This window comes from Coregonus clupeaformis, chromosome 5 (genome assembly GCF_020615455.1).
Source record: "Coregonus clupeaformis isolate EN_2021a chromosome 5, ASM2061545v1, whole genome shotgun sequence".
Taxonomy (NCBI): domain Eukaryota; kingdom Metazoa; phylum Chordata; class Actinopteri; order Salmoniformes; family Salmonidae; genus Coregonus; species Coregonus clupeaformis.
In genome coordinates this window covers 34,093,056-34,165,144 of record NC_059196.1, presented here as the reverse complement: position 1 = coordinate 34,165,144, position 72,089 = coordinate 34,093,056, and the positions used below count along the sequence as shown (strand labels likewise).

The window sequence follows — 72,089 nt, the reverse complement described above, 5'->3', positions numbered from 1 at the left end:
AAAGTATTTTAGCATGCCCTAGGGCTGGGCCAGACTGGTTAAAGACATTATGCTGATATCTGGCTAAGATGATACAGTAATCGCTATACATTCCACAGCAAACTAAGCATTGGTGAACGATCACATTCCATATTAGTTACAGTTTTTGCCTATTGCTTACACACTTTTTGCAGAATTTGACTCATTATGTCAAAACTCAACACACAAGCCAATCAGACATAGCACTTGGAGATTAACAACTCACATATATGCCAAAATGAAACACTGCAATCAAAACTTAACACTCCTTTCTAAAAATGAAATTCTTGCAACAAAACCATACACACAAGCAACATTTGAATTACTCTTTCATATCACCAGCAACACACTGATGGGCTTTATATAAAACACTGCAGTCTTTGTGTTTCTATTTTTATTGTCATTTTATTGTCATTGTCTTCTGTAAAACTCAAAAGTAGAATTTCTGCAGTAATCAAACAGTATTTACAAAAAAGTTTTTACAAAAAAAAAAAACATTCTTACAGAAATTCTTAACATCAAATTTAGCAACAAAACAAAAGTAAAAAAAACAAAACAATTACTGGATAAATTGCTATTGGGGGAAAAAACATATACTTGTTTTGTGTGTGTGTGCGTGTGTGTGTGCGTGTGCGTGTGTGTGGTGGGGGGCCGTGGGGCTTATGGATCACGCCTTCTGTTCGGATCTGGCCACAAGACCTCGTCAACATCACAGGCGATGTCCTCGCGGGCTAGGCATCGGGGAAAATATCGCCTTGTGTGCCGAATCCACCCTTGGATTGTCTCCACATGCCTCTTCCATTGCTTGCAGAAGAGTCATGCGGGCATGTGGTTGCCGATCATATACTTTCCACCGCCACGCTGAAAATAATTCCCTCGATTGCATTTAGAAAGGGGCTGTAAGGGGGCAGGTATAAAACTGTGAAATGATTATGGTTGTTGAACCAATCTCGGACCAGAGCAGCCCGGTGGAAACTAACATTATCCCAGATGACAACAAACCTGGGCTGCTATGGTCTGTCCTGCACAACTGCATGTAGTGCATCTAGAAATGCAATGATCTGTCCTGTATTGTAGGGACCTAGAGTGGCATGATGATGCAGGACTCCTGGACACTAATTGCAGCACACAAGGTGATATTTCCCCCCACGCTGCCCAGGGACATTTACAACAGCCCTTTGTCCAACTACGTTACGGCCCCGACACCTGGTTTTGGCCAGATTGAAGCCTGCCTCATCCACGTAGATGAACTCATGCGGCAGTTCGAGCGGCATCAAACTCCAGAACTGTCTGTAACAGAAAATATTGAATAGTGTTACTGAAAAAACATACAGTAACTACAATGTCTATATTTTCACACAAGTAGGGAGCTGGGTTGGGTGAGTATAGACAAAAACTACAAGCTACAGGCAGGGCAGGTGGCAGCATAAACCCTCATTCCCACATCACAATATATAGTATGTAACGTAAAGTGACACATACCTGCACATAATCATGGCGCAGATCCTTGACCCTGACACTGTTCCTCTCAAATGGCACCCTGTACAGCTGCTTCATTCTGAAGTTATGTTTCTGTAGGATGCGACTTAGTGTGTAGAAATGCTGACCCTGTTGATATTGTTGAATTCATTTCCATTTGCAATTATGCGTTGTTGCAACTCACGAAGTCGGATTGCATTATTTTCTCGCACCATTTCAATGATGGCAAGCTCTTGTTCTTGAGTGAAGAGCCATTCCCTTCCACCTTGAGGAGGTCGTCCAACCATTCTGTAGAAAATGCCACCACAAGATGTCATTGGTTAGGTTATTTTTCACATACTGTATTTTCAAAATGTACACAGTACTGCAACATCACAATGGTATTCCTTTACATATACAGTACTTCACAGCACTCCCCATTTTTGTATAGTTAGTACAGTAATACTGTAATATGATACCGAATCATGTGACACATACAGTAGGTACAGTCTGGAGTAGAAACTTGAAGATCTACCTGTTCTCCAGTCGGAATGTCCTTATTATCGATGCTACTGTGTAGCGACTGAGGTTAGGGTGAACTCTTTGCCCAGCCTCCCTCATGGACAGGCCATGATTTATCACATGGTCCACCAGAGTAGCCCTGATGTCATCTGATATACGTCTCCGCACTGGTCCTCGTCCTCTTCCACGTCCTCTTCCACATCCGACTCCTCTCTCTCTTTGTCCTCCTCTTACTCTGACTCTCATTGCCTCCATGCTTGCAAAGTTCTAAAAATGGCTTACCTGAGGCCTATTTGTAGTGCTAAGGCTCAGACTGATTGGTGTTCTGTTTTCTGTGCAAGTGTTTTCAGGTGTGTATGTAAGTGCATACAATTGCCAGATGAGTTTTGCATTTTGAACAGAGTGTTTTCCCAATGATAACAGGTGATTTCGTTTTTGAACAAAGTGTCTAATGTAAGAAAACGTGTGTGGTGTTTCGCAATAAGTGTGTTACAGAATTGCAAACAAAGTGCAAAGTTGACATTGTGTTTAAGCTATGGTTACGCTGTGTTTAAGGTATGCTACAAGACGTTTAGGTATTGAGGCTTTGGTCTAAGCATTCGGTTTTAGTGTGTAAGCAATGGGCAAAAACTGTAATATACAGTGCCTTCAGAAAGTATTCACACCCCTTTTAATTTTTTCCACATTTTGTTGTGTTACAGGCTAAATTTAAAATTGATTACAGTTTTTTCCGACTGCTTACACACAAAATCTTTTCATGTCACACGATTTTTGAAACCTCTCACTCAAAGTGCAAAACTACACACCAAATCTCCAAAACCATAAGCTATTTCTCAGCCTTTGACTCAGTTGTCAATTGCATAAAACACTTTTTCAAAACACTACACACAATTCTCTACCTAAAACACAAAAATCTAACAGGAAGTGACTTGCTTTCCTTTTTCCAAACACAACCATTCAAAATGCTACACTTATTCACCAGGTCACACACACACTCTTCACATGTGCAAACACTAATTGCTTAACTGATCACTAACCAATCACTGCTTTACTGTAGTATAGGCCTATAAATAGGTCAAAGGTCAGATTACCTGTTTTGAACAATGGATGCCAACAATGGACAGAGAGCAAGAGGAGTAGGAGGGAGAGGCAGGGACAACAACGAGGACAAATTCAAAGACGAAGTGTTGGAAGAGGAGGAGGAGGAGGAAGAGGAAAATGAAGAGGAAGAGGAAGAGGAAGAAGAGGACGAGGGCAAAGAAGAGAAGGAAGGAGATTTATTTATGTGGATGAGGTTGGCTTCAACCTCACCAAAACCAGGCGCCGCTGAAGAAATGTAAAAGGACAGAGGGCAATTACCAATGTCCCTGGACAGCGTGGGGTAATATAACTATGTGTGCTGCCATCACTCAAAAGCGGGGTCCTCCATCACAATGCCACACTGGGTCCGTTACAAGACCGCCATAGGCTCACTTTTCTGGATGCAATTTACACAATGCTTGTCCCCTGATCCAGATCGGATTTGTGGTTATATGGGACAATGTTAGTTTTCACCGGGCTGTTCTGGTCCAAAACTGGTTTGCCACCCATCCACAATTTGTAGTTTTGTACCTACCCTCATATTCACCTTTTCTAAATCCCATAGAGGAATTCTTCTCAGCCTGGCGCTGGAAAGTGTATGATTGCCAACCCCTATGCCCGCATGCCGCTTCTCCAGGCAATGGAAGACGCATGTGGGGACATAGAGGTTGCCTCTGTCCAAGGTTGGATACGCCATGCTAGGAGATACTTCCCTCGATGTTTGGCAAGAGAAAACGTATCTTGTGATGTGGACAAAGTATTGTGGCCAGACCCAGCCCGGAGAAGAGATGAAGCGTAGCTTAGCACTGGTGACTGCCCCCCCCCTACCAATTCCTGGACTGCCCCCCCGGGACCCCACACACACAATTGTGTTCTTTACTGTATTCTAAAGAATATACTTTTGGTTTACATATGTTTATGGTTTTGTTGTATGCTACTGTATACAACAGTAATGTTTGGCCTAATAAATATTTTCTGTTTCTACATTGCATTGGTGTTTACAGTGTACTTGTTACCCCCTCTCAGCAGATTACTTTCACTGTAGAACATTGTATTGAAATGTAGATATAAGCCTATGAAAGACCAAAGAGCTTTAGATTTAGAACAACAGTGTTTACATGGTATATCCAAAAATGTACTATTATGAAAGAAGTGTTTGCCATTTGATGCAAATGCTTCATTCTGACATGTGTTTACGGCATTTTGAATGCAGTGTTACATTTTGAAGGAGATGTGAGGCATTTTGCATTTTGTGTGTGCAGTTTTGGGAATTGTGTGTAGAGTTTTGAAAAAAGGAGACATAGTTTTGAAAACGTGTGTAAGCAGTTGGAAAAAACTGTAAATTGAGATTTTGTGTCACTGGCCTACACACAATACACCATATTATGTCAATGTGGAATTATGTTTTAATTTTTACAAATTAATAAAAAATGAAAAGCTGAAATGTCTTGAGTCAATAAGTATTCAACCCTTTTGTTATGGCAAGCCTAAATAAGTTCAGGAGTAAAACATTGTTTAACAAGTCACATAATAAGTTGCATGGACTCACTGTGTGCAATAATAGTGTTTAACATGATTTTTGAATGACTACCTCATCTCTGTATCCCACGCATACAATTATCTGTAAGGTCCCTCAGTCAAGCAGTGAATTTCAAACACATATTCAACCACAAAGACCAGGGAGGTTTTCCAGTGCCTCGCAAAGAAGGGCACCTATTGGTAGATATTATTTTTTTGAGCAGCAGACATTGAATATCCCTTTGAGCATGGTGAAGTTATTAATTACACTTTGGTTGGTGGATCAATACACCCACTCACTATAAATATACAGGCGTCTTTCGTAACTCAGTTACCAGAGAGAAGGAAACCGCCAGGCCAATGGTGACTTTAAAACAGTTACAGAGTTTAATGGCTGTGATTGGAGAAAACTGAGAATGGATCAACAACTGTGTAGTTACTCCACAATACTAACCTAAATGACAGAGTGAAAAGAAGGAAGCCTGTACAGAATACAAATATTTCAAAACATGCATCCTGTTTGCAAATAGGCGCTACAGTAAAACTGGAAAAAATGTGGCAAAGAAATATACTTTATGTCCTGAATACAAAGCGTTATGTTTGGGGCAAATCCAACACAACACATCACTGAGTACCACTCTTCATATTTTCTAGCATGGTGGTGAATGCATCATGTTATGGGTATGCTTGTCATCGGCAGGATTAGGGAGATTTTTAGGACAATGAGAAACGGAATAGACCTAAGCTCAGGCAAAATCCTAGAGGAAAACTTGTTTCAGTCTGCTTTCCAACAGACAATGGGAGACAAATTCACCTTTAGCAGGACAATAACCTAAAACACAAGGCCAAATATACACTGGAGTTGCTTACCAAGATGACATTGAATGTGCCAGAGTGGCCAAGTTTCAGTTTTTACTTAAATCAGCTTGAAAATCTATGGCAAGACTTGAAAATGCTTGTCTAGCAATGATCAACAACCAACTTGACAGAGTTTGATCTTTTTTTAAAAGAATAATGTGCAAATATTGTACTATCCAGGTGTGCAAAGCTCTTAGAGACTCACCCAGAAAGACTTACAGCTGTAATCACTGCCAAAGGTTATTCTAACATGTATTGACTCAGGTGTGAATTAGATATTTCTGTATTTAATAAATTAGCAAACATTCTAAAAACATTATGGGGTATTGTGTGTAGATGGGTGAGGGGAAAAAATCTATTTAATCCATCTTTAATTTAGGCTGTAAGACTACAAAATGTGGAATAAGTAATGGGGTATGAGTACTTTCTGAAGGCACTGTATATTACATTAGCAATGAATTGCTACTTCATACATTGATCTTTACATATATTGGTGTGTTCATCATCCATACATGCATCCATCAATAAAATAAAACATACATTATATATGCACAGAAACACGCTCAAATATACACACTGCCCTTGTGTGGTGGAATTGAGATACAACACCCTGACTGTCTCTTCTGTGGCATTGCAGTGAGGTTGTGTTAGAAAGAAAGAGAAAAGCACTCAAATGTGAGTCTGTGTGTGTGTGTGTGTGTGTGTGTGTGTGTGTGTGTGTGTCGTGTGCGTGTGCGTGCGTGCATGTGTGCGTGCCTGTGTGCTTGTGTGTTTGAGAGAGACACTAAAATGTGTGTGTGCGCCTGTGTGTATTTTTGGTTTTACTTTCCTTGTGGGGACCAGAAGTCCTCACAAAGATAGTAAAACAAGGAACATTCAGACAAGTGGGGACATTTCGACAGGTCCCCACAAAGAAAAAGACTACTTTAGGCTCAGGTGTAGGTTTAGGGTTAGGGTTACAAATAGTGTTAGATTTAGGTTTAGGAGTTAGGGTTAGGGGTTAAGGTTAGAGTTAGGAGTTAGGGAAAATAGGATTTTGAATCAATCAATTAATTGTTTGGTCCCCACAAGGATAGTAAAACAAACGTGTGTGTATATGCGTGCCTGTGTGCGTGTGTGCTTCCGCGTTTGAGAGAGAAACTAAAATGTGAGTGTGTGTATGTGTGTGCACTGTAGCTCATCCCCTGTGTGTGAGAGTCAGTCAGTCAGTGTGTGTGTGTGTGTGTATGTGTGTGTGTGTGTGTGCGTGTGTGTGTGTTTGTGTACTGTAGCTCATCCCCTGGCCTACCTCAGACAGCTATATGTTCTCATCACTCATTGCTGAGTCAGATTCATCTTCCCCCTACACATAAAGCTGTCTTCAGGGGTGGCCGGGCCTCAGCACTGTCAATATACACCCGTCTCTATACCCTACACCAGACAGCTGACTGTCTGCAGGGGTAGTCCTCAGCACTGTCAATATACACCCTTCTTAAAGGGATACTGTTGCATGTTGCATTTGTATTTCCCCAGAGTCAGATTAACTAATGGATACCATTTCTATGTCTCTATGTCCAGTATGAAGGAAGTTAGAGGTAGTTTTGCGAGCCAATGCTAACTAGCATGCTAGTGCATACCCATAGACTTCCAGTTCTGGACACAGAGACATACAAATGGTATCCACGAGTTCATCTGACTCTGGGGAAATACAAACGCAACATGCAACAATGTCAAAGATTTTAGTGAGTTACAGTTCATATAAGGAAATCAGTCCATTTAAATACATTCATTAGGCCCTAGTCTATGGATTTCACATGACTGGGAATACAGATTTGCATGTGTTAGTCACAGATACCATTAAAAAAAGGTAGGGGCGTGGATCAGAAAACCAGCCAGTATCTGGTGTGACCACCATTTGCCTCATGCAGCGTGACACATTTCCTTCGCATAGAGTTGATCAGGCTGTTGATTGTGGCTTGTGGAATGTTGTCCCACTCCTCTTCAATGGAGTACACGTCGATCCAGAGCATCCCAAACATGCTCAATGGGTGACATGTCTGGTGAGTGTGCAGGCCATTTTCAGGTTTCAGGACTTGTGTACAGATCCTTGCGACATGGGGCTGTGCATTATCATGTTGAAACATGAGGCGATGACAGCGGCTGAATGGCACAACAATGGGCCTCAGGATCTCATCAAGGTATCTCTGTGCATTGAAATTGCCATAGATAAAATGCAATTGTGTTTGTTGTCCATAGCTTATGTCTGCCCATACTATAACCCCACCGCCAACACGACGCTATACATGTGTCTGCGGTTCTGAGGCCGGTTGGACGTACCACCAAATTCTCTAAAACGACGGTGGAGGCGGCTTATGGTAGAGACATTAACATTCAATTCTCTGGCAACAGCTCTGGTGGATATTCCTGCAGTCAGCATGCCAATTGCACGCTCCCTCAAAACTTGAGACATCTGTGGCATTGTGTTGTGTGACAAAATTTCACATTTTAGAGTGACATTTTATTGTCCCCGGCACAAGGTGCACCTGTGTAATGATCATGCTGTTTAATCAGCTTCTTGATATGCCACACCTGTCAGGTGGATGGATTATTTTGGCAGAGGAGAAATGCTCACTTCTGTCTTTCTCTCTGTCTGCCTGTCTCTCTACAATGAATTAGGTGTGTGTGTGTGTGTATGCATGTGTGGTGAGATGCAATGTTCACTAAATCAGTCCTAAAATAATTACTGTAGGTATTACCCCTAGAGAAAGGGTCTTCATTCAATTCCTTCTTGTCATAAACAGACAGCAGTGTACTGTAGATGTGGTGGAATAATGGCAGGAATCATTCTGGGCTGGGTTGGCAGACAGTGGGAGGTTGGAGAAACTCACCTCTTAATCTATACACCCCTTAATCACCCAGCCAGGCAGTCTTCTCCATGGTTCTAAAGTGTTATAGAGGCAAGGGGGGGACAGAGGATGCAGATGATTGAAACTCCATAAGAGAAAGAGAGGTCACATATATAACCCAACTGAGAAAATATATATGTGTTGATGTAATTAAAAGCTACTGTATATAGATTATAATAATTATCATGAGCATTATGATCAGTATAGAGTAGGAGGCAGAGAGGAGAGATGTGAGAAAGACATGGAAACAGAGAGGAGGAGGCAGAGAGGAGAGATGTGAGAAAGACATGGAAACAGAGAGAGGAGGAGGCAGAGAGGAGAGATGTGAGAAAGACATGGAAACAGAGAGGAGGAGGCAGAGAGGAGAGATGTAGTGGAACGAGAGAGGAGGAGGCAGAGAGGAGAGATGTGAGAAAGACATGGAAACAGAGAGAGGAGGAGGCAGAGAGGAGAGATGTGAGAAAGACATGGAAACAGAGAGAGGAGGAGGCAGAGAGGAGAGATGTGAGAAAGACATGGAAACAGAGAGAGGAGGAGGCAGAGAGACAAAAGCAGATGGAGCAAAGTGTATGATATAAAAATAGAAAAAGAGGGAGGAGGGGGGTTGTAGCCTTGAAGTACAGATGCTATCTTAATTTGACCCTGCTTATTACAGCAGGAAAATAATCACGCAGCAACAGGAAATGTGAATTATTATGTGGATTATAATTAATGGACATTTCTGTAGTGGTTGATACATTTTTCGTTAGGGCAAATCAAGTCTGACATTTTTAAGTGGAAATTACAAACTTTATAAGTATTTTTAAACCTTGAATACACTACATTTTGCATTTCCTGCAGCGCAGTAACATTTTCTGAGACAACAGAGTGATCAAATTAGGATATCAGATCTGTACATGGAGAAACAAAGAAAGCTGAGCAGAAGAGGACAGCGATCTATAAAAGACAGAGAGATTATAATATGGTATAATATGGTATAATATGGTATAATATGTGGTGTTGTGTTGTACTCTGACTGGTGTTAACGGGGTTAGAACAACAGGCTCCAATTGGTCAATCCTGCTGAGTGTGACAGAGGAAATATAGAACAGAATGGGCACCTCTAACCCCATGACAGAGAAGATGACAAGGTCTCTCTGCCAACAGACAGCACAGTAGGGTGAATGTGTGTATGGCTCGCGTGCGTGTGTGTGTGTTTGTTTGTTTGCCTGTGTATGACTGTGTGTGCACGTGCAGTATTTGTTTGTGTGTGACCATGTCCGTATCATAACAGTGTGTGTACACCAATATGTGTGTGTATCAATAAACATTGTATTTGTGCCGGAGTGGCAGAGTATAATCTCCATGGACCGGTGCGCTCCTCCACTCTGCTGTCAATAACCCATTTCCCCTTTATTTCCATATGGCCCTTCCTGCATGGCCACCATTTGGAGAGATGCCGGTGCTTGACAGATGACTCCCCCCCCTGCCTGCCTGCCTCTGTAAAGCAGCTGGGGACGAGAGGGAGACTGCACGGTGGGCTAACACTAATTTAAAGCTTTCTCCCATCTAAACAGCTGTGGTTAGCAGCCCTGCGCTACGCTACACTAGCTCTATCACTGGGGCTGACAGACTGATACAGGAACCACAGAATATTATTCCTCTTAAAATGAAAGGGATGAGAGGAATAGCCTGCTGAAGCATGCATACTGTGTTGTAAAGAAAGCTATAGCCTCACTGTTTGTACGATATACTGTGCTGTTAGAATCTGCTGTGCTGTTGATATTGGAAAGCTGTGAAGCTACATGGGTTAGTGTAATCACAGACATGGGGTTCAACACATACAGGTGGAGACAGATGGGGTGTTTTAGTGTACTGTGTTGCAAGGGCTTAACATAACATGCCACTTAGCAGACGCTTTTATCCAAAGCGACTTACAGTCATGCATGCATACATTTTTGTGTATGGGTGGTCCCGGGGATCGAACCCACTACCTTGGCGTTACAAGCGCCGTGCTCTACCAGCTGAGCTACAGAGGACCAGCTGACCTTAGATGTCACTTGAACATGTTGGGGGGTCTATACAGTGTAACACCCACCTGACTGTATCCACTGGTCTGTAATGATCCATTATGCTGCAGCAGGTTGAGAGTGAGCGAGGTAGTGTGTGGGTGGGTGGAAATCCTGATGCTCGTCAGGTCAGCTCATAATGGCTGATATCAGAACAGTGTGAAAGCTCAGTCCTGATGTGAGGTGCCTCTGCACCTCACATCATCATCATCCTCGGTAGAAGCAGCAGCGGATGGTAGGTTGAGGCTGAGCATATAGCTGCTCCATGATGAAGCGTCTCTCAACCTAAAAAGCACAGCTATTTTAAGCACTACCCTCATAAATAATGTAATAATGCAGCCAGGAACCTTTGATCTTGGCTTGTGTTCCCAGGGGACATTATTGTGTGTTACACCAAGGGAAAGTTCAGAGAGAATAATGTATGGTTGAAGTGTGTGTGTGTGTGTGTGTGTGTGTGTGTGTGTGTGTGTGTGTGTGTGTGTGTGTGTGTGTGTGTGTGTGTGTGTGTGTGTGTGTGTGTGTGTGTGTGTGTGTGACAGAGAGAGATTGAACAAGTGTCTGTGATGTGGTATATTTGAGAAGAGCATTGTGATGTGTGTGAGTTAGTAAATGATTATATTGTAATACATGCACTGTATATTTGAGAGAGTGTCTGCACAGCATATGTGTAATGAATATGTAATGGGTGGGTATGAACTGTATGTATCCGTATGTTTATGCATGTGTGTGTGTATATATGCGTGTGTGTGTGTGTGTGTGTATATGAGTGTGTGTGCGTACATGCATGTGTGTGCGTACCTGTGTGTGAGGTAAGCAGTGTCCTGGTTTGGTAATGGCAGCTCACTCAGCCGTCAGTTCTCTGGGGTGCAGTTTGTAGTGGTAGGCCGTTTAAAATGGAGAAAATATAATTAATTTCATCTACATACTGTACGCATCACAAGAATAGAGCGAGAGAGAGAGTATGAAATAAAAACCAGTCTTGTCTTTAAAAGAGTCCTTAACAGCCTGGCTAGATTGTTCTTGAATGGCAACACACACACACACCTCCACGATTTTTCAATTATAGCCTTGGCCAAATCCAGTCTCTCACAAAGGAGCCAATTCATCAGTCCATTAGAGAAAGGGCTCACCTGTCTCCCCGTTCTCTCTCTCTCACTCTCTCTCTCTCACACACACACACACCATACGCTGACCTCAACAAAGCAATCAGCAAGAGTACTGAATCAACACTGACCTGAGGGATAAACCCACCTTAACACCGGACTCTCACCTTAAGATAGAACCCATTAGTGCTGTGAATACAATAGAAGACTGAGCATTAAGCTAAGCATGCTGGAAAATAGACATGTTAGGAGTGAATTTGTAGCTTAACACATTGAATAAAAATATCCTTATTACTCAGATTGACGCTGACCATTTTGGCTCAACAAATTGAATATTTTCCTTAAGAATAATCACTCACATCACACTAACCTTGACTATTACGTAACCACCAACCTCCATATATACCCTCATTAATCACCAACCTCCATGTATATCCTCCACAATTGATAGGACATCATGTCAATCCAAGATGGCGTAGCAGTGCAGTCGTGTCCTTTGTTGTGTCTGTGTAAATAGCCTGTTTTTTGTATTTTTTGTATTTTTCGTACATATTTCACTATCACACTTTTCATCCTTCTACAAAATATACTTTCATGCAACCCGCCTCACTCAATGTGGAACGGATTCTATTATTGACTTACCTTTTATCTAGAATCTCCAGTTGATACCGGCTAGCCAGCTAACTCGCTACTTGCTATTAGCCACCGTTAGCGGTTTTCACCCAGAACACCGGATCGCAACTAGCTAGCCGCAACCGAATTGGATGTTGCTGTTTGGCTAATCACCACTGCCCCTGAAGCAAGCACCAGTTAGCCTTGAGCTAGCCTTGAGCCAGGCCCATATCCCGGCTATCTACCTCTCTGTCTACCGGACGGGAGTAGCCAGCTAACTAGCTACTTGCTATTAGCCACCGTTAGCGGTTTCTCACCATTGTCCGTGGCCTGCACTACCTACCAGCCAGCTCTAGCCTGGACTATTATCGGCCAGTCTGCACTGTCTGCACAGCGCATTGTCGACCCAGAACATATCGTTTTTTCTGCCGGAATCACTGATTCACTGGACCTTTAACACCGGATCATTGTAGCTAGATAGCTGCAATCAAATGGACGTTGTTGTTGGCTAATCAGCCTTGAGCTAGCCGCGAGCCAGGCCCTTCTCCCGGCTATCTACCTCTCTGTCAACCGGACGGGACCTCCTAGTGTTGACACGGAGCCCCGCCGATCCAACACGACTGGTCTGCCGACGAAATCATCTGATGTGATTACAACAGGTTTCCCGTTACGACGTCGACCACGAAGATCCATCTGCTAGCCCTGGCCCGCTAGCACACACTAGCCGTGGCCTCTTGCTCGCCAGTGCTATAGCAGCCCCCGAACTACCTCCGAACTCTCCTATTGCTGTTCACCGGACCTTATGATAACTCAGCTATACAGCTGATGCCTGCTGGACTGTTCCTTTATACGGTACCGCATCCTGTTTATGTTTAGCCTCAGCCCAAACTTTGTCGCCATTACCAGCTGTTGTCTTAGCTCTCTTGAATAACACCTGTGATTGCTTTATGCCTCTCTCCCATGTCAATATGCCTTGCTTATTGCTGTTTCGGTTATTTCTTATTGTACTATTTCACTGTAGATCCCCCAGCCCAGCTCAACCTGCCATAGATAGCTCCTTTGTCCCACCCCCCATACACGCGGAGACCGACTAAATCGGTGCCTCCAGTGATGCTATCTCTTTCATCGTTACCCAACGCTTAGGTTTACCACTGTACTCATATCCTTCCAAATCCTTTTCTGTACATAATGCCCTGAATCTATTCTACAACGCCCGGAAACCTGCCCCTTTTTTTCTCTGTACCCAACGCACTAGAAGAACAGTACTTAAAGCCTTTAGCCGTATCCTTATTCTACTCCTCCTCTGATCCTCTGGTGATGTAGAGGTTAACCCAGGCCCTGTAGCCCCCAGTATCACTCCTACTCCCCAGGCGTTATCATTTGTTGACTTCTGTAACCGTAAAAGCTTTGGTTTCTTGCACGTTAACATCCGAAGCCTCCTCCCTAAGTTTGAGTTATTCACTGCGTTAGCACACTCCGCCAACCCTGATGTTCTAGCAGTGTCTGAATCCTGGCTTAGGAAGGCCACCAAAAATTCAGAAATGTCCATCCCCAACTACAACATTTTCCGTCTCGATAGAACTGCCAAAGGGGGTGGGGTTGCAATCTACTGTAGAGATAGCCTACAGAGCTCTATTGTACTATCCAGGTCTGTGCCCAAACAGTTTGAGCTTCTACTTCTAAAAATCCACCTTTCCAGAAATAAGTCTCTCACTGTTGCCGCTTGCTACAGACCCCCCTCAGCCCCGAGCTGTGCCCTGGACACCATGTGTGAACTGATTGCCCCCCATCTATCCTCAGAGTTCGTACTGCTTGGTGACCTAAACTGGGATATGCTTAACACCCCGGCCAACCTATAATCTAAACTAGATGCCCTCAATCTCACACAAATGATCAACGAACCTACCAGGTACAACCCTAAGTCTGTAAACATGGGCACCCTCATAGATATCATCCTGACAAATTTACCCTCTAAATACACCTCCGCTGTCTTCAACCAGGATCTCAGCGATCACTGCCTTATTGCCTGCATCCGTAATGGGTCCGCGGTCAAACGACCACCCCTCATCACTGTCAAACGCTCCCTAGAAACACTTTAGCGAGCAGGCCTTTCTAATTGACCTGGCCCGGGTATCCTGGATGGATATTGACCTCATTCCGTCATTAGAGGATGTCTGGTTGTTCTTTAAAAGTGCTTTCCTCTCAATCTTAAATAAGCATGCCCCATTCAAAAAATTCAGAACTAAGAACAGATATAGCCCCTGGTTCTCCTCAGACTTGACTGCCCTTGACCAGCACAAAAACATCCTGTGGCGTACTGCATTAGCATCGAACAGCCCCCGCGATATGCAACTTTTCAGGGAAGTCAGGAACCAATATACACAATCAGTTAGGAAAGCAAAGGCTAGCTTTTTCAAAAAGAAATGTGCATCCTGTAGCACTAACTCCAAAAAGTTTTGGGACACTGTAAAGTCCATGGAAAATAAGAGCACCTCCTCCCAACTGCCCACTGCACTGAGGCTAGGAAACACTGTCACCACCGATAAATCTACAATAATCGAGAATTTCAACAAGCATTTTGCTACGGCTGGCCATGCTTTCCACCTGGCTACCCCTACCCCGGCCACCAGCTCTGCACCCTCCGCTGCAACTTGCCCATGCCCTCCCCCCGCTTCTCCTTCACACAAATTCAGACAGTTGATGTTCTGAAAGAGTTGAAAAATCTGGACCCCTACAAATCAGCTGGGCTAGACAATCTGGACCCTTTCTTTCTAAAATTAGCCGCCAAAATTGTTGCCACCCCTATTTCTAGCCTGTTCAACCTCTCTTTCGTAACGTCTGAGATCCCCAGAGATTGAAAAGCTGCCGCGGTCATCCCCCTCTTCAAAGGGGGTGACACTCTAGATCCAAACTGTTACAGACCTATATCCATCCTGCCCTGCATTTCGAAAGTATTTGAAAGCAAAGTTAACAAACAGATCACCGACCATTTCGAATCCCACCGTACCTTCTCCGCTATGCAATCCGGTTTCCGAGCTGGTCATGGGTGCACCTCAGCCACGCTCAAGGTCCTAAACAATATTATAACCGCGATTGATAAAAGACAGTACTGCGCAGCCGTCTTCATCGACCTGGCCAAGGCTTTCGACTCTGTCAACCACTGCATTCTTATTGGCAGACTAAATAGCCTTGGTTTCTCTAATGACTGCCTCGCCTGGTTCACCAACTACTTCTCAGATAGAGTTCAATGTGTCAAATCGGAAGGCCTGTTGTCTGGACATCTGGCCGTCTCTATGGGGGTGCCACAGGGTTCAATTCTCGGGCTGACTCTATTCTCTGTGTATATCAATTATGTTGCTCTTGCTGCTGGTGAAGCTCGGATCCACCTCTATGCGGACGACACCATTTTGTAAACATCTGGCCCTTCATTGGACACTGTGTTAACAAACCTACAAACTAGCTTCAATGCCATACAACACTCCTTCCGTAGCCTCCAACTGCTCTTAAACACTAGTAAAACTAAATGCATGCTCTTCCACCGAACGCTGCTTGCACCCGCCCACCCGACTAGAATCACTACTCTCGGCGGGTCTGACCTAGAGAATGTGGACAACTACAAATACCTAGGTGTCTGGTTAGACTGTAAACGTTCCTTCCAGACTCACATTAAGCATCTCCAATCAAAAGTTAGATCTAGAATCGGCTTCCTATTTCGCAACAAAGCCTCCTTCACTCATGCTGCTAAACATGCCCTCGTAAAACTGACTATCCTACCGATCCTTGACCTCGGCGATGTAATTTACAAAATAGCCTCCAACACTCTACTCAGCAAATTGGATGTAGTCTATCACAGTGCCATCCGTTTTGTCACCAAAGCCCCATATACTACCCACCATTGTGACCTGTACGCTCTTGTTGGCTGGCCCTCACAACATATTCGTCGCCAAACCCACTGGCTCCAGGTCATCTATAAATCACTGCTAGGCAAATCCCCGTCTTACCTTAGCTCACTGGTCACCATAGCAACACCCACCTGTAGTCTGCGCTCCAGCAGGTATATCTCACTGGTCATCCCCAAAGCCAACACCTCCTTTGGCCGCCATTCCTTCCAGTTCTCTGCTGCCAATGACTGGAACGAACTGAAAACATCTTTGAAGCTGGAGACTCTTATCTCCCTCACTAACTTTAAGCCTCAGTTGTCAGAGCAGCTTACCGATCACTGCACATGTACACAGCCATTCTGAAATTAGCCCACCCATCTACCTCATCCCCATATTGTTATTTATTTTGCTAATATGCACCCCAGTATCTCTATTTGCACATCTATCATTCCAGTGTAAATACGAAATTGTAACTATTTTGCACTATGGCTTATTTATTGCCTTACCTCCATAACTTACTACATTCACACCTACTGTATATATATTTTCTGTTTGTATTTTTACTTTATGTTTTGTTTACCCCATATGTAACTCTGTGTTGTTGTTTTTATTGCTCTGCTTTACTTTATCTTGGCCAGGTCGCAGTTGTAAATGAGAACTTGTTCTCAACTGGCTTACCTGGTTAAATAAAGGTGAAATAAATAAAATAAAATAAATTAACCACCAACCTCCATATACAGTGCCTTCGGAAAGTATTCAGACCCCTTGACTTTTTCAACATTTCATTACGTTACAGCCTTATTCTAAAATGGATTACATTTTTTTAAATCCTCAGCAATCTACACACAATACCCCATAATGACAAAGCGAGAACAGGTTTTTAGAAACTTTTGAAAATTTGTTCAAAACTAAAAACAGAAATACATTATTTACATAAGTATTCAGACCCTTTGCTATGAGACTCGATATTGAGCTCAGGTGCATCCTGTTTCCATTGATCATCCTTTAGCTGTTTCTACAACTTGATTGGAGTCCACCTGTGGTAAATTCAATTGATTGGACCTGATTTGAAAAGGCACACTGTCTATGTAAAGTCGCACAGTTGACAGTGCATGTCAGAGCAAAAACCAAGCCATGAGGTCGAAGGAATTGTCCGTAGAGCTCCGAGACAGGATTGTGTCGAGGCATAGATCTGGCGAAGGTACCAAAACATTTCTGCAGCACTGAAGATCCCCAAGAACACAGCGGCCTCCATCATTCTTACATTTCTAGTCATTTAGCAGACACTCTTATCCAGAGCGACTTACAGTTAGTGAGTGCATACATTTTTCATACTGGCCCCCCGTGGGAATCGAACCCACAACCCTGGCGTTGCAAACGCCATGCTCTACCAACTGAGCTCCACACGATTTCTTTAATGGAAGAAGTTTGGAACCACCATGACTCTTCCTAGAGCTGGCCGCCTGGCCAAACTGAGCAAATCGGGGGAGAAGGGCCTTGGTCAGGGAGGTGACCAAGAACCCGATGGTCACTCTGACAGAGCTCTAGAGTTCCTCTGTGGAGATGGGAGAACCTTCCAGAAGGACAACCATCTCTGCAGCACTCCACCAATCAGGCCTTGATGGTAGAGTGGCCAGATGGAAGCCACTCCTCAGTAAAAAGCACAGTTTGCCAAAAGGCACATAAAGACTCTCAGACCATGAGAAATAAGATTCTCTGGTCTGATGAAACCAAGATGGAACTCTTTGGCCTGAATGCCAAGCGTCACATCTGGAGGAAACCTGGCACCATCCCTACGGTGAAGCATGGGGGTGGCAGCATCATGCTGTGGGGATGTTTTTCAGCGGCAGGGACTGTGAGACTAGTCAGGATCGAGGGAAAGATGAACGGAGCAAAGTACAGAGAGATCCTTGATGAAAACCTGCTCCAGAGCGCTCAGGACTTCAGACTGGGGGTGAAGGTTCACCTTCCAACAGGACAACGACCCTAAGCACACAGCCAAGACAACGCAGGAGTGGCTTCGGGACAAGTCTCTGAATGTCCTTGAGTGGCCAAGCCAGAGCCCGGACTTGAACCCAATCGAACATTTCTAGAGAGACCTGAAAATAGCTGTGCAGCAACGCTCCCCATCCAACCTGACAGAGCTTGAGAGGATCTGCAGAGAAGAACGGGAGAAACTCCCCAAATACAGGTGTGCCAAGCTTGTAGCGTCATACCCAAGAAGACTCAATGCTGTAATCGCTGCCAAAGGTGCTTCAACAAGATTGATGAGGGAAAAAAACAATTTAATCAATTTCATAATAAGGCTTTAACATAACAAAATGTGGAAAAAGTCAAGGGGTCTGAATACACTGTATATCCTCCTTAACCAACAACCTCCATTTATATATCCTCCTTAACCACCAACCTCCATGTATACCTTCATTAACCACCAACCTCCACCTCACTGCCTTCCCTTACTACCTGCGTATACATTCAGACTGCAGAAACACACACACACACCTCAACCCCCTTCACACACCCTCATTGGATTCCACAGGAAAGCAGATTCACATCTGTGGTCCTGCTGATGCTGTGCTCACTCTCTCCTCTCCATTCGTCCTCTACGCGCTCCGCTCTGGGCAGGTTTCCAGAGAATGTTGGCTGAGCCTCCCCCATCTGTGTTGCTCTTTTCTGGGGTTGAGACGCGACGTCTCTCCCCCTGACCAGCCAGGGTCCTGGTAATGACTGTGTTTACTGCAGTCCAGGGGGGAGCAGATGGCGACAGATGGACCGCAGTATCAATCAAGGGGTTGTAGCTACACACGCAGGCAGAGCGTTTTGGACCAGCACGGATTCCATTAAACCCCCTATTATGATAATTGTGTTGTGGGTGAAAATGGAGAGTGGGGATCTGGGCGTTAACACAGGTGGTTAACATACATGGCTGACTGGAGAATCTTTGCATACTGACAATATATGATAATGTGCAGTGTGAGTGTGTGTGTGTGTGTGTTTGTCAGCAGTGTGCTCTCACACACACACCCTCCCAGCATGAACTCTGACCTCAGCAGCAGAGCTGAATACAGATGAGAATATTTCTGCAACACTAGATCATTTACCCCTGTTCTGTAATAGGAAACCCCCCATTATATACAGTATCAACCACACTTTGCTGCTGGTTTCATATTCAGTAGAAAAGGCACCTTGACATAGATGTATATATATTTAATCTCTATAATTTTCCCAGAGAACAAAGTGAAATGAAAACGCTACACAGAAAGGCGAGGGCACACTTTTTCCAAGCTCAATATCATTCAGTGATCAAATAAGGAATCAAATAGATGTACTTCTATGTCATTACTTGTCCATGGTCTTCATCACTTCAGATCCTCAATAACACGATAAATATTTAATGATAAACCCGTAAAACAAAAATACAAAAAAACTGGCTCCAACACACAATATAAATAAAGACGTAGTAGAATTTCAAATCTCAATCTAAGTTTCATTCTCTACTTCCTCGCTTCATCAGCGGTGGAGGATGCTTCTGAGGAGGGTGTATCTGTATGCCTCCCAGTTGACATGTTCCTGAAGCTGGCTCTGCAGTGGTACGGCTAGATCTGGGGAGGGAGGGGGATATACTGTACAGTCTGAGATAGTACCTATTCATAGACATACCAGTGATATATTGCGTGCGTGTATCCTATTTCATCCAACATATGACTAATAAATACAATATTGTTTTAAGATGGTCATACCATGGATAATTTAGCTATTTGATTTGGAATTTTAGGACCCCTTTATGCTTTATGTTAGGTTAGTAGAACCCCCCCCCCCAACGGCTTAGTAGTAAAAGTTAAATAAGAATATGGAACATCAAGCTAACTTTACATTGGTAACGTATGTGATTGGATCCAAACACTCCTTTAAAACACATTGCATTGCACATTGGGTCCTCAGATCCTCAAAAAATTCTACAGCTGCACCATCGAGAGCATCCTGACTGGTTGCATCACCGCCTGGTATGGCAACTGCTTGGCCTCCGACCGCAAGGCACTACAGAGGCGGTGTCAGAGGAAGGCCCTCAAAATTGTCAAAGACTCCAGCCACCCTAGTCATAGACTGTTCTCTCTGCTACCGCACGGCAAGCGGTACCGGAGTGCCAAGTCTAGGTCCAAAAGACTTCTCAACAGCTTCTACCCCCAAGCCATAAGACTCCTGAACAGCTAATCATGGCTACCCGGACTATTTGCGCTGCCCCCCCACCCCATCCTTTTTACGCTGCTGCTACTCTGTTAAGTATTTATGCATAGTCACTTTAACTCTACCCACATGTACATAACTACCTCAACTAGCCGGTGCCCCCGCACATTGACTCTACAACGGTACCCCCCTGTATATATAGCCTCCCTACTGTCACTTTATTTTACTTCTGCTCTTTTTCTTCTCAACACTTTTTTTGTTGTTGTTTTATTTTTACTTTTTTTGTTTAAAATAAATGCACTGTTGGTTAAGGGCTGTAAGTAAGCATTTCACTGTAATGTCTGCACCTGTTGTATTCGGCGCATGTGACCAATACAATTTGATTTGATTTGATTTGATTGCAGTGTGTGACTAACTGACGACCTACAGTAGTGAGAGGTTTGTTTACTTAATTGAAGCTTCCGGTCCTTGAATCCTCTAACATTGGAAGAGCATGTTTGGATGAGAAGGCCGTTATCCCTACTTTCCAAACCACCATGTCAGTGCAGAGGAGAAAAAGTTCTTCAATGAAGGGCCTTCCGAAATGAATTGGCTCTTTGAAGCTGGTAATCCTGACCATGTAGCCGTGTTCAAACGACCGCTCCTCTACTGTAGAGTCAACTCAAATGGAAATACAATTATCTGGGTTGTCAGGGACTGACACAGATTATATCTGTTTGGTGAGTATGTTGAGGGACCTGTTTTGTCAGTGTGTTGTGGTAGATGTCATCAGCGTGTTGAGATAGATGTCGTCAGTGTGTTGAAGTTGAGGTACCTGTGTGTTCAGTGTGTTGAGGTACCCGTTTGGTGAGTGTGTTGAGGTAGATATTTGATCAGTGTGTTGGGGTACCTGTTTGGTCAGTGTGTTGATGTAGATGTCGTCAGCGTGTCTCCTGATGAAGTCCTTGGAGATGAGGACGCACTCAGCCCCCTGAAACACCAGCGTCATGGAGCAGGTAGGCCCTGAACACCAGGTAGGCCCTGAAAAGGGGAAGGGGACTACATTTAACACAGGGTTGGTGGGTGGATATGGTGTGTTAATTGGGATGGAGAGTGTGTGCTGTTGCATGCTGGGATTTGTGTTTTTGCTTGGTTGAATTGTGAAGCATTGAACTGAGTTTGGGGTTGTTTGGATAATTTGAGATTAATCAGGAAATGATATCTGGCTGGGATGAAAGATTGACTCACAAAGACATCTCCTTTGGTCAGTGTCTGTAGGCTGATGTAGAGCTTGCGTAGGGTCTGGGTCAGGAGCTGGGTCTTAGGGGTTCGTGGTGGGGAGCGGCCTGGAGTGAGGGACCTCTCAGTGGGTGGAGAGACTCCTCGACCCCCCTTTCTGGAGGTCTGCTGGTAAGTCACAAGCATGGGCAGGGGCACCTCTCTAGAGCGCTGACTTTCTCTCCACACACACCTCAGGATAAGACAGGACAGTGAAGCAGTTAAACATATACTTCATCATCCCACTCATTTTATATTCTTCAATCATCATCTTGTTTTATATTCACATTTAGATCACATTATATATTTCATTTCAAGATTAATAATCAATCCTAAATGTAGGCATGTAAATCTGCCTCTTAATCGGTTCGCAGTTTGAATATTACTATTATTATTACTATCATCTATCTTACAGTTCATGTCTCAGTAGCCATACCTTCCTCAGGTTTCCACTGGGTTTTGTTTTCCTTGTATTCCAACCACCTGAAAGCATTCAAAACACAAACACAATACATTTAATTAATTCAGCAAGCAGTCATGCTGGCAAACCTAATTACCAGAAAAAATTTAATAAAAAGGAAATACAGTCGAAAGGAAAATGTTTTTTTGTCCAAACAAAAGCTCATGTTGGACGACAATCATCCTCTATACACTTCCATTTCTCTACCTCCCTCTGTGAAGCGTGGAGCAATGAAATATAATCAAACTATTCCAGCCGTTCAGGAGAACTGAATGGCCTTTAAACGCTCCTCAAACTTTCATTACATAAGTGTCTCTTTCAACCACAACACCGGTGTAGTACCAAAAAACACTCTGCATCTCAATTTCCCTTAATTAAGCTCCAGCAGTAAACACAAGCACTTAGTTTTCCTTCTCCAAAGAGGTAACGGCATAGCCTTGTGAAATTGCCTTCCCGTTGAGATAATTATTTGAGCACCCCCCCCCCCCCCGCCCTCACACTGATAGCTAATGGCACCCATGAAATACTGTTGTTGTTGTTGTTTTTTCTATTTTGCTGAAATAAATTGCTAAGTACAGTAGATCCTCTGTGAGAGTTGATAGTGGCGTATGTAAATGACAGTGTGCTGTCACCACAGCGATATGGTTTGAGACAAGGCGTTGAATAATTCAAATTAGACAGACCTCAGACTATGAACCGCCACTTCCAGATGTCCTGCTGGTTTACTGGCCCTCCCTGGCCCTCCCTGGCCCTAGATACACACGCACACACACGCACACGCACACACAAACACAGGCAAACACACACACCCTTGCAGACAAGAGGTAATCCAACCTAACTCACTCTTTCTTGAGGAATGGAGGCAGGGTTTTGTAGCTGAGAGTTTCATCAGAAGCTGAACCGTGCCCTAGATATAAACAACCACGTGTTACACAGGTCATTTAAATAACTGCAGAATATGATAGCTAGTAACTAGACTGACCACGTAATAGATCACTTAACTGATTTAACAACAAAGACGAACGCAGAAAATCTTGTGTCCTTTGATATGACTGTGTTCCTCCTGAAGGTGAGGGAAACAGAATTCAATAAGGGACAGAAAAGGTCAATACAGATGTAGGATTTTAATTTGATCACTCTTTTGTTGCTGAGAATTTTCCTGCAAAGCAGGAAATGCAAACTTCGATTGTATTTTACTTTTTTAAGTGCTTCTAAAGTTTGTAATTTCCACTTTGAAATATGTATCAACCCTTACAAAAATGTCCATTAATTATAATCCACACAATAATTCACATTTCCTGTTGCTGCAGGATTATTTTCCTGCTGTAGCAAACTGCCTCAAATTAAGATCCTACATCTGTACACCACAAAACCCAAAGTAAACTGCTTTTACTACCTTAGATCTCTCATTACTCTCTCTGTAACAGTAATTTCATTAATATAAAACCGCTCCAATCTGAATGAATTTTCCAAATAACATAAAAAGCAGTGGTAAATTCAATATGGTGGTAAAGTCCTATGAGGAAACCCATAGTGCTTTCCTGAGTTCCACGCCAGAGAATACTGAGTCAGCCTCCAGAACAGATTGTGTGTTTTCCACAGACCTCCTCGGTTTCTGCCTGCTAGCCTGTGGCTACATTATTTTCATTATTAGTTAGCATGATTCTGTTCAATATCGCCATTAAATAGGCTTCATCTGAGTTTTTTTAGTTTATTTTATATTTCCCTCCCGGCCTGTATATTGACTTAAGGAAAATAGTTGTGTAACTAAATAAGTTAGCTACCTGTTGTGTGTTCCAGTGAAAGGGCAGCCTTGGGAGGAAGTAGATAAGTATGCATTTACATGATCTCAGCAAAGCCAATCAGAGTACAGCCAGTATAGCTGCTCTCAGACAATAAGATGGAAGACAACGGTTCCCCAAAGTTTTAGGGCCGATTTCCCAGACAAAGATGAACCCTAGTCCTGGATTCAAAAGTGATTTCAATGGATAATTTCCAATGAGAATTATTTTTTTGTCCAGGACCAGGCTTAATCTGAGTCTGGGAAACTATCTCATAGTGTTTTGTGACCCATCTAAAGCCTTATGATATTCTTATGACCTTCTAGGTGACCTTAACAATGTTTCAAGCTGTCCGTTTCACTGCCCAGTCTGGAGCTATGACCCACCATGTTGGGAAGCGCTTCTGTAGGGCTCTTAAACATATATAGTACCCCATACTGTGTAAAGGATTGTAAACCCGCCAGTTCAACTGTATGAAATGCCAATGGGGGCGGTGTTGCAGTCTATAATCAGAACCACATTCCTGTAAAGCTTAGAGATGATCTCATGTTAAATACTGTTGAAGTAATATGGCTACAGGTTCACCTGCCTCACCTAAAGCCCATTCTGGTGGGAAGCTGCTATAGACCACCAAGTGCTAACAGTCAGAATCTGGATAACATGTGTGAAATGCTTGATAATATATGTGATATAATAATATAATATGCCATTTTGCAGACGCTTTTATCCAAAGCGACTTACAGTCATGCGTGCATACATTTTTTTTTTTGTGTATGGGTGGTCCCGGGGATCGAACCCACTACCTTGGCGTTACAAGCGCCGTGCTCTACCAGCTGAGCTACAGAGGACCACAATAGAGAGGTATACTTTCTGGGTGATTTAAATATTGACTGGCTTTCATCAGGCTGCCCACTCAAGAGAACGCTTCAAACTGTAACTAGTGCCTGCAACCTGGTTCAGGCATTCAATCAAACTACCAGGGTAGTTACAAACAGTACAGGAATGAAATAATCAACATGTCAAATCAAATCAAATCAAATTTTATTGGTCACATGCGCCGAATACAACAGGTGCAGACATTACAGTGAAATGCTTACTTACAGCCCTTAACCAACAGTGCATTTATTTTAAACAAAAAAAGTAAAAATAAAACAACAACAAAAAATGCATGTATTGATCATATCTTTACTAATGCTTCAGAAAATTGTTTGAAAGCAGTATCCAAATCCATCGGATGTAGTGATCATAATATAGTAGCCATATCTAGGAAAACCATAGTTCCAAAGGCTGGGCCTAATATTGTGTCATACAAGAAGTTCTGTAGTGATTCCTATGTTGTTGATGTGAAGAATATTTGTTGGTCCGTGGTGTGTAATGAAGAGCAACCAGAAGCTGCACTTGACACATTTATGAAATTGCTTATCCCAGTTACTAATAAGCATGCACCCATTAAGAAAAGTACTGTAAAAACTGTTAAATCCCTGTGGATTGATGAAGAATTGAAAAATTGTATGGTTGAGAAGGATGAGGCAAAAGAGATGGCAAATAGGTCTGGCCGTACAACCGATTGACAAACGTACTGCGAATTGAGAAATCATGTGACTAAACTGAATAAAAAGAAGAAGAAACTACACTATGAAACAAATATAAATTACATAAAGAATGATCGTAAAAAGCTTTGGAGCATCTTAAATGAAATTTTGGGCAAAAAGACAAACTCATTGAATCAGATTCATCACAAAATCCACTGATATTGCCAACTACTTAAATGATCTTCTCATTGGCAAGATTAGCAAATTTACGCATGACATGCCAGCAACAAATGCTGACACTACACATCCAAGTATATCTGACCAAATTATGAACGACAAGCAATGTTATTTTGAATTATGTAAAGTGAGTGTGGAAGAGGTGAAAAAAATATTATTGTCGATCAACAATGACAAGCCCCCGGGGTCTGACAACTTGGATGGAAAATTCCTGAGGATAATAGCGGACGATATTGCCACTCCTATTTGCCATATCTTCAATTTAAGCATACTAGACAGTGTGTGCCCTCAGGCCTGGAGGCAAAAGTTATTCCTCTACCTAAGAATAGTAAAGCCCCCTTAACTGGCTCAAATAGCAGACCAATCAGCCTGTTACCAACCCTTGGTAAACTTTTTACAGTAAAGAAATTGACAACAAACTTTCAGCATGCTTATAGGGAAGGACATTCAACAAGCACAGCACTTACACAAATGACTGATGATTGGCTGAGAGAAACTGATGATAAAAAGATTGTGGGGGCTGTTTTGTTAGACTTCAGTGCGGCTTTTGACATTATCGATCATAGTCGGTTGCTGGAAAAACATATATGTTATGGCTTTACACCCCCTGCTATATTGTGGTTAAAGAGTTACATGTCTAACAGAACACTGAAGGTGTTCTTTAATGGAAGCCTCTCAAACCAAATCCAGGTCGAATCAGGAATTCTCCAGGGCAGCTGTCTATGCCCCTTACTTTTTTCAATCTTTACTAACGACATGCCACTGGCTTTGAGTAAAGCCAGTGTGTCTATGTATGCGGATGACTCAACAATATACACGTCAGCTACCACAGCAACTGAAATGACAGCAAAACTTAACAAAGAGCTGCAGTTAGTTTTAGAATGGGTGGCAAGGAATAAGTTAGTACTAAGAATGTCAAAAACTAAAAGCATCGTATTTCAGACTCAATGCTTTTTAAAGTTTTGGGGATGTAGCCTAGGTCTACTGGTTGTATTAATTTGGGATCTATCGTCCCACAACTGTCCCAGAGTCTGTTTGGAATACGGACAAATCATTCACTAAACCCTAAACATCAACTAAATCTTGTAATGAAATTGAGCAAGTTGAGGAGACTAAATTGCTTGGAGTAACCCTGGATTGTAAACTGTCCTGGTCAAAACATATTGATACAACAGTAGCTAGGATGGGGAGAAGTCTGTCTACAATAAAGCGCTGCTCTGCCTTCTTAACAGCACTATCAACAAGGCAGGTCCAACAGGCCCTAGTTTTGTCACATCTGGACTACTGTTCAGTCGTATGGTCAGGTGCCACATAGAGGGACTTAGGAAAATTGCAATTGGCTCAGAACAGGGCAGCACGGCTGGCCCATGGATGTACACAGAGAGCTAACATTAATAATATGCATGTCAATCTCTCCTGGCTCAAAGTGGAGGAGAGATTGACTTCATCACTACTTGTATTTGTGAGAGGTATTGACATGTTGAATGCACCGAGCTGTCTGTTTGAACTACTGGCACACAGCATACCCCACAAGACATGCCACCAGAGGTCTCTTCACAGTCCCCAAGTCAAGAACATACTATGGGAGGCACACAGTACTACATAGAGCCATGACTACATGGAACTCTATTCCACATCAAGTAACTCATGCCAGTAGTAAAATTAGATTTAAAAATCAGATAAAAATACACCTTATGGAACAGCGGGGACTGTAAAGCAACACAAACATAGACACATGAATAGAAACACATGATAACATACGCACTATAAACACATGTACACATGGAATTTGTGTTATATGAGGTAGTAGAGCAGAGGCCTGAGGGCACACACTTGGCAGGAACTAATGGGGATCCATAATAAATACAAATACAAAATACAAATGACCAGATCCATCCACCTGAAGAAAGCGTGCAGACACTCCCCTGTGTTGTTGGTCTGGAGCTTGTCCAGGGGCCAACCCCTGAATACCTCAATCTTCCGTAGGAAGTCAAGGAATTATGGTCCATTGCTACCTTCAACACTCACAAATGTGTCTTTGAAGTCCTTTGGAATGAGGTGAGGACAAAAAGTGTTCCGAATAATTCAGTGAGATTCGGCCAGTAATGAATTCATTAATTCAGTGATACATTCATTCAGTTGGTGAGACAGGGGTGAGACAGGAGTGAAACAGTGTGAGACTCACCTGGCGAGACACCGCCAGCAGGGAGACAGTGTTGTGACAGACCACCGTGGCATTCCTTCTTGCACCATTCAAAATGGCCACCTCCTGGAACCATTCCAGTCAGGTTACAATAACAGTACAATAAGGTTATAATAACGTTTATTATAAGGTTATAAAAATAGTTTTGCTGTGTATTTTGGGTCAATGTAAAGAGGTACATATGTCAAAGTGATAGTAAAACTGACCCTGAAGCTCCTGCCAGTCTTGAGGAAGGCAGCAGTCTTGTGGCTGATCTCTCCTGTGTGCTGGTCCACATACCTCTTAGAGACCATGGCCAGACCTTGCAGGATCTGAGGGACATGGCCCTGATGAATGATGACTCGACCAGGACCAAAACTGGACACAGGAATACACACAGCAATATGTTGCTGTAGATACGTTTATCACAATGTGTTTTACACATACACATAATATGTATTCTGCTCTGCAACCATTTAGCTCGAATGTGTTATGATTTACCAGTATTAGAACCCAAATGCAGACAAGTACACCAAGCCAGAGAAGGTTTAACAGGTTTATTTAAAATGTTCAATAGTCCAGGTTTCCAATAATAGGGGAAGAGCAAGTCCAGGTTACAGGGAGGGTAACAGATCCAGGTCAGGGCAGGTGTGGTACCGTAATGTCCTAGTGTCCGTGGTGAGTCCAAAAGAGAGGTCCGGTAGTGGAGAGCAGGATGGTGGTGGCAGGAGTGAAGCGGAGGCAGGAGTCAGGTTCCAAATATATGGTCGTCTTGACTATGATCTGACGATGAGTGGTAAGTTAGACCGGGTCTTAAAGGCTGAGGTGATTATGGTGAATGAGCTGCAGCTGGAACCCTGACTCCCGCACACCAGACTTCACTCCTGCAATCAAGGACAGACAGAGGGGAGGGAGAGAGCAGAGAGAGAGCTACCTAGCAGCAGTAGGCCTAACAGTACCCCCCTCTACGGACGCCACCTGGCGGCCGACGGGGTTTATCGGGATGTAACCTATGAAACTCTCGGACCAGAGCAGGATCCACAATGAAGCTCCTGGGCACCCAGGAACGTTCCTCAGGACCATAACCCTCCCAATCCACCAGGTACTGGAAACCCACGACCCCGGCGGCGAACATCCAGAAGTCGCCGGACAGTGTAGACCGGACCCCCACCCACGATCCTGGGCGGAGGAGGGGGACGAGAGGGCGGGCACAGAGGGCTAACCGACACAGGCTTAATCTGGGAAACATGAAAGGTGGAATGAACCCGTAGGGAGGCAGGAAGCTGTAGCTTAACCGCGCAGGGGTTAACAATAGACAGTATCTTGAACGGTCCTATAAAACGAGGCGCCATCTTCTTAGACTCCACCTTCAATGGAAGGTCCCGTGACTTCAGCCATACCTCTTGACCAGGAGAGTAACCGGGAGCCTGGGACCGGTGACGGTTGGCTTGCCTCTGCATGTACGCCGAAGCTCGGGACAGAGCTACCCTGGCCTTCCTCCAGACCTTGAAGCAGCGGCGCATGTGGGACTGCACCGAGGGTACCGCCAGTTCCCTCTCTTGAGAAGGGAACAGGGGAGGTTGATAACCCAGAGCACACAGAAAAGGAGACAAACCAGAGGAAGCGTTAGTCAAGGTGTTATGAGCATATTCCACCCAGGGGAGCATGGAGCTCCATGACCCAGGGTTAGACCCTGTGACACAGCGAAGAGCGGTCTCCATCTCCTGGTTCGCTCTCTCGGCTTGCCCGTTGGTCTGGGGGTGATATCCAGAGGACAGGCTGGATGTAATGCCCAAAGCTTTACAGAAAGCTTTCCACACCTGGGAGACAAACTGGGGACCCCTGTCAGAGACAATATCCGTGGGTAGACCATGAGAGCGGAACACATGTTCAACCAAAATATCAGCCGTCTCTCTGGCAGTGGGCAGTTTAGGTAGGGCCAAAAAATGAGCGAACTTAGAAAAACGATCAATCACCGTAAGAATTACAGTCTTTCCAGACGAGGGGGAAGTCCAGTGACAAAATCCATAGCGATATGCGACCAGGGCCGGCTGGGTATAGGTAGAGGTCGTAGATGACCAGCGCTGGCCTGGGTGGAGTTCTTACTTCGTGCACATACCGTACAAGCAGCAATGAAGGCTCGAGTGTCCGCCTCCATCGTGGCCCACCAGAACTTCCGTCGCACAAAGTCAAGGGTCCGCGAAACTCCAGGGTGACAGGTAAGGGGGAGACGAGTGAGCCCACTGAAGTACCTGGGAGCGAGCAGACTCAGGGACAAACATCCGGTTAGGAGGACCCCTCCCAGGGTCAGCTTGATGATGTTGAGCCTGTCTAACAATCCCCTCGATGTCACATGTGACGACCGCAATACTGCAGGTAGGAGGCAAAATGGGTTCAGGGTTACTACCAGTATCAACAGCCGAATGAACACGAGACAGGGCGTCAGGCTTGACGTTGCGTGACCCAGGACGGTAAGACAGAGAAAAATTGAATCTCCCAAAAAATAGTGCCCACCTGGCTTGACGGGGGTTGAGCTGCTTCGCTGACTGGAGGTAAGCCAGATTCTTATGATCCGTCCAAACGATGAAGGGTTGTTCCGCCCCCTCCAACCAATGTCGCCACTCCTCGAGAGCCAGCTTAACGGCGAGCAGTTCACGATTGCCAACATCATAATTCCTCTCTGCCTGAGAAAGTTTCCTTGAGAGAAAAGCACAGGGATGCAGTTTGTTATCTTCAGGAGAACGCTGTGACAACACCGCACCTACCCCAGTGTCGGATGCATCCACCTCCACGACAAACTGGCGGTCGGGGTCCGGCTGCATCAGAATGGGAGCCGAGGCGAAGCGATGTTTCAGTTCTTCGAACGCTGATTCGGCCCCTTCATTCCAAGCGAACGGTCGTGAGATGGAGGTGAGAGCGGTGAGTGGCGCCGCAATGCGGCTGTAGTCCTTGATGAACCTCCTATAGAAGTTCGCAAACCCCAGAAATCGTTGAAGTTGTTTGCGGGTAGAGGGGGCTGGCCAGTCCGTGACAGCAGAGATCTTAGCTGGGTCCATCCGCAACTCCCCCTGAGCGATGATGTAACCCAAAAAGAGGTCTCAGACACATGAAATTCACATTTCTCCATCTTCACAAACAGTTTGTTCTCCAACAACCTTTGCAACACCTGGCGCACATGCAGTTCATGTTCCTGGGAGGACTCTGAGAAAATCAAGATATCATCCAGATAGACAAAAACAAACCGATTCAACATGTCCCGAAGGACATCATTGACTAGTGCCTGAAAAACAGCAGGGGCATTAGACAACCCAAAAGGCATAACCAGATACTCAAAATGTCCCAAGGGTGTGTTGAAGGCAGTCTTCCATTCATCACCTTTACGAATGCGCACCAGGTGATACGCATTTCGTAGATCCAGTTTCGTAAAGATGGTAGCACCATGAAGGAGGGGAAAAGCAGAATTAATCAAAGGCAGAGAATACTTGTTCTTAATGGTGATGTTGTTAAGTCCACGGTAATCAATACAGGGTCTGAGGGTCTTATCCTTCTTAGCAACAAAAAAGAATCCCGCTCCTACAGGTGACGAGGAAGGACGCATAATACCTGCCGCCAAGGAGTCCCGAATGTAGTTCTCCATAGCCTCCGTCTCCGGCCGGGAGAGATTGTACAGGCGACTGCTGGGGAACGGGGCTCCTGGCTGGAGGTCAATGGCACAGTCGTAAGGCCGGTGAGGAGGAAGAGAAGTAGCTCTGTGTTTGCAGAAAACGGATGCCAGGTCATGATACACGTCAGGAACATTAGAAAGATCCATGGACTCCAGTGGAGGTCGAGGCACAGTACTGGCAGGAGTCAGAGCAGAACATAAACAATTCACATGACAAAATGTGCTCCATGAAACAATTCTACCTGTCACCCAATCAATGTGTGGATTGTGTCTTATGAGCCAGGGGATACCAAGGACCAGAGGGGTCTGTGGGCAGTCGATAATATGGAATTGAATGTTCTCCTGATGATTTCCCGACACTCTAAGACAAACAGGAACAGTCTGATGGGTAATATGGGTCAACAATTGTCCATTCAGACCCTTAGCCTGCAGCGGACAGTCCATAGGAACAGTCTCCAAATCCATTTGTTGAGCCCACTCTCTATCCAAAAAGCTTTCGTCTGCACCAGAGTCAATCAGCGCACTAACAGAGAGATTCTGGAACTGCCACTGGAGGGATGCCTGGAGCAGAATGCGGGGAGAAGAGGAAGAATCCGCTGCTCGGCTCACCAAAACTTCTCCCATTAATGATGAGCCGGCCCTTTTCCCCGGACGAACTGGGCAGGAAGGAACGAAATGACCAGCTTCTCCACAATACAGGCAGACCCGAGCCTGAATGCGACGTGCACGCTCCTCTGAGGACAACCGTGCACGACCCACCTCCATGGCTTCGGGTTCAGTGCTCCTCGTATCGACTCGGGAAGACACGGCTTTCTCCGTAGGGAAGATGCGGGGAGGAGTTTGTTGATGACAGACAGGTTGCTTGGAACTAACACTCCTCTCCCGGGCGGCGCTCCCGAATCCGATTATCCAACCTGATGGTGAGTGAAATAAGATTATCCAGCGTAGGCGATTCATCATATGACACCAATTCATCTTTTAAAGTCTCAGACAAAGCATTGATGAACACTCCTTGTAATGCCTCGTCATTCCAACCACTCACTGCTGCTAAAGTCCGAAACTCCACTGCCATCTCCGCCACACTGCGAGCCCCCTGCCGAAGAGAAAACAACCGTTTCGCAGCCTCCTTGCCTCGTACGGGGTGGTCAAAAACCTTCCTCATCTCAGTGGTGAAGGCAACGTAAGCGTTGCAAATGTCTGACTGACTCTCCCAGACCGCGGATCCCCAGGCACGAGCGGAACCGCTAGTAGAGTTGATAAGGTAGGCAATACGGGCTCTTTCTGAGGCGTAGGTGAGGGGCTGTTGTTCAAACACTAACGAGCATTGAGTCAAAAAATCGCCACAGGTTCCCATGTTCCCGTCATAGCGCTCTGGAGCAGGAACAAAAGGCTCTCTGATCTGGGCTGAAGGGGTAGTAAGGGCAGACACTTGATTGGTGAGTAATTGAACCTGATTAAGCAGCACCTGACTGTCCTCAGCAATCGTCTTAAACAGGGTATCATGTTGGCCAAGTAAAATGCCCTGATTGGCTATGGCAGTCCAAATTTGAGTGCACTCCGGGTGGTATCAAGCTACTGTCTGCTGGGTTCATGATGGTCAGATCATACTGTTATGATTTACCAGTATTAGAACCCAAATGCAGACAAGTACACCAAGCCAGAGAAGGTTTAACAGGTTTATTTAAAATGTTCAATAGTCCAGGTTTCCAATAATAGGGGAAGAGCAAGTCCAGGTTACAGGGAGGGTAACAGATCCAGGTCAGGGCAGGTGTGGTACCGTAATGTCCTAGTGTCCGTGGTGAGTCCAAAAGAGAGGTCCGGTAGTGGAGAGCAGGATGGTGGTGGCAGGAGTGAAGCGGAGGCAGGAGTCAGGTTCCAAATATATGGTCGTCTTGACTATGATCTGACGATGAGTGGTAAGTTAGACCGGGTCTTAAAGGCTGAGGTGATTATGGTGAATGAGCTGCAGCTGGAACCCTGACTCCCGCACACCAGACTTCACTCCTGCAATCAAGGACAGACAGAGGGGAGGGAGAGAGCAGAGAGAGAGCTACCTAGCAGCAGTAGGCCTAACAGAATGTAGTCAGAACTCATTCAAAAATACTTTTGGCTTACGAATACACACACACCTCTCATACCAGCCCACTGAGGCCAGTTTAAAAAACACATCTGCCTTCCCTCTTCAACGATTTCCAGACAGACAGCAGCAGTTCTCCCTCCCTGCCTGCCTGCCTATCACTCCCACTCTTCCTATCTTCTCTCTCACACATCCACCTGCTCACATACTGACACAGTCATTCCGGACACAAGCCAGCTCAGTGTATCATATCTCAGGTCCAACACTGGAGATAGCTACCATCTCCAACTAGGCTGGGCCCAAACTGATGGAGAGAGGGATGGATGGATGGAGAGAGTGATGGATGGATGGATGGATGGATGGATGGAGAGAAGGATGGATGGATGGAGGGGGCGCAGTGAGGTTCAATGAGGCACAGCCATGGGCGGAACGGCTTTAACGTGGGCAATGAGGCGTGAATGTGTTAATCTGGTCAGGAAATCCTGGTTAGCAAACACAGATTAGAGAGAGAGCTGTCTGATATCAATCCACCGCAGTCCAACCCCACAGAGACCATGGCTGTGTGTACCAACCAGCAACTGGATAAACTATACCACGTTCACCAGAAACTTGAGGCACTTCACACAGTGAATGGGTCTGATGCACTGCAATACCAAAGTGGTAAAAAATAGTGTTTGAGAAACAGTGTGTGTGTATGCCGGGTGGTACGGTAGCGATACTTGCTTGTAAATTTGTATCATGTTACAGATAAACTGCACAGCGAGAACCGCTCGGCGAAACTTCTGAAGTCTCTGTGGATGGACACACGCACACACACACACACACACACACTCGTTAGAGCACACAGTATCAGGAAGACATTGGTTCACATTAATATGAGTGATATCTGGAGTGAGGTTGTCTGACTGGCATGAGACTGAGGGAATAGCGCAGGGCTAGCAGGCTGTTAAGAGAACATAACAGAGTAGGGCAGAGCAGTGCCGGACAAATGGGAGGATGCAGCCAAGCCTGACCTTGGAACAGCTTCAAATCTGATCCTGGTCCAGCAGTAAAACCACACACACACCGCACACAAACAGGTAGATGGTGATTTTCCTCTGACTGGTTGATAGGTTCTATACTTTTATAGGAGCAGAACATTAGAAAAGGAAAAAGAACATGACAGAAAATTTTTGTTTTGTACCACCATACTTGTCATGTTTTAGTATATATTAAATTATGTCAGACATGTTTCATTTGCTGCAATAACAGTTGTGAGGGGCTTTTCTTCTTGCCTTTACCTTGGGATGTCCAACATTTCCAAGCTCTCCTCTCTCTATAGTATTGTCTGCATCAAAGGAACCAGTTTAAACCAAGATGCCATTCGTCCTCTTGAAATTAAAACTCAACGCCTCATTTAGATTATAAGTGACACCAAATATGTCGACCAGGAAAACAACATGGTAATTGGTGTCACTTATAATCTAAATGAGGCATTGAGTTTTAATTTCAAGTGGACGAATGGCATCTTGGTTTAAACTGGTTCGCACTACTACACGTAACATCATTGCGGTAAATGGCCACCTAAACGCGGTTTAATGTGTTACCAAGCTTTTCCTTGGGGGTGTAGGTGCTGGTGATGCAATAGGGCAAGGCTAGGATAGCTCCGGGGTGAAGTTTCCCCAGATCTAGGGCCGACTATCGCCAAATTAACCGCACCCCTTCCGAAATTGACAAGATGCCAGGTGCTCCCCAGTGAAATCGTGATTCGTCCAAATCAGTGACGCAAAAACCATCGCACCTCGTAGAAGTGTTCTTCATAACCCTCACACATCCCAAGTAGAGACTACCTCAGAAGACGGTAAGAACCGATAATTAAAACAAACTATGAAACATGTAAATGTTACAACATGTATTAGGCCATATTTTGCTGACAACCTTACCTTTGTAAATGTGGTCCATTTTGTCAGTCCATATCAAAGGTTTCATGCAGTAGTGTCGACCAAATTAGTTTCATTTGTTGCTAATTAAATAGCTACATAGTCATGAACAATACCGTATTCCAGCAGGCCTAGGTTAGTTTATGGCTGGCTCGAGATAGCAAGGCTTGTGAGTGGAGCGCCTGAAAACAGTTACTCATGCGCACATTGAGGTGTGACCGCACATACATTTACATATTCCCCCTAAACGCCAAACAGGCTATTTGTCAAACCCTGCTGTTGGTGTGTGATAGATGCGAGGCCAGACGTTGGCTTTGTGCGTTTCTGTTTGCTTAAGCCTCTACCCTTTTAGAACAGATTTGATTGATGAGTAAATATTAAACATGTCCTCTCAAGCCATTCCTGCACCACAAGGTTTGGTGATTAGGCCTGCCTACTGCCATGCATGTTTACACACACAGAAACAATCTGTTATAAATCTACTCAAGTAATTTGCATAAGCACACGTAAAGCACACACACAACCCTACTAACAACCGCACACAGATACAAATGCATGTTCACCCATCATTCATGTTCTTGTGTAAACAAGTCACAGATTGACACATGCATGCTCATGTATGTTGTTAGCCACCTTGTTTAATAAGGAAATTATATTCTCTGTGATCATGCAGAAAACTATAAGGTACCTGTACAGATTCTGATTGGGCCTCGGCACATACTAATAATGAACACTAGGTGGAGATGTTGTTCTACAGAAGAAATATAACTATTGTCTGAAAAACTGATGAGAGAGGGAGCAAGAGAGAGAGAATTGTATGTATGTATGTATATATATATATATATATATATATATATATATATATATATATATATATATATATATATAACCCTGGATTGCTGATGCTATGAAGCCACCTGCCGCCATATTTGCACTCCCTAGTAGGAGCAGTCCTCCATAGGAATGAATGGAATTCTACAGTATTTCAATTAAACGTTTCAAGGACATAATTTCATGTATTTAAGTATTTATTTGTTGTAGTGGGGACAGTACCATTAGTACTCTCTAAAAATGTATACTTTAAGGAATACATTTTTATAATTTAAAATGTTTATGTTCAGTTCACATAAAACAATTTAAAAGTATGCATTAAGGTGTCTGTAATAGAATAATATACTTGTAAAAACCCGAACGTAGGCATTAATAAATGCATTTCTATAGCTTCCAAAATCTTTATTACAATGGAGGAGTACCAAAATGTCTGCACGATCGCTTCAATACAGCACCCCCGTCAGTCATCCAGGGTTTATACATGCGATTGGAGAGAGAGAGAATAGTACGTTAGCAAAGGAGTCTATTCTCCATCATGTAGTTGTCATTGAGCAAAGCTGAGAGGAAAATTATCAAGACGAGGCTGCCACCTGTTGTCTGATCTGCAAACTACAACTCCACTGTACAGCAACTCTTACCAAAGACCAAACTAAATATAGCTCCGCTGCGCAGGGTAAATTGTTTTATCGTACCAAAGTGGAAACAGACACAAAAGTAAGAACCAGTTATAATACAGCAGCCTTTTTTTTTGACAATTTCAATTGTTTAATCTGTGCTTATGGAGTAAGTGGCAACATCACTGCTCACAACAATGAGAAAAATAATCGTACATACCAGACCATTTTAAAGTATTGTGATGTAAGTACTCTCACATCACAAAATCATCTCTAAATACAAAATCTACATTTCCATTTTACGATCAATTCTTTACAAATCATATACAGTACCAGTCAAAAGTTTGAGCACACCTACTCATTCAAGGGTTTTTCTTTATTTTTACTATTTTCTACATTGTAGAATAATAGTGAAGACCCAAACTATTAAATAACACATCTCAACATTAACTGTTCAGAGGAGACTGCGTGAATCAGGCATTCATGGTGGAATTGCTGCAAAGAAACCACGGTGGTGGAAATCTGTCCTTTGGTCTGATGAGTCCAAATTTGAGATTTTTGGTTCCAACCACCGTGTCTTTGTGAGAGGCAGAGTAGGTGAACGGATGATCTCCACATGTGTGGTTCCCACCATGAAGCATGGAGGAGGAGGTGTGGAGGTGCTTTGCTGGTGACACTGTCTGTGATTTATTTAGAATTCAAGGCACACTTAACCAGCATGGCTACCACAGCATTCTGCAGCGATACTCCATCCCATCTGGTTTGCGCTTAGTGGGACTATCAATTGTTTTTCAACAGGACAATGTGCAAAGCTGTCATCAAGGCAAAGGGTGGCTACTTTGAAGAATCTCAAATATAAAATATATTTGGATTTGTTTAACACCTTTTTTTGGTTACTACATGATTCCATATGTGTTATTTCATAGTTTTGATGTCTTCACTATTATTCTACAATGTAGAAAATAATACAAATAAAGAAAAACCCTGGAATGAGTACGTGTGTCCAATCCTTTGACTGGTACTGTATATTTACACTAAAGCGCAGTATGATTTAAAAGCACACTTTAATTTAAAGAGACTAATCATTTGGTCTTCTAAGAAATATAATATTTGAATGTGTTTCCCATCTCAGTGAGAATCGAGAGCTCCATTGCTACGTCTTGGTAACTGAATCTTTTTCCACAGTGGCCTACTGAATGTCTTTCAGTTACTGAATTACCTTTAGTAACTGAATCTCTCTGTTACCGAATTACCTTTAGTAACTGAATCGCTCTGTTACCGAATTACCTTTAGTAACTGAATCGCTCAGTTACTGAATTACCTTTAGTAACTGAATCTCTCTGTTACAAACCTAAAAGGATGAGGAAATTCTAGGAACTTTCTGCTATCTGCATGAGAGTTTATGTACAAATCTATTATTACAGAATGTTAGAAGCTCTGGCTCTCTTTAGGTGGTATCGAAAGAGCTGAGATGTGCTCTTGAGTTAAACATTCTGTAACGGTATTTCTGTTATTACATCTTGAAGAAGATGTTTAAGGGAAATGGGTTTATCAGAGGAGGCTGGTGGGAGGAGCTATAGGAGAACGGGCTCATTCTAATGGCTGGAATTGAATCAACGCAACGGAGTCAAACACGCTGTTTCCATGTGTTTGATGTATTCGGTACCATTTCATTGATTCCATTCCAGCCATTACAAGGAGCCCGTTCTCCTCCCACCAGCCTCCTCTGATGTCTACATGTTTACCATAGCATCATGTATTTTATTCACCTCCAAATTGAGCCACCTTATCTCTGAGTAAAGTTTAGATCAACTCAGAGAAATGAGTCCTGAGATATTTCCTGTCTAAATGAGAGCACATACGGTAAAGTGGAGGTATTGCTTGTCTTTTGGTGTTAGCAGACAGACTGTACTACAGGCCTTACCCAACCCCAATCAATTTAATCAATGGGACCAAGTATGTCCCATTGAAACTATAGTACACCCCAAGGGTTCAAATTCTAAACCTCAGTGTGTGTGACAAGATCAAGGGGAGAGATTAGATGAGAGGGTTTAGGAGATGTGTGCCACGAAGGCTACTTCCAGTCTAACCAGTCAAGGCAGGATAGTCACCCCAGGTGCACTCTCCCTCTCCTTCCTACTCTTCCTCCTCTTCCTCCCCCAACTCCATCCCCTCCACCCACACAGGTCCAGCATCGTTGGGTAGAAACACTAGAGCTTATCCTAGTGCAGCCAAAGTCAGTCAACTGGTCCTATGCACTGCAGCCAGCCAGAGTAAGCATAATGTGCAGCGAAACGTCCTCACTGCACAGACAAAACATAGCCATTGGCTGTTCAGCTTAAAAAACAGTACTTAGCAGCAATGAGCTCCTGTGGATCATCCCACTAGTCCCATAGTCTGTGTTGAAAGAGCCCCCCCATCAAGGCATGTTTCTGTCACTTCTAGCTGCAGTGATTTTAGACAGGGCACTTGGGGGTAGGTCATTTTGGTTCTGAGCATTAGGGTTTCTGGGTCCACTCCTGGCTGTCCTACTGTGTCGGGCCTCCCTCACCCTCACCGGCCCAGGCATGGCTGCTTTGTTCGGGCTGACCTTGGCTGGACCAGGCTGACGCTGTGAGGCAGCCAGTTTGGCGGCCTGTCTCTGCCTGGCGGCAAGCTCAGGGAACTGCTTGGTGTAGAGAGTGTCTGTGTACTGCAGCTCAGGAGTGACCAGGTTCTGACAGCGTGTTTTGGTGGGCCCGTCCAGCCCAGGGTTCAGGTTGTAGCCCTGGATTATGGCTGCCCCGTACTGGAAGGGCTTCAGCCCGGCGTCCTTCACCTGCGACGGGTCCACTGCACCACCATCCTTCAGGCAGGTTTTGGCTAGCTCGGCACGTCGCTCCTGCAGCCGAGTCACCTCCCGCCTCATCTCCTCACGCCCCACCGTAGTGTCCACGTGTCGCCAGAAGGTGGAGTTAAAGTGCAGGTAAAGCCGCCAGTCAAGGCCGTTCCAGGCTCTGATCTTGTCGGCAGTGTGCGGGGAGAGCATGTGACGTGCGCGCTCGCTCCTGCTGTTCAACTTGAAGGAGACGACGTCATCCAGAGACCAGCAGAGGGCGCGCTTGAGCAGGATCATGGACTCGTCAAAGTACTCTGAGATGAGGATGAGGTGGAAGTCCTGCTCAATGGCGCCAATGGCTGTGGCGGCCCGCGTCTCCAGGTCTCCGGGCGTCTCTGTGGCGACGTTGTTGTCGAAGCCAAAGTCAAAGGTCAGGATGTTACGGGCGTAATGGTTGTTGGGCAGGGACGTGTTGTAATCACGCCAACCATTGTCAAGGAAGTCGTCCAGGCTGTGGGCCTTGTGGAAGGCGGGGATGCTCTTGTAGTAGGTGAAGATGGACTCCATCATCGCAACGGGGTTCTTCAGGATGGAGAAGTAAAACGTGTCCTTGGGCATCACCTTCCTCACCTGAGAGACAAAGGGAAAATACCAAAATAAGAACAAAATGTGTTAGTGATGCCTTGGTGGTGTGTCATAATTGAACAATTATTGGTAAAATAATCATATTTTTTCTGGGGAAAAGATAGTAAAATTCAACTTGTGTTAGTCTGAACTTCGATATTACCTATAATGCAGTGGAGGCTGCTGAGGGGAGGACGGCTCATAATAATGGCCAGAACAGAGCAAATGGAATGGCATCGAAACACATGGAAACCATGTGTTTGATGTATTTGATACCATTCTGCTCCAACCATTGCCACAAGCCAGTCCTCCCCAATTAAGGTGCTACCAACCTCCTGTGCTATGACGATAGAACTCACCTCTGGTGGTCTGAACCTCATGTGGTTGCACATAATGTGGAACTCTTTGACACTGCGGCTCCTCACTCCCTCCACAAAGTGTGAGGCGAAGAAGAAGGGATAGAATAGCTGGCTGTGCTTGTTCAGCGGAAGGGCGAAGGTCAGATTGCGGCTGTCGCCATAGCGATATAAGATGTTCAGGATGGTGCTGCTGGCCGTTTTGTGCGTCTTGAGAAAGACGATATGGTTCTTCGGCCGACAGGTGGCGGTGGCGACTTCCGGATTTAAATCGCTTATCACCCCGGCAACTACAGAGTTGGTGCCTAAAGTGGCAGGGCTGTTTCTACTCTTCAGCTGATTGGTTGAGGGGAGCTGGGGAGGTTTGTGAGGCAGGGTGGATACTGCTCTGATAGCTGGGTGGCCCAGCTGGAGAACCACAGACCCAGGAACCCCCAAATGCAACTTATCATTACCCAGTGTAACTTTGGGCAGGGTTGCCTTTACTGCTGAAACTTTCCCCCTTGCCTCTTTCCTAGAGTATTTGACCTTATTGACAGTGTTTGAGAGCTGTAGGTGTTGGTGATGCTCCTGGACTCTCCTCTCCACCCCTGTCTCATCTATGCCATGTTGATGTTCTGCTGCCTTCTGGTTCCCTTTGGCCCGTTGTTTAGGAGCTCCTTCCTCCTGTGACCTCACTTCCTCTTCTACGACAGGGGTGTGCGAAGAGCGCAAGCGTACCCAGTCCCTCTGCTCCGTCGGGAGCGTTCTCTGGATCTTGATGGTGAATTGCACATTCAGGAGCTTCTCGCTTAACATCTTATCGTTCCTGAAACCAAACAGAGTGTTAGATTACAGTTAGCCAATCACTGTCAGCCTGTTTCAAAACAAAACAATTATCCAGAACAGAGAAGTGGAATGTAAAAGCTTGTTAGTTTCATCAAATAGTATCTATTATATTGATAAGTTAGCCGACACTCAATGAAATACATGTCCTCAATGATTGAAAGCAGGCGCGATCAGGTGGGACCATTCTTGCCAATGAGAGGGCAGATATGCGTGTGAACAACAGTCGTTTTTCTCAAAGTTGCCGGAATTCCACGTGCATCCACTTATATCAGTACATTTGTAACAGACTAAACGTTGCAAAGCGTATATTAGATCAAATAAGCCTCACGCAATTCGACATTCTCTCATAGACCTCCATAAAAAAAAAGAGAAATCCTCTCGCTTCACCTCTTCCTCTCTGGTTTCACTGCCAGTAATATCAATCCATGTAGTATGAAGATCTGACCTAATAGCTACAGATGTAGGATCTTAATTTGAGCCAGTTTGCTACAGCAGGAAAATGATCCTGTAGCAACAGAAAATGTGAATTATTAAGTGGATTATAATTAATGGACATTTTTGTAAAATCAAGCCTATAATGTCTAAATGGAAATTACAAATAGACTACAAGTTTTACATTTCCTACATTGCAGGAAAGTTCCCCTGCAACTGGGTGATTTTAAATAAAGATCCTACATCTGTATGTACAGTAGCACCAGACTCACCTGGATTGCCAGACGACTCCTAGGATCTGTATGGCCACACAGAGCACAGTGAGGGCCATGAGCACCATCCATAGATAGCGCATGTGGCTGCACAGCACTACCTTCAGCCACCTGCAGAGGGGGAGACCAACCACAGGAACCACATTAGAGTCTGCAGCAGCATCAGGTACAGAAATACATTTACATTTACATTTTAGTCATTTAGCAGACACTCTTATCCAGAGCGACTTACAGTTAGTAAATACTACAGACAACGGACTGATTCTATAGCTATAAACTCATTTAGAGAATCTCAGGAATATCCTGTGTCTTTAACTCAATTATCTTACACCAACCTGGTGGCATAATCTCATTCTGAAGCTGTAACTGCATTTTCAAATGTAATTTTCAAATCATAACCATGAAACCTTTGGATTAAAATGAGTACAGATCTATGCTAGACTACATAAATGATTTCTGTACTGTTGGATGTTTTTTCTTGAGGCTTATTGGCCATGATTAGGATGACTGCAGCGCATGTGTTTGTATGCACATGGGGTGTGTCAGAGGGAAGTGATATTCTCAGTGATTTACAATACAATCCAACAGCATCTCAATGAGTGGAACAGTGATTCACAGAAACTCTTCCAGCCGTAGAGGAAACGTCACTAAGCCGTTGGATTGGAATGCTTGTGGCGTAGTGGTGCATTGACCTTTCCCATCTGTTTGTGGGCTTCATGTTCTAATCAGAGCAATTAGCTGCCCTGTTTGATTCGACCCATTTGAACTTGTGTTGGCTAAATTAGAAGAAAAACAACAATCCACAATTCACCCTGTGGACCTCTCCGCCCAGACTGTGTGTGTGTTTCTGCTTGTGTTACAGCTACATGAGAGACATCTGGAACATCTGCCTTCCCGCCTGAATGATTTCCAGACAGACAGCAGCAGTTCTCCCTCCCTCCCTCCCTCCCTCCCTCCCTCCCTCCCTTTTTCCATCTCTTCCTACTTTCCTCCCTCCCTCCCTCCCTCCCTCCCTCCCTCCCTCCCTCCCTCCCTCCCTCCCTCCCTCCCTCCATATCTTCCTACTTTCCTCCCTCCCTCCCTTCCTCCATCTCTTCCTCTTCCTACTTCCCTCCCTCCCTATATCTCCCACTCCTCTTCTCTCTCACACATCCACCTGCTCACATACTGTGCGTGTTCGTGCATGCTGTGTGTGGTGCATCTGTGTGTGTGTCTGCCTGTGCATGTGTGTGTACATATGAGTATGTGCATGTGTCCCTGAGCACAGTCCATAAGTACATGCCACCACTACACTGTTCCTCAGTCGCCTCCAGCTCTTTGTCAGTGTAGTACATTAGTCTGGCCACCAGGGGGTTAAAGCGTGACACACACAGCGCCAGAGGCAGCCAGCCATCACTGATGGGTCATCATGAAGACATGGGATGATGATGTCACTGTGGAGCTAGTTGATTGACTCAAACAGGCATGCCACCACCATGACTAAACAACACTACATATTACCCATGATCCTCTAGTTCAGTTGCCCCCCTTGAAGCAGCTAATAGGCAAACTCTGATTGGCCCATGTCACAAATGGAGGAAAGACAAGGGAGACAAACCTGAAAATACCAGGGAAAGTCGTTGCTTGGGACATTGCATAACATTTGCACTTCATATACTACTATTCTATATACCATCCTCCCTGTTTGTAGTGGTTTTTCATTGAGCTCTGATGCAACTTGCTTCTGCATTGTGGCTCTGACTAAATTGTCCATGTTACTCCAGTTGTTGTGTGCTACCAACATGGTTTGCGTTTGTGTGGGAATCTGGTTTGCGTTTGATCTGTTTTTTGAGTGTACTTTCCCCTATGCATGGATAACTCCCCTACGACAAAAACGGAATGATGGAGTGAAACACTATGAAAGAGTTGGCTGTTTGAACTGATATTTGGAGAGAGAGACATACCCCACGAACACAAACAGACCTCACAGAGCCCCAGGACAGCAACACAATTAGACCCAACCAAATCATGAGAAAACAAAAAGAGAATTACTTGACACATTGGAGAGAATTAACAAAAAAAGCAGCGCAAACTAGAATGATATTTGGCCCTAAACAGAGAGTACACAGTGGCAAAATACCTGACCACTGTGACTGACCCAAAATTAAGGAACGTTTTGACTATGTGCAGACTCAGTGAGCATAGCCTTGCCAGGTCTGCCTACGGCGACCTTTCTCTCAAGAGAAGACAGGCTATGTGCATACTGCCCACAAAATGAGGTGGAAACTGAGCTGCATTTCCTAAACTCCTGCCAAATGTATGACCATATTAGAGACACATATTTCCCTCAGATTACACAGAACCACAAAGAATTCGAAAACAAATCCAATTTTGGTAAACTCCCATATCTATTGGGTGAAATACCACAGTGTGCCTTCACAGCAGCAAGATTAAGGCAACCAGTGAAGAACAAACACCATTGTAAATACAACCTATATTTATGTTTATTTAATTTCCCTTGTAAAGTTTTGTATTTATCTTTTAACTTTAACTATTTGCACATCATTACAACACTGTATATCAGGGTTCCCCAACTGGTGGCCCGCGTGCCCAATCTGGCCCGCCAGCAATATTATTTGGTTCCCCAAAGCCCCCCACATTAATTATGAATATTTCTTTCATTAAAACAATAATCATAATCTTGGACCTGAGATGCAAAAAGTACCAAATGCAATGTCCCAAGAAGGAAGTGACCATACCTAAATAATGCAAAAGTTACATTTTAATTAATGAGGAGTGAGTTTGCAGGAGACAGTCAACTAACAAAGCAGGCAGTGGGCCATTTGTGGTGCTGAAATGTAAAGCTGCAACTGCAGTGCAATCAGTAGGAGGCGCATGGTGCTGAAAATATAGCTAACTTGTTATGCAAGTGGCGCCCAGCAACAGATGGAGAAAAACTACACCAGTCGAGTAATTCATTTCAACAATAATCTTCATTTTAATTTGACTTTACAAACAACAAGAGGGCTTAATTGGAGTCTATTTCTTCCGAGCCACGGCCCATATACAATAACTTAACTGGCTGAGGTAGGCTATGTGGCTTAACAGCATCTTTCACAAGAAGAAAATAAATGGCCTAATAGAAGTGGGATTTTTTATTTATTAGACCTACTTACAATTGCTACTGGCCAAAAAGGTAGCACCCTACATAAAACAATAATTTAAAGAAAAAAACGGCGATGTCTGAATGTCTGTATCGGGAGTCTCGGGATAACCTGCTCCTGTAACAACAAAATATACAGAAAATACTGTAATGAGACCTAAAATAGCCCTGGATAAGCACTAATAATAATAATAATCACAATGTTAGCAGCCTTTATGACTATTTATTAAATACTAAGTTACTTCCTTAATGGGAAAAGTAGCATTTCCCCTCTTGTGGATGTCGGTTGAGAGGGATGTGATTTTGATGCGCAGGCAGTCCTCGACTGACTTACGTGAAAGCCGGTTCCTGTCGTGAGTCTTGATTGCGTTCATAGAGGAAAAGGAGGACTCACAGGTGTAAGTCGATCCAAACATTGTTAGCACATAAAATGCAAGTTTCTTTATTGTGCTGTATTCCTCTGAACATGCCACCCAAAACGCACACAAGGAGCGCATCCCTGATTTGGCTCGACGTCTGGAATTCAATCAGCTCAGTTTGAATTGCGGCGTCCTCCAGCGAGGGGTATCGTTTTCTTAGCAAGAGAGGAGAATTCTCCACCTGGGCGGACTGTGAAAGGATCACGTACAAACGCAATGATATCCTTGGGCATGCTGTAGTCTTTAAATCTGGTGGAGAAGTTGTCCCTCAGCTGCTTGATGAAATCTTCCATCACCTCTGTGACAATGCTGCGGCCTGGTCCCTCTGCCTGTCGTTTCAGTGTGCTGAAGTCCAAATTGAACAACTCAAGCTTCCTAGTAAAGGCCTCAAGTTTTTCCACCATGTCCACGACTGTTGTCCCTCTTCCTTGTAACTGCAGATTTAACCCATTTAAGTGACACAATATGTCAGCCAAAAAAGCAACATTAGAGAGGAATTCCTCCATTTCCAGAATACGAAGGCTGCTGCCCTCATTTTGCTTTTTCTGAGAGAATCCACAACCTGATGTCGTGACTTTGATTAATATGATGACTGTTATTTATCGAATCAACTAACTATGTTTCATTGTCACTCGATTAAATTAACAATTAACTCATTAGGATTTGGGGCACCACGAAATAAGTTGTTTATAGATTTACCATCTCCCGAATTTAACTCTAAAAGATACATATGTTATAGATCGATAAGTCACTTATTAATCATTTACATTACATTTTAGTAATTTAGCAGACGCTCTTATCCAGAACCCCAACCTTACTTATGAGTCAGCAATACACAAATTGGCTTAATTATTTATTTACTAGCTAACTAGCTAACTAGCTAACTAAATAATAACACAGAATACATACATACTTAATACAATACTCCTGAGTGGCGCAGTGGTCTAACGCACTGCATCGCAGTGCTAACTGTGCCACTAGAGATCCTGGTTCGAATCCAGGCTCTGTCGCAGCCGGCCGCGACCGGGAGACTCATGAGCGGCGCACAATTGGCCCAGCGTCGTCCAGGGTAGGGGAGGGAATGGCCGGCAGGGATGTAGCTCAGTTGATAGAGCATGGCGTTTGCAACGCCAGGGTTGTGAGTTCGATTCCCATGGGGGGCCAGTATAAAAAATATATATATATGTATTCACTAACTGTAAGTCGCTCTGGATAAGAGCGTCTGCTAAATGACTAAAATGTAAAAGGTCCCTAGCGGACTAACAACAGCATGACTGCTTGGCTATCAAAGGAAAGGGAGGGGTAGATAAAGAAGGAGGGAGAGAGGGACAAAGAGAGTCAAACATCGTACATATATTTGGAAACTACGTTCACAGTAAAACTACGTTCACAGTAATCAGAATACTTAGCACCCTAACCACTGCCCATTCGGAGAATAATTCATAAATGTATTTACGTGTCTGTCTTTGTTCGTCGTCTCTCTGTTGAAACCAATCACTCCTATGTGGAAGCTGTCGATGAGTGTAAGGCTCTGGCTGTCCATCAGAGGTCACAATGTTCTTAGTTGTCCTGGCTTGGAGTGGAGGGTTCAAATAGAACAGAAACCAGTGGTGCGTGTATCCAGCCCTGTACGCCCCGTACCTGCTCCTCGCACCAAACTAGTGGTGCGTATCGCCAGCCCGGTACGCCCCGTGCCTGCTCCCCGCACCAAACCAGTGGTGCGTGTATCCAGTCCGGTACGCCCCATGCCTGCTCCCCGCACCAAACCAGTGGTGCGTGTATCCAGCCCGGTACGCCCCGTACCTGCTCCTCGCACCAAACTAGTGGTGCGTGTCGCCAGCCCGGTACGCCCCGTACCTGCTCCCCGCACCAACCCAGTGGTGCGTGTATCCAGTCCGGTACGGCCCGTACCTGCTACCCGCAACAAACCAGTGGTGCGTGTCGCCAGCCCGATACGCCCCGTACCTGCTCCCCGCACCAAACCAGTGGTGCGTGTCGCCAGCCCGGTACGCCCCGAACCTGCTCCCCGCACCAAACCAGTGGTGCCTGTCACCAGCCCGGTACGCCCCGTACCTGCTCCTCGCACCAAAGTAGTGGTGCGTGTCGCCAGCCCGGTACGCCCCTTGCCTGCTCCCCGCACCAACCCAGTGGTGCGTGTATCCAGTCCGGTACGGCCCATACCTGATCCCCGCAACAAACCAGTGGTGCGCGTCGCCAGCCCGGTACGCCCCGTACCTGCACCCCGCACCAAACCAGTGGTGCGGTCAGCTGCTCCAGTCCAGAGCCAGAGCAGTCCGCTCCACTGGGGTCCAGTTCAGTTCCGGTCAGCGGCTCCACTCCAGAACCAGACGTCAACCCCTCTCCAGGGTCGGGTCTCCCACACCAGGGTCCAGACAGGGCTTGGTGCATCGTGGGAGGACTGAGAGGGGAAGCATCGCACCGAGTTCCAGACCGGACCAGGGGTGCAACGGGGAGGCAGTAAGGGAGAGGACGTCACGCCCGGAGCCGGAGCCGCCACCGAGGCTAGATGCCCACCTGGACCCTCCCCTGTTAAGTTAGGTTTTGCGGCCGGAGTCCGCACCTTTGGGGGGGTACTGTCACGCCCTGACATAGAGTTCGCTAGTTGGTTTGGTCAGTGTGTGAGTATCTATGTAATGTGAATATCTATGTGTAGATCTAGTATGTTTAGATCTATGTTGGCCGGGTGTGGTTCCCAATCAGAGGCAGCTGTCGATCGTTGTCTCTGATTGGGGATCATACTTAGGTAGCCATTTTGCCTACCTATTTTGTGGGATCTTGACTCTTGTTTGGCTTGTTTGTGTGTAGCCATTGTGAGCTTCATGTTACGTTGCTTTTGTCGTGTGTGAACTTAGTGAATAAACATGTATGCATTCCACGCTGCACCTTGGTCCAATCCTGTACTCAACGCACGTGACAAAGCCCCAGTGCCAGAAAGAAAACTTTCATCTAAACAGTGTCTGAAGGTAGACTTTTATGCACGGTTGTGACCCACTTCCTCAACCTAAACCGTTTCCTGGGTGAGAGGACACCATGCCCCTCATTTTTCATAGCATGTTGTACTGATCTTACAAACTTTCCCGGATCGCAAAAAAAAGCCTCAAGATTAACTTTTTCCCCTTAGTCTCATTCAGGAACCTTGACAGTTCCCTCACCGTGTACTTTGACCCCTCTGACTGACTGGCTGTCAGCTCTGGACCCATTGAGGAGGAGTCTGAAAAGAAATCCTCCTCATCATCTTCCTCCTCAGACTCACCTTCCTCCTCCTCGTCTCCATCTCCCATCCTGACCACCTGCTCTTCCTCTCTAGTCGGGACCTCCCCCCCAGCACCAGGCAAAGGTTCCTTGGTGCCTTTAACCACACCAGCCTCTGCCCTCCCACCTCCTTTCTTCTCCCCCTTTTTCCTCTTCCGCTTGACACCCTCCTCCACCCCCCCAGTCGCTTCCCCTTCCCCACTATACTCTCCTCATCCACTAGCATAACCTGACCAGTCCCAGCCTCATCTACACCACCATCCATGACATGACTAGACCCCGTCTCAGCTACACCACCATCCATAACACGACTAGACCCAGCCTCATTTACACCACCATCCATAACATGACTAGACCCAGCCTCATCTGCACCACCACCTATAGCATGACTAGGCCCAGCCTCATCTACACCACCATCCATAACATGACTACACCCAGCCTCATCTACACAACCATCCATAACATGACTAGACCCAGCCTCATCTACACCACCATCTCTAGCATGACTAGACCCAGCCTCAGCTACACCACCATCTGTAGCATGACTCGGCCCAGCCTTAGCTACACTACCATCTGTCGCATTACTAGGCCCATTACTAGCCTCTGCTGCCTGCGTCTCATGGCCCCCTGCACGTTGACCTCGATTTCCCCCACTGGTGCTTGAACCCTCACCTTGTCTACGGCCTTTATGTGGGCACGCAAAGCTCTTATGCCTCAAATCCCCACACTCAAAGCACCGTAGACTATCTGTGCTGGCAAAACCTGCGTAGAGCCCCTCCCCATGCCTCACTTTAAAATGCACATTTAACTGTTGCACATTGTTGTTCAGAAACATTAACATTTGCCTCCGGAACGAAACATGCTTGACGGCATCTGACTGAAAACCTGCCGACAGTACACGAAAACCACTAGCAAACTTACTAAAATGACTAAACTCCTTCCTGATTTGATCATCTGTAATAAACAGAGGCAAATTTGCAACTACCACCCTAGTCAAAGGGGTAGAAAGAGGAGAAATTGGCACCAACACACCCCTTACAAATATACCACTAGAAATGAGCCTACCCACCAAATTTGCTCTTTTCATAAACACAACCACAGCTTTGTTCATTCTGAATGCGGAATGTATAAATTCAGCTCCTACCTGTTCGCCGACCGCGAGCAGAACCTCCTCCACCTTAATTCCATTCTCAGGAACACACCTGAATCCATGCCTTAACGACAGCGTCTCCCTCGCGCTAGGCTGCGAAGCCATCGCTCACACCACACCATTCAAAATCCCAGGAAACTAAACCTCTGTCCTCTTCCTCCCTAACTTTGAAAAAAAAAACAGTGGGTACCACTAAAACAAACAGTGCATTAACCCTCCACCATAGAAAATGAAAGGAAAAAGCAAGGAAAGAAATGAGAGAGAGAGAGAGAGAGAGAGAGAGAGAGGCTACATCACTGATCTACATTTTTGGTCACTGGCCTCATATCAAAGTGGAATTATGTTTTTAGAATTTTTTACAAATTAATAAAAAATGAAAAGCTCAAATGTCTCGAGTCAATAAGTATTCAAACCCTTTGTTATGGCAAGTCTAAATAATTTCAGGAGTAAAATTTTGCTTAATTAAGTCACATAATAAGTTGCAATAATAGTGTTTAACATGATTTTTGAATGACCTAATCTCTGTACACCACACATAAAATTATCTGTAAGGTCACTCAGTCAAGCAGTGAATTTCAAACACAGATTCAACCACAAAGACCAGGGCGGTTTTCCAATGCCTCGCAAAGAAGGGCACCTATTGGTAGATTGGTCAAAATAAGAAAATCCCTTTGAGCATGGTGAAGTTATTCATTACACTTTGGATGGTGTATCAATACACCCAGTCACTACAAAGATACAGGCGTCCTTCCTAACTCAGTAGCCGGAGAGGAAAGAAACCACTCAGAGATTTCACCATTAGGCCAATGGAAAACTGAGGATGGATCAACAACATTGTAGTTACTCCACAATACAAACCTAATTTACAGAGTGAAAAGAAGGAAGCCTGTACAGAATACAAATATTCCAAAACATGCATCCTGTTTGCAATAAGGCACTAAAGTAATACTGCAAGAAATGTGGTAAAGCAATAACTTGTATCAAAGGATAGTGGTCAGAATACGTTTTTAAACATTTAATCATGAGCAATTTCAAAATGATTTGGCTGCTGTACCCTGGGAGCTGATTTATCTAGAGGATGATTTAAATCACACTACATAATGTTTTATTGATTTGCTTACTGGGGTAATGGACCATCATGCCCTAGTAAGAAAGAGTACAGTTGGGGCACATCCATCTCCATAGATTGATGATGAACTGGGTGAGGCATTTTTTCAAAGAAATATGGCAAAAGACTAAACTAGAAATTGATTAACAGAATTATAGAACACTACGTAATTATGCAGTTAAATTAAATCAAAATTGAGCTCAGCTGCATCCTGTTTACATTGATCATCATTGAGATGTTTCTACAACTTGATTGGAGTCCACCTGTGGTAAATTCAATTGATTGGGGGTACAAAAATGGTCAGATGAATACTGCCATCGAGAAAATCCAAAACAAATCGAGACCTGATCTCTTTCAAGGACAGTCTCGCAAAAATAAGTATTATTGCGTTCTAACTACACGCTATTCAAAGTGCTCTGAACAAATTAAGGGAATCGTTCACAAACATTAGCACATTCTATGATCCGATGACAGTATCGGTAATATGTTTTTGGACCCTCCCTTGGGCGTATTCTCGCAGGGCAGAAATCTCTTAGATCAATTGGTAAACTCTGATTTACCACCCCTAAATATCCCTTCACAACATTTGCGCCTCTACCGGATGGAAACTACAAGTGTAATGGCTGCGCTCAATGCAATGGCACTTACAAATATAGATCCTTCAAACACCCCCAAACAGGGAAACAATCCCAATCAAAGGTGTTACTACGTGCTCCACTAAGGCAGTTATTTATCTTATAACTTGTCCTTGTGGTAAAAATTAAGCTGGTAAAACAATGCGCAAATTAAAAGTATGAATCTCGGAGCATCGTAGCACCATTAGGTGCAAAAACTCGACATACCAACAAACAAAAAGAAATGGAGAAACTTATTCAAGAAAGATCAAGTGTAATATACATTGCTCAAAAAATTAAAGGGAACACTAAAATAACACATCCTAGATCTGAATGAATGAAATAATCTTATTAAATACTTTTTTCTTTACATAGTTGAATGTGCTGACAACAAAATCACACAAAAATTATCAATGGAAATCAAATTTATCAACCCATGGAGGTCTGGATTTGGAGTCACCCTCAAAATTAAAGTGGAAAACCACACTACAGGCTGATCCAACTTTGATGTAATGTCCTTAAAACAAGTCAAAATGAGGCTCAGTAGTGTGTGAGGCCTCCACGTGCCTGTATGACCTCCCTACAACGCCTGGGCATGCTCCTGATGAGGTGGCGGATGGTCTCCTGAGGGATCTCCTCCCAGCCCTGGACTAAAGCATCCGCCAACTCCTTGACAGTCTGTGGTGCAACGTGACGTTGGTGGATGGAGCGAGACATGATGTCCCAGATGTGCTCAATTGGATTCAGGTCTGGGGAATGGGCGGGCCAGTCCATAGCATCAATGCCTTCCTCTTGCAGGAACTGCTGACACACTCCAGCCATATGAGGTCTGGCATTGTCTTGCATTAGGAGGAACCCAGGGCCAACCGCACCAGCATATGGTCTCACAAGGGGTCTGAGGATCTCATCTCGGTACCTAATGGCAGTCAGGCTACCTCTGGCGAGCACATGGAGGGCTGTGCGTCCCCCCAAAGAAATGCCACCCCACACCATGACTGACCCACCGCCAAACCGGTCATGCTGGAGGATGTTGCAGGCAGCAGAACGTTCTCCACGGCGTCTCCAGACTCTTTCACGTCTGTCACGTGCTCAGTGTGAACCTGCTTTCATCTGTGAAGAGCACAGGGCGCCAGTGGCGAATTTGCCAATCTTGGTGTTCTCTGGCAAATGCCAAACGTCCTGCACGGTGTTGGGCTGTAAGCACAACCCGCACCTGTGGACGTCGGGCCCTCATACCACCCTCATGGAGTCTGTTTCTGACCGTTTGAGCAGACTCATGCACATTTGTGGCCTGCTGGAGGTCATTTTGCAGGGCTCTGGCAGTGCTCCTCCTGCTCCTCCTTGCACAAAGGCGGAGGTAGCAGTCCTGCTGCTGGGTTGTTGCCCTCCTACGGCCTCCTCCACGTCTCCTGATGTATTGGCCAGTCTCCTGGTAGCGCCTCCATGCTCTGGACACTACGCTGACAGACACAGCAAACCTTCTTGCCACAGCTCGCATTGATGTGCCATCCTGGATGAGCTGCACTACCTGAGCCACTTGTGTGGGTTGTAGACTCCGTCTCATGCTACCACTAGAGTGAAAGCACCGCCAGCATTCAAAAGTGACCAAAACATCAGCCAGGAAGCATAGGAACTGAGAAGTGGTCTGTGGTCACCACCTGCAAAAACAGTCCTTTATTAGGGGTGTCTTGCTAATTGCCTATAATTTCCACCTGTTGTCTATTCCATTTGCACAACAGCTTGTGAAATGTATTGTCAATCAGTGTTGCTTCCTAAGTGGACAGTTTGATTTCACAGAAGTGTGATTGACTTGGAGTTACATTGTGTTGTTTAAGTGTTCCCTTTATTTTTTTGAGCAGTGTATTATAAAAATAAAGCAGACTGGATGGAATATGGGGAAAAATGCACAAAATTATTTTTTAATCTTCAACATAGGAATGCTACCAAAAATAACTTAATGAAACTGGTTACAATTGACGGAGTCACCCATGATTCACCAAATGATATTTTGAAGGAGGAAACAAAGTACTTTAAGCATATGTTTTCTTTTCAGTCGCCTCCATCTCCTCTAACTGAAGCTAATTGTAGAGATTTTTTTTCTATTGGTAATGTAAAATTAACAGCCATACAGAAAGACTCATGTGAAGGTGAAATTACAGAGGAGGAACTTCTGGATGCAATTAAAGACTTTAAGTCCAGGAAAACTCCAGGGTTGGATGGCATACCAGTCAAGGTATACCAAACCTTTTTTGATATACTAAGAGGACCGTTATTAGCATGTTTTAACCACTCCTATGTAAATGGTAGATTATCTGACACTCAAGAAGTTCTGATCTCATTATTACTGAAACAGGATACAAGTGGAAAATCTAAAGATCCAGTCCATTTAAAAAATTGGAGGCCCCTTACACTTCAGTGTTGTGATGCAAAAATTCTAGCAAAATGTATAGCGCATAGAATTAAAAAGGTATTATCGGATATTATTCATTCTAATCTATTGTCGGATATTATTCATTCTAATCAGACAGGTTTTTTACATGGAAGATACATTGGAGATTATATAAGGCAAGTATTGGAAACAATAGAACACTATGGAAAATATGGGAAATCAGGCCTGCTATTCATAGCAGACTTCGAAAAGGCATTGGATAAAGTACGACTGGGGTTTATATATAAATGCCTGGAGAATTTCAATTTTGGAGAATCTCTTATAAAATGGGTCAAAATCATGTATAGTAACCCTAGGTCTAAAATAGTAAATAATGGCTATTTCTCAGAAAGTTTAAACTGTCAAGAGGAGTGAAACAAGGTTGTCCACTATCGGCATATCTATTTATTGTGGCCATCGAGATGTTAGCTATTAAAATCAGATCCAATAATAATATCAGAGGATTAGAAATCCAGGGCTTAAAAACAAAGGTGTCATTGTACGCTGATGATTCATGTTTTCTTTTAAATCCACAACTAGAATCTCTCCACAGCTTCATAGAGGATCTAGATACATTTTCTAACCTCTCTGGATTAAAACCTAATTATGACAAATGTACTATATTACGTATTGGATCACAAAAAAATACAATTTTTACATTACCATGTAGTTTACCAATAAAATGGTCTGATGGTGATGTGGATATACTCGGAATACATATCCCAAAGGAAATAAATGATCTCTCAATACATTTTAATAGAAAGTTAGCAAAAATAGATAAGATCTGGCTACCATGGAAAGGTAAATACCTGTCAATTTGTGGAAAAATCACCCTGATTAACTCTTTAGTATTATCCCAGTTTACCTATTTGCTTATGGTCGTGCCTACGCCTAGCGAACAGTTTTTTAAATTATATGAGAAAAAAATATTCAATTTTATTTGGAACGGCAAGCCAGACAAAATTAAAAGGGCCTATTTATATAATGAATATGAATTCAGAGGACAAAATTATTAAATATTAAAGCATTAGACCTATCACTAAAAGCTTCAGTCATACAAAAGTTATACTTAAATCCGAACTGTTTCTCAAGCAAATCAGTAAGATTGTCTCACCCAATGTTCAACAATGGCCTTTTTCCCTTTATTCAGATTACAACCACTCATTTTCAGTTATTTGAAAAGGAAATCATCTCCCAAATATCAATATTTCTAAAACAAGCCATAGAAAGTTGGTTGCAATTTCAATTTAATCCTCCAGAAACGACAGAACAAATAATGCAACAAATATTGTGGTTAAATTCAAATATACTAATTTACAAAAAAACTTTATTTTTTTTGACAGAATGTTTAAAAAGGGTATAATCTTCGTAAATGATATCATCGGTAGGACTGGTGGAGTTATGTCGCACATGCAGCTAACAAAAACATATGGAAATGTCTGCTCTACCCAAAATTACAACCAAATAATTGCAGCCTTACCGCAAAAGTGGAAGAGGAAAGTGGAAGGGGGAGAAAGTAAGGAACTTGTCTGTCGGCCTTGCATTAAAGAACATAATTGGTTAAGGAAAACTGTGATAAATAAAAAAGTAGATCAGTTTCACTTAAGGACCAAAGGATTGACAGCCGTCCCATATAGATTGCAAAATAGTTGGGAAGAGATTTTTGATGTACCGATCCCGGAATGGCTAAAGGATTGCAATATTTACCTGGAGCTAACCTTGCAGATAGCATTACTGGGTGATCTGAAAAGTCATAGTCAATCGATCAATAATATAATAATACTTTTAGCAAAAATGTTTATTTTAAATTCACAATCTGATCCCAAACCATCTCAATTGAGTTGAGGTCAGGTGATTGTGGAGGCCAGGTCTTCTGATGCAGCACTCCATTACTCTCCTTCTTGGTCAAATAGCCCTTACACAACCTGGAGGTGTGTTGGGTCATTGTCCTGTTGAAAAACAAATGATAGTCCCACTAAGCGCAAACCAGATAGGATGGCGTATTGCTGCAGAATGCTGTGGTAGCCATGCTGGTTAAGTGTGCCTTGAATTCTAAATAAATCACAGATAGTGTGACCAGCAAAGCACCCCCACACCATCACACCTCCATGCTTCACTTTGGGAACCAGACATGCGGACATTATATGTTCACCTACTCTGCGTCTCATAAAGAAATGGCGGTTGGACCCAAAAATCTCAAATTTGGACTCATCAGACCAAAGGACAGATTTCCACCGGTCTAATGTCCATTGCTCGTGTTTCTTGGCCCAAGCAAGTCTCTTCTTCTTATTATTGGTGTCCTTTAGTAGTGGTTTCTTTGCAGCATGAATGCCTGATTCACGCAGTCTCCTCTGAACAGTTGATGTTGAGATATATCTGTTACTTGAACTCTGTGAAGCATTTATTTGGGCTGCAAACTGAGTTGCAGTTAACGCTAATGAACTTATCCTCTGCAGCAGAAGTAACTCTGGGTCTTCCTTTCATGTGGTGGTCCTCATGATAGCCAGTTTCATCATAGTGCTTGATGTTTTTTGCGACTGCACTTGAAGAAACTTTCAAAGTTCTTGAAAATTTCCGGATTGACTGACCTTCATGTCTTAAAGTAATGATGGACTATAATTTCTCTTTGCTTATTTGAGCTGTTCTTGCCATAATATGGACTTGGTCTTTTACCAAATAGGGCCATCTTCTGTATATCACCCCTACCTTGTCACAACACAACTGATTGGCTCAAACGCATTAAGAAGGAAAGAAATTCCACAAATTAACTTTTAACAAGGCACACCTGTTAATTGAAATGCATTCCAGGTGACTACCTCATGAAGCTGGTTGAGAGAATGCCAAGAGTGTACAAAGCTGTCATCAAGGCAAAGGGTGGCTACTTTGAAAAATATGAAATATATTTTATTTTAACACTTTTTTGGTTACTACATGATTCCATATGTGTTATTTCATAGTTTTGATGTCTTCACTATTATTGTATAATGTAGAAAATAGTACAAATAAAGAAAAACCCTTGAATGAGTAGGTGTGTCCAAACTTTTAAATGGTAATGTATGTGAAAATGTGATCTTAGTATTTTAATGTTTAAGGAGTCTTGGAAGATTAGGCCAAATGAGGACTAAAAGAGATCCTAATAAAATAAAATTAAATTAACCAATTTGACGGAGTTGAATAATTTTGATAAGAATAATTGGCAAGTGTTGCGCAATCCAGGTGTAGAAAGCTCTTAGAAACGTACCCAGAATGACCCACAGCTGTAATCGCTGCCAAAGATGCTTCTACAAAGTATTGACTCGGGAGTGTGAATACTTATGTAAATGAGATACAATATTTCTGTATATAATTTTCAATACATTTGCTAAAATTTCTACAAACACGTTTTCACTTTGTCATTATGGGGTGTTGTGTGTAGATGGGTGAGAAAAAACACAATTTAATCAGTTTTGAAATCAGGCTGTAACACAACAGAATATGGAATAAGTCAAGAGGTATGAATACTTTCTGAAGACACTGGATAGGTAAAGCTAAATTAATCCACAAATATAATTGTACAATTATCTTAAATGAACCCATTTTCATGAATTTGATGATATACACTTGAAGCGCATTTAAAAACAGTATGGGACTTGAACCAGGAAGTAGGCGGGACTTTCCTAGGGTATAGGACATAGGAAAGGATACCACAGTAGATTCTTCCAGGAGCGAGAGTACAGTATGTGCAATTGAAGTGTGTCCAACGTCATGGTAATTACAGGGGGTGAAGCTGCTGTACATAAGTCAAAGAAAACAACATTGTGGTGACCTTCTACCCTGAAGACATTCCTGTCTCTGACTCCTGCCTGCCTTCAGGTGAAATAAGATATCAGGTTTGGATATAGCCTAATGAATTTTCCATTTGATCAGACACTTAGAATATTAATGACAACCACACTCTCTCCACATATCCCTCCATCTCTCTCTCACGCTCCCTCTCACTCTCTCTTTCTCTCTCTCTCTCGCTCTCTGTCTTTCTGTCTCTCTCTCCTTCTGTCTGTCTGTGTTTCTCTCTCTTTCTCTCTCTGTCTGTTTCTGTCTGTGTGTGTGTCTCTATCTCTTTCTCTCGTTATCTCTCTCCCTCCCTCTCTCTGTCACTCCTCCTCATTTCGTTAGGTTAAACTCGTAGTGACACATTCCCTATGTTTACTGGTTCTTGGACTTGGATACAGGCCCTACTCTGCCAAAAATCTAGAGAACATATATGTGTGCTGAGCCAAGGCATTTCCACAGAGTCCTGGAAATCAATCCCAAGCTGTGGGTTAGGCTTGGATACAAAAACTCTGCCTGACTCCACTCACAACCCCTAACACACACACATTCTGTACACAAACCACACACACATATACACACACATACACTACCGGTCAAAAGTTTTAGAACACCTACTCATTCAAGAGTTTTTCTTTTACTATTTTCTACATTTTGTAGAATAATAGTGAAGACATCAAAACTATGAAATAACACATATGGAATCCATGTAGTAACCAAAAAATGTGTTAAACAAATCTAAATATATTTTATATTTGAGATTCTTCAAATAGCCACTCTTTGCCTTGATGACAGCTTTGCACACTTGGCATTCTCTCAACCAGCTTCACCTGGAATGATTTTCCAACAGTCTTGAAGGAGTTCCCACATATGCAGAGCACCTGTTGGCTGCTTTTCCTTCACTCTGCGGTCTGACTCATCCCAAACCATCTCAATTTGGTTGAGGTCGGGGGATTGTGGAGGCCAGGTCATCTGATGCAGCACTCCATCACTCTCCTTCTTGGTAAAATAGCCCTTACACAGCCTGGAGGTGTGTTGGGTCATTGTCCTGTTGAAAAACAAATGATAGTCCCACTGAGCGCAAACCAGATGGGATGGCGTATTGCTGCAGAATGATGTGGTGGCCATGCTGGTTAAGTGTGCCTTGAATTCTAAATAAATCACTGACAGTGTCACCAGCAAAGCACCCCCACACCATAACACCTCCTCCTCCATGCTTTACGGTGGGAAATACACATGCAGAGATCATCCGTTCACCCACACCGCGTCTCACAAAGACACGGCGGTTGGAACCAAAAATCTCAATTTTGGACTCCAGACCAAAGGACACATTTCCACCGGTCTAATGTCCATTGCTCGTGTTTCTTGGCCCAAGCAAGTCTCTTCTTCGTATTGGTGTCCTTTAAATCAAATCAAATGTTATTTGTCACATGCGCCGAATACAACAGGTGTAGACCTTACAGTGAAATGCTTACTTACAAGCCCTTAACCAAAAATGCAGTTTTAAGAAAGAATAACAAAAAAAATAACAAAAAAATACAATATAAAATAATACAAAATAAAGTAACAAATAATTAAAGAGCAGCAGTAAAAATAACAATAGCGAGGCTATATACAGGGGGTACCGGTACTGAGTCAATGTGCGGGGGCACCGGTTAGTCGAGGTAATTGGGGTAATATGTACACCACCGTTAAAAAGTTTGGGGTCACTTAGAAATGTCCTTGTTTTCGAAAGAAAAGCAATTTCTTTGTCCATTAAAATAACATCAAATTGATCAGAAATACAGTGTAGACAATGTTAATGTTGTAAATGGCTACTGTACCTGGAAACGGCTGATTTTTGGAATATCTACATAGGCGTACAGAGGCCCATTACAGAGCCTTGCAAAAGTATTCATCCCCCTTGGCATTTTTCCAATTTTGTTACATTACAACCTGTAATTTAAATTGATTTTTGGGGGATTTCATGTAATGGACATACACAAAACAGTCCAAATTTGTGAAGTGAAAAAATTATAATAACTTGTTTAAAAAAATTCTAAAAAATAAATAACGGAAAAATATGTATTCACCCCCTTTGCTATGAAGCCCCTAAATAAGATATGGTGCAACCAATTACCTTCAGAAGTCACATAATTAGTTAGATTGCACACAGGTGGACTTTATTTAAGTGTCACATGATCTGTCACATGATCTCAGTATATATACACCTGTTCTGAAAGGCCCCAGAGTCTGTAACACCACTAAGCAAGGGGCACCACCAAGCAAGTGGCACCATGAAGACCAAGGAGCTCTCCAAACAGGTCAAGGACAAAGTTTTGGAGAAGTACAGATCAGGGTTGGGTTATAAAAAAATATCAGAAACTTTGAACATCCCACGGAGCACCATTAAATCCATTATTAAAAAATGGAAAGAATATGGCACCACAACAAACCTGCCAAGAGAGGGCCGCCAACTAAAACTCACGGACCAGGCAAGGAGGGCATTAATATGAGAGGCAACAAAGAGATGAAAGATAACCCTGAAGGAGCTGCAAAGCTCCACAGCGGAGATTGGAGTATCTGTCCATAGGACCACTTTAAGCCGCACACTCCACAGAGCTGGGCTTTACGGAAGAGTGGCCAGAAAAAAAGCCATTGCTTGAAGAAAAAAATAAGCAAACACATTTGGTGTTCGCCAAAAGGCATGTGGGAGACTCCCCAAACATATGGAAAAAGGTACTCTGGTCAGATGAGACTAAAATTGAGCTTTTTGGCCTTCAAGGAAAATGCTATGTCTGGCGCAAACCCAACACCTCTCATCACTCCGAGAACACCATCCCCACAGCGAAGCATGGTGGTGGCAGCATCATGCTGTGGGGATGTTTTTCATCTGTAGGGACTGGGAAACTGGTCAGAATTGAAGGAATGATGGATGGCGCTAAATACAGGGAAATTCTTGAGTCTTCCAGAGATTTGAGACTGGGACGGAGGTTCACCTTCCAGCAGGACAATGACCCTAAGCATACTGCTAAAGCAACACTTGAGTGGTTTAAGGTGAAACATTTAAATGTCTTGGAATGGCCTAGTCAAAGCCCAGACCTCCATCCAATTGAGAATTTGTGGTATGACTTAAAGATTGCTGTACACCAGCGGAACCCATCCAACTTGAAGGAGCTGGAGCAGTTTTGCCTTGAAGAATGGGCAAAAATCCCAGTGGCTAGATGTGCCAAGCTTATAGAGACATACTCCAAGAGACTTGCAGCTGTAATTGTTGCAAAAGGTGGCTCTACAAAGTATTGAATTTGGGGGGGGGGGATGAACAGTTATGCCTGCTCAAGTTCTGTTTTTTTGTATTATTTCTTGTTTGTTTCACAATTACTTATTTTGCATCTTCAAAGTGGTAGGCATGTTGTGTAAATCAAATGACACAAACCCCCCAAAAATCAATTTTATATTTTAATACTTTCGCAAGCCACTGTATCAGCAACCATCAGTCCTGTGTTCCAATGGCACATTGTGTTTGCTATTCCAAGTTTATCATTTTAATAGGCTAATTGATCATTAGAAAACCCTTTTGCAATTATATTAGCACAGCTGAAAACTGTTGTGCTGATTAAAGAAGCAATTGAACTGGCCTTCTTGAGACTAATTGAGTATCTGGAGCATCAGCAATTGTGAGTTCTATTACAGGCTCAAAATGGCCAGAAACAAATAACTTTCTTCTGAAACTTGTCAGTCTATTCTTTTTCTGAGAAATGAAGGCTATTCCATGCCAGAAATTGCCAAGTAACTGAAGATCTCGTACAACGCTGTGTACTACTCCATTCACAGAACAGCGCAAACTGGCTCTAACCAGAATAGAAAGAGGAGTGGGAGGTCCCGGTGCACAACTGTGCAAGAGGACAAATACATTTGAGTGTCTAGTTTGAGAAACAGGCGCCTCACAGGGCCTCAACAGGCAGCTTCATTAAATAGTACCCGCAAAACACCAGTCTCAACGTCAACAGTGAAGAGACACTCTAATGTATTTGTCCTCTTGCTCAGTTGTGCAACGGGGCCTCCCACTCCTCTTTCTATTCTAGTTAGAGCCAGTGTGCGCTGTTCTGTGAAGGGATAGTCTGGGTAGCCATTTGATTAGATGTTCAGGAGTCTTATGGCTTGGGGGTAGAAGCTGTTTAGAAGCCTCCTGGACCTAGACTTGGCGCTCCGGTACCGCTTGCCATGCGGTAGCAGAGAGAACAGTCTATGACTAGGGTCGCTGGAGTCTTTGACAATTTGGAGGGCCTTCATCTGACACCGCCTTGTATAGAGGTCCTGGATGGCAGGAAGCTTGGCCCCAGTGATATACTGGGCCGTACGCACTGCCCTCTGTAGTGCCTTGCGGTTGGAGGCTGAGCAGTTGCCATACCAGGCAGTGATGCAACCAGTCAGGATGCTCTCGATGGTGCAGCTGTAGAACCTTTTGAGGATCTGAGGACCCATGCCAAATCTTTTCAGTCTCCTGAGGGAGAATAGGTTTTTGCCCTCTTCACGACTGTCTTGGTGTGCTTGGACCATGTTAGTTTGTTGGTGATGTGGACACCAAGGAACTTGAAGCTCTCAACCTGCTCCATTACAGCCCCGTCGATGAGAATGGGGGCGTGCTCGGTCCTCTTCTTTAACCTGTAGTCCACAATCATCTCCTTTGTCTTGATCACGTTGAGGGAGAGGTTGTTGTCCTGGCACCACACAGCCAGGTCTCTGACCTCCTCCCTATAGGCTGTCTCATCTTTTTCGGTGATCAGGCCTACCACTGTTGTGTCATTGGCAAACTTAATGATGGTGTTCGAGTCGTGCCTGGCCATGCAGTCATGAGTGAACAGGCAGTACAGGAGGGGACTGAGCACGCACCCCTGAGGGGCCCCCGTGTTGAGGATCAGCGTGGCGGATGCGTTGTTACCTACCCTTACCACCTGGGGGCGGCCCGTCAGGAAGTCCAGGATCCAGTTGCAGAGGAGTCCTAGGGTCCTTAGATTAGTGATGGGGTTTGAGGACACTATGGTGTTGAACGCTGAGCTGTAGTCAATGAATAGCATTCTCACATAGGTGTTCCTTTTGTCCAGGTGTGAATAGGCAGTGTGGAGCGCAATAGAGATTGCATCATCTGTGGATCTGTTGGGGCGATATGCAAATTGAAGTGGGTCTAGGGTTTCTGGGATAATGGTGTTGATGTGAGCCATGACCAGCCTTTCAAAGCACTTCATGGCTACAGACGTGAGTGCTACGGGTCGATAGTCATTTAGGCAGGTTACCTTATTGTTCTTGGGCACAGGGACTATGATGGTCTGCTTGAAACATGTTGGTATTATAGACTCAGACAGGGAGAGGTTGAAAATGTCAGTGAAGACACTTGCCAGTTGGTCAGCGAATGCTCGGAGTAAACGTCCTGGTAATCCGTCTGGCCCTGTGGCCTTGTGAATGTTGACCTGTTTAAAGGTCTTACTCACATCGGCTATGGAGAATGTGATCACACAGTCATCCGGAACAGCTGATGCTGTCATGCATGTTTCAGTGTTACTAGTGTTACTAGCATATAAGTAATTTAGCTTGTCTGGTAGGCTCGTGTCACTGCTTAAGCCAGTACATGTCCAGGCCCGTCTGAAGTTTGCTAGAGTGCATTTGGATGATCCAGAGTAAAGGTGGTCTAGAGTTTTTTTTCCCTCTGGTTGCACATTTAACATGCTGGTAGAAATGAGGTAAAACTGATTTAAGTTTCCCTGCATTAAGTAGTGGTTTCTTTGCAGCAATTCGACCATGAATGCCTGATTCACACAGTGTCCTCTGAACAGTTGATGTTGAGATGTGTCTGTTCCTTGAACTCTGTGAAGCATTTATTTGGTCTGAAATTTCTGAGGCTGGTAACTCTAATGAACTTATCCTCTGCAGCAGAGGTAACTCTGGGTCTTCCTTTCCTGTGGCGGTCCTCATGAGAGCCAGTTTCATCATAGTGCTTGATGGTTTTTGCGACTGCACTTGAAGAAACTTTCAAAGTTCTTGAAATGTTCCATATTGATTGACCTTCATGTCTTAAAGTAATGATGGACTGTCATTTCTCTTTGCTTATTTGATATGTTCTTGCCATAATATGGACTTGGTCTTTTACCAAATAGGGCTATTTTCTGAACACCCCCCTACCTTGTCACAACACAACTGATAGGCTCAAACGCATTACGAAGGAAATAAATTCCATAAATTAACTTTTAAGGCACACCTGTTCATTGAAATGCATTCCAGGTGACTACCTCATGAAGCTGGTTGAGAGAATGCCAAGAGTGTGCAAAGCTGTCATCAAGGCAAAGGGTGGCTATTTGAAGAATCTCAAATCTAAAATATATTTTGATTTGTTTAACACTTTTTTTGGTTACTACATGATTCCATATGTGTTATTTAATAGTTTTGATGTCTTCACTATTATTCTACAATGTAGAAAATAGTAAAAAAATTAAGAAAAACCCTTGAATGAGTAGGTGTTCTAAAACTTTTGACCGGTAGTGTACATGCACAGTCTAGCAGCTCATTTGCATGTGGCAGTTAAAGGCTTAAATGCTAATAGGAGGAGGTCAAATCAAAGTCTACCTCTAAAGAAAGATCCAGAGCCAACTAATTTAGATTTCCTTAACCACTGAGTGGACTAAAACAGCCAACTGGCTTTGTCATGCCCTGTGGTCACATCCAGTTCCACTGCACTGAATAAAATCACACACTTTCCAAAAACAGTCCTCAGCCCTGCACCGGAAACTATTCCCCTGTCTAACTAAAAATGGAGGGGGACTGGGGTTAGTTTGAGTCTAACTGGAGAACCGTGCCACTACCGAAATCCCTTCCACGAACAGAGAGGGAGGGGAAGAGAAAGAGAGAATAGTTGATTTAATAGTTGTTATATTAATAACTGAATTTGATTACATTTCTACATAAGTCACATACATGAAAGTCACTGAAGACCACCGATGTCCACGTCTCACTGAGGACCCCTACAGGGCAGCACAGTCAACACTAATCAAACCACGGTTCTACAATTCAGCACAGACCAATACAAACAGAGCTTAGAGAAGGAAACCTAATTCATGATAAGCAGACGTATGCAAACTCACTGCATGCAAACTAAGGTCTAGACTATAGTGTGATCAGCACTATATCCAATTCCTCCAATTTCTAGAATTGATACACACACACACACACACACACACACACACACACACACCCAGTGATAATACTTATATTGTGATATGAGCAGTAATAACAGTCATATTGCCAAGGTATTAAACTGAGCAGCAGCAGCCTACAGAGAGATAGATAAACACCAGGAGGCCATGGAGCCCATTGACATGAGGAATGAATAAAAGGGCCTTTTAACAAAAAGCCTTAGGTTTTCCCAGGCTATGGAGACATATGGATAATGGCCTGCCCTTCTCTGCCTGCTGCACAGCTACACTCCTGCATGCCAGCGGACACACATACACAGTACGCACACACACATGCACATGCCCGCACACAAACACATACATTCCTACAGGCATTTAAAGTACATCAGATTCTCCCATATACTACTTAAGGTGCTACACGCACACTCACACGTGATCATGCATGCACAGAAGCATACATTCACGCAAACACAGCCTACATACACTGAGCATTTTTCATCACTCTCACTCCCCCTAACTTTCTACCTGGGGTTGGACTTGTGGTCGCAAGGGATGGAAAGGCCCAAACCCAGTGAGAAGTTCTGCGAACCCAGTCCTATATGAAGGATTGCAGGCTTGCATGGTTTCCCAGGTCACATGTATGTCTCTAATAACATTTCCCAACTGGCTGATCTAGACTTGACCAGTTAAGTAGGGAGTTGTGGTAATCTCCTTGGATGTTGATATACTATCTTATCGTGACACACAACCCTACAGAAGGACTTCTAGGTCTTTTCGTTGGGGTAAAATATTTGTACTAGATTATAGTGTAGTAGCTACTTGTGTAAACAGTAAGATTATGCAGTCTGTTCATAATAATATAGCTATTATCCTTAACAGTAAAAGGGAAACATATAGTGGTTGATTCGGTGTCCTTGTGTGCAGTAAGGTCCGGCGGACCAGTTTATTATGGTGTTGATATCTGCTGTATTAGGCTGTACTGACATCCTACACGTTTTCGATCTTGTTCTTATTGGTTCCAAATGAAAAGCCAATGACCTTTAGGCTGAATTTCAGGACTGTTTTCATCCATATTCTTGAACACGATTAGGGGTTTGACTACTGGACGTTTAGAAATGTAACTTTGGGTCACTTTATTACACATCAGATCTTGCCTGACATTTAGATTTGTACCTGTATATGACCTGTTCACCATAATTTGTGTTTGCATTGAAGTTGACTGTTTTCAAAGTGCTCTCAGTGCAGTTTAGGCTTTAAAATTGTGTTTTAAGAACATGAGGATTCCCTTCAGTTTTACTGAGTTAGCTATTTATTATTTCATTTGGGCCCCCCTTACACGCCAGTCTATGTCTAGGGCATCTAAATGGTAAAGTTAAGTAATTTATTAGCTTTGTGGATTTATTCTGCATTGCTTGTCATTGCAATTAAATCTCAATTTCTTTGAAACTTGTCATCTTAATTCTATTAGAATGGTCATAAAAATCATTCTGAACCAAAAAAGAGATTCACAAAATCCATTAGAATAAGCTTTCTGAACTGCCGATTTGCGTAAATGCTAACAGTGCCATTGCATTATTTTCTCTCCATAGTCTACAGTTTGTGGTCAGTGTGAATGGGAGCAATACAGCTATTTATTTAAAGGAAAGAATTTGCGCCTGACTCTTATTTTTCAAAATAATGGGCAAGTTGGCCGAGGCTGTAGCAACGAGTACTCTAAATCAAATCTAAACAAACATCTCATCGTATGGCACTCCACTGTTAGATTTGGTTCTCTGCGAGCGCATATGAATAACGGAATGTATCAGTAGTCCGCTGTTTCGCCTATTATGGACAAGCATTCATTGTGGGCAATAGCATCACCGACCAACAGCTTTCCAATGAACTATCGCTAAAGGAATGTAACACAATACAAAAGCCCAGAAGTCAGCATTAATTCACTTACGAGCCGCATGGTAGAGATGAGGTTAAGGAGAACAGCTCGCGCTCCTTGATCGATTTCCTTGGCGAGGGTGGCATCTCGTGTGTCTGTGCCAGCAGGGATGTGCCCAGGAACCCCGGTCCGCATTAAACTCCGACCAACCCAAGTCACTCTCCCAAGACTCCCCGTCCCCAAGCCACAGACTCCCTAGTCCCCTTTTAGAGTAGGGTTCCCCAAGCTCTCAGCTCGGAACTCCTCCCGCTGCCGACTCATTGGCTCGACGCGCAGACAAACCAGAGAGAGGGAGTCAGAAAGGGATGGAGAAAGGAGAGAGGGAGGAGAGAGGGAGGGGAGGAGGCAGGAGGTTACAGCAGATGAAATCGAGAACAAAGGCTTGGATTCTTTGTCACCAGCTAGGTAGTTGTCACACCGTTCTTCACAAGGATAAAGCAGTTACTAGTCTTGACGTTACATGCGACCTTGCTCAGCGTCAAATTGGATTTGTAGCCTACACAGTTTGGGTAAAATCCCATTCATGTCGAATTATACTGGAAGTTTGAGTAGGTTTGTCTTTTGTGTGGAATATCTAGGAACATATTACATTTATAAGGTGATGGTTGTTATTATTATAGCCCAATAACACTTTACTGTAACAGGCTTATAACCATAAAACGGCCTGACTGTTTACGTCATTTTTGGAAGAAATCCGGTAATATAATAGCTGCAACATCCATAATGAGTTTTCCAGCTGAGTCTGTATTTGAAGTGGCACCAAATACAAATGGTCCAGGAATGTACTACACTGTGCCAAAATGCTATCTACACCTGCAGGGACAATCTTTAGAAATAGCTATTTTCACAGGTTGTGCCAAAAATAAGAGGGTGAGAATTTTGCAGCAGTGACAGGCAGGGGCGTACTGGGACAAAATTAAACCCTGGCATTTTAGCCCCACCAGCCCACATCACTGCGCACTCTCCAACATAGAGAAAAGTTATTTTTCTCACTATATGTTTACTGAGTGATGATATTTATTTCATTCACAGGCATCTTAGAAAACCTGGTGGATTTGTTGTTCAGCACCCCCCAAACCATATCAGGAGAAGAACGCTGAGTCAGTATGTGGCCAGGCACAAGTCCCACTTCAGGTTGGTCACATTTGATCTGGTCATAGGTCAAAATACTATCACTTGTCTGTCCTGGAATTCACCTAACAACCATTGATAATTTAATCAGTGCTGTGTGTATCAACTCTATCTTGTTTTTCTACAGATAGAGGACAGGAGAGATGGTTTGTCATGGAGTCCCCTGACTAAAAGACAGGTTGATACAGATGTCTGAACTGGGAGAGACTTTGCACTCTGCATTCATATGATACAAGACACTTCATCGTCTTTTGTTAATATTGAATTTAATGTTTGGTGGGGGGGGGGGGCTGTGTATTCTTCAAAGATGTCAGGGAGCTGTTTAATATGGGACACCATACGAAGGGATGGCGACTAACATGTACCACCAGACAAAATGTTGATAGGTAGCCCCCCCCCACCCCCCCCCACATTTCAACTCAGACAAAGACATTGATAACTAACCTGGATTTGCAAGTTAGGTAGCTAGCTACTTTTATGAGAATAGGCATGTTGTTTGGGTCAGTACTTGCTCTCGATAACTCAGGCCCTGGCGGCATTCTACCTTTACTGTAATGGAACTGGGAGTCATGATCAAGGGCTAGGTTACAACTAGCTAGCTAGAATTCGGGGGCTTCGTCTGCTACTACAGTGCTTTCAGAAAGTACAGTGGGGAAAAAAAGTATTTAGTCAGCCACCAATTGTGCAAGTTCTCCCACTTAAAAAGATGAGAGAGGCCTGTAATTTTCATCATAGGTACACGTCAACTATGACAGACAAATTGAGGAAAAACAATCCAGAAAATCACATTGTAGGATTTTTTATGAATTTATTTGCAAATTATGGTGGAAAATAAGTATTTGGTCACCTACAAACAAGCAAGATTTCTGGCTCTCACAGACCTGTAACTTCTTCTTTAAGAGGCTCCTCTGTCCTCCACTCGTTACCTGTATTAATGGCACCTGTTTGAACTTGTTATCAGTATAAAAGACACCTGTCCACAACCTCAAACAGTCACACTCCAAACTCCACTATGGCCAAGACCAAAGAGCTGTCAAAGGACACCAGAAACAAAATTGTAGACCTGCACCAGGCTGGGAAGACTGAATCTGCAATAGGTAAGCAGCTTGGTTTGAAGAAATCAACTGTGGGAGCAATTATTAGGAAATGGAAGACATACAAGACCACTGATAATCTCCCTCGATCTGGGGCTCCACGCAAGATCTCACCCCGTGGGGTCAAAATGATCACAAGAACGGTGAGCAAAAATCCCAGAACCACACGGGGGGGACCTAGTGAATGACCTGCAGAGAGCTGGGACCAAAGTAACAAAGCCTACCATCAGTAACACACTACGCCGCCAGGGACTCAAATCCTGCAGTGCCAGATGTGTCCCCCTGCTTAAGCCAGTACATGTCCAGGCCCGTCTGAAGTTTGCTAGAGTGCATTTGGATGATCCAGAAGAGGATTGGGAGAATGTCATATGGTCAGATGAAACCAAAATATAACTTTTTGGTAAAAACTCAACTCGTCGTGTTTGGAGGACAAAGAATGCTGAGTTGCATCCAAAGAACACCATACCTACTGTGAAGCATGGGGGTGGAAACATCATGCTTTGGGGCTGTTTTTCTGCAAAGGGACCAGGACGACTGATCCGTGTAAAGGAAAGAATGAATGGGGCCATGTCTCGTGAGATTTTGAGTGAAAACCTCCTTCCATCAGCAAGGGCATTGAAGATGAAACGTTGCTGGGTCTTTCAGCATGACAATGATCCCAAACACACCGCCCGGGCAACGAAGGAGTGGCTTCGTAAGAAGCACTTCAAGGTCCTGGAGTGGCCTAGCCAGTCTCCAGATCTCAACCCCATAGAACATCTTTGGAGGGAGTTGAAAGTCCGTGTTGCCCAGCGACAGCCCCAAAACATCACTGCTCTAGAGGAGATCTGCATGGAGGAATTGGCCAAAATACCAGCAACAGTGTGTGAAAACCTTGTGAAGACTTACAGAAAAAGTTTGACCTGTGTCATTGCCAACAAAGGGTATATAATAAAGTATTGAGAAACTTTTGTTATTGACCAAATACTTATTTTCCACCATAATTTGCAAATAAATCCATTAAAAATCCTACAATGTGATTTTCTGGATTATTTTTCTCACTTTGTCTGTCATAGTTGACGTGTACCTATGATTACAGGCCTCTCTCATCTTTTTAAGTGGGAGAACTTGCACAATTGGTGGCTGACTAAATACTTTTTTCCCCCACTGTATACACACGCCTTGACTTTCTCCACATTTTGTTGTGTTACAAGGTGGGATTAAAATTGATTTAATTGTAATTTTTTGTCAACGTTCTACACAAAATACTCAGTAATGTCAAAGTGGAAGAAAAATTCAAACATTTGTTTAAAAAAAATCTGATTAAACACTAATACAGTGCTGTGAAAAAGTAGTTGCACCCTTTCTAATTTTCTCTACTTTTGCATATTTTTTATACTGAATGTTATCAGATCTTCAACCAAAACCTAATATTAGATAAAGGGAACTTGAGTGAACAAATAACACAACAATTAAATACTTTTTAAATGTATTTCATAAACAAAGTTAAGCAACACCCAATGCCGCTGTGTGAAAAAGTAATTGCCCCCTTACATTGGACAACAAGGGTCCCATAATGCCTGGCGAAAATCAAACACTGCATTCCACAGTAAGAACCTTATACCAACAGTCAAGCATGGTGGTGGTAGTGTGATGGTTTGGGCATGCTTTGCCTCCTCAGGACCTGGACAACTTGCCTTAATAGAAGGAACCATAAATTCTGCTCTGTATAAGAGAATTCTACAGGAGAATGTCAGGCCATCCATCTGTGAGCTGAAGCTGAAGCGCAGCTGGGTCATGCAGTAAGACAGTTCTCCAAAACACACAATCAAGTCTACATGAAAATGGCTAAAAAGCAACAATTTTGATGTTTTGGAATGGCGTAGTCAAAGTCCAGACCTAATTCCAATTGTGATGTTGTGGCAGGACTTGAAACGAGCAGTTCACAACAAATGTTGCTGGGTTAAAGCAGTTATGCATGGAAGAGTGGGTCAAAATTCCTCCACAGCGACGTGAGAGACTGATCAACAACTACAGGAAGTGTTTGGTTTGAGTCATTGCAGATAAAGGTGACACAACCAGTTATTGAGTGTAAGGGGGCAGTTACTTTTTCACACAGGGGAAATGGGTGTTGCATAACTTTGTTAATTAAATAAATAAAATAAGTATAATTTTTTCTTTTGTTATTTGTAAACTCAGGTTCCCTTTATTTAATATTTGGTTTTGGTTGAAGATCTGATAACATTCAATATCATAAATATGCAAAATAGAGAATCAGAAAAGGGGCAAATACTCCGAGCATGTGCTGACCAACTGGCAAGTGTCTTCACCAACATTTTCAACATGACCCTGACTGAGTCTGTAATACCAACATGTTTCAAGCAGACCACCATAGTCCCCGTGCCCAAGGACACTAAGATAACCTGCCTAAATGACTACCGACCCGTAGCACTGATGTCTGTAGCCATGAAGTGCTTTGAAAGGCTGGTCATGGCTCACATCAACACCATTATCCCAGAAACCCTAGACCCACTCCAATTTGTATACCGCCCCAACAGATCCACAGATGATGCAATCTCTATTGCGCTCCACACTGCCCTTTCCCACCTGGACAAGAGGAACACCTACGTGAGAATGCTATTCATTGACTACAGCTCAGTGTTCAACACCATAGTGCCCTCAAAGCTCATCACTAAGCTAAGGATCCTGGGACTAAACACCTCCCTCTGCAACTGGATTCTGGACTTCCTGACGGGCCGCCCCCAGGTGGTAAGGGTAGGTAACAACACATCTGCCATG

The 72,089-nt window shown here is 43.8% G+C and overlaps 1 protein-coding gene across 1 annotated transcript; it reads right to left on the bottom strand.

Annotated features, from left to right (window-relative positions):
• Nucleotides 1-37,685: 37,685 nt before the first annotated feature.
• LOC121566911 (galactose-3-O-sulfotransferase 2-like) lies at nt 37,686-67,343 on the bottom strand. Its single transcript, XM_041876824.2, has 4 exons — nt 67,099-67,343; nt 42,053-42,163; nt 40,524-41,328; nt 37,686-40,170 (listed from the first exon to the last, which is right to left on the bottom strand). Exons 1-4 carry the CDS (start codon nt 67,170-67,172, stop codon nt 39,142-39,144), a joined length of 2,019 nt encoding a protein of 672 aa, XP_041732758.1. The 5' UTR covers nt 67,173-67,343; the 3' UTR covers nt 37,686-39,141.
• Nucleotides 67,344-72,089: the final 4,746 nt, after the last annotated feature.

What these genes read in the sequence shown, in the direction of transcription:
- LOC121566911 (XM_041876824.2), bottom strand. Translation starts at nt 67,172, where the DNA reads ATGCCACCCTCGCCAAGGAAATCGATCAAGGAGCGCGAGCTGTTCTCC. An exon ending in TCATCTCTACCATGCGGCTC is followed by an intron (nt 42,164 to 67,098) that starts GTAAGTGAATTA and finishes CCCCCTCTGCAG; the next exon opens with GTGGCTGAAGGTAGTGCTGT. An exon ending in TGAGGTTCAGACCACCAGAG is followed by an intron (nt 40,171 to 40,523) that starts GTGAGTTCTATC and finishes TTTGTCTCTCAG; the next exon opens with GTGAGGAAGGTGATGCCCAA.